This window comes from Vanellus vanellus (genome assembly GCF_965231255.1).
Source record: "Vanellus vanellus genome assembly, chromosome: 13".
Taxonomy (NCBI): domain Eukaryota; kingdom Metazoa; phylum Chordata; class Aves; order Charadriiformes; family Charadriidae; genus Vanellus; species Vanellus vanellus.
In genome coordinates this window covers 4,349,686-4,420,206 of record NC_138918.1, presented here as the reverse complement: position 1 = coordinate 4,420,206, position 70,521 = coordinate 4,349,686, and the positions used below count along the sequence as shown (strand labels likewise).

General features: G+C 45.3%; 4 protein-coding genes across 6 annotated transcripts in view; 2 read left to right on the top strand and 2 right to left on the bottom strand.

The window, feature by feature from the left end:
* TGFBI (transforming growth factor beta induced) overlaps nt 1-1,951 on the bottom strand; it is a gene marked incomplete at its 5' end in the record, with an annotated part of 23,091 nt that extends 21,140 nt beyond the window's left edge. The window contains one exon of the mRNA XM_082490117.1: nt 1,830-1,951. Coding sequence (XP_082346243.1) covers nt 1,830-1,951 — 122 coding nt within the window. The remainder of the gene's footprint in view (nt 1-1,829) is intronic.
* Nucleotides 1,952-32,406: 30,455 nt separating this feature from the next.
* LOC309677297 (leukocyte cell-derived chemotaxin-2-like) lies at nt 32,407-35,577 on the top strand. Its single transcript, XM_082490072.1, has 4 exons — nt 32,407-32,639; nt 34,045-34,141; nt 34,285-34,430; nt 34,960-35,577. Exons 1-4 carry the CDS (start codon nt 32,594-32,596, stop codon nt 35,124-35,126), a joined length of 456 nt encoding a protein of 151 aa, XP_082346198.1. The 5' UTR covers nt 32,407-32,593; the 3' UTR covers nt 35,127-35,577.
* A 5,673-nt stretch (nt 35,578-41,250) lies between these two features.
* Nucleotides 41,251-45,947, top strand: LOC309677295 (myeloid protein 1-like). Its single transcript, XM_082490069.1, has 7 exons — nt 41,251-41,324; nt 41,810-41,942; nt 42,827-42,978; nt 43,518-43,688; nt 44,471-44,585; nt 45,116-45,267; nt 45,710-45,947. The coding sequence occupies exons 1-7, from the start codon at nt 41,279-41,281 to the stop codon at nt 45,898-45,900; spliced, it is 960 nt and encodes a 319-aa protein (XP_082346195.1). The 5' UTR covers nt 41,251-41,278; the 3' UTR covers nt 45,901-45,947.
* Nucleotides 45,948-47,620: 1,673 nt separating this feature from the next.
* On the bottom strand, nt 47,621-62,073 carry LOC309677326 (F-box/LRR-repeat protein 21-like). 3 transcript variants are annotated; one of them, XM_082490115.1, is made up of 6 exons: nt 61,948-62,073; nt 58,170-58,289; nt 53,788-54,239; nt 52,223-52,345; nt 51,373-51,544; nt 47,621-49,976 (listed from the first exon to the last, which is right to left on the bottom strand). In XM_082490115.1, exons 3-6 carry the CDS (start codon nt 54,160-54,162, stop codon nt 49,333-49,335), a joined length of 1,314 nt encoding a protein of 437 aa, XP_082346241.1. In that variant the 5' UTR covers nt 54,163-54,239; nt 58,170-58,289; nt 61,948-62,073; the 3' UTR covers nt 47,621-49,332. The 3 variants fall into 3 exon arrangements, with proteins under 3 accessions (XP_082346241.1, XP_082346242.1, XP_082346240.1); XM_082490116.1 differs by having other exon boundaries at nt 58,170-58,265; nt 61,948-62,069; XM_082490114.1 differs by lacking the exon at nt 61,948-62,073 and adding an exon at nt 56,634-56,774 and having other exon boundaries at nt 58,170-58,228.
* Nucleotides 62,074-70,521: the final 8,448 nt, after the last annotated feature.

The window sequence follows — 70,521 nt, the reverse complement described above, 5'->3', positions numbered from 1 at the left end:
TCCCAGACTTGAGCTGATTCACTTAAAAAAAAAAGTTAATTAAGATGTCCAAGTTTTGCTGCAGAGCCAAGCTCTGCCACCCAACTCGCTCTCGGCTCAATAGGAGCATTGATGGGGGGGGGGGGGGGAGGGGGATGCTCACAGCAAGAAAGGGTGGCAATCCCGGTTGCACATCCCTCCTGCAAGCAAAACAACACACCTCACTTCCAAGAGCTTTTTGGCTGGTTTTGTGTCACTGTATCTCTTTGGCACATCGTTAATAAATGTTCAAAATTCAGTTGATGTTTAAAAATTAGCCTGGTATAAATTGCTCTCTCCATCAGAAGGGAACCAGTGAGCAAAGTGCTGTGGCTGGATTTATGTCAGCGTAACTTCACTTCATCTGGAAACCCTGGCATACCAATTCCCTGCATCTCTCAAAGACCTCAGGCACCAGCATGGACTGCAATCACACCTTCCCTGTGCCTCTGTTGATTGTACAAGGAGTAAAAGGCTTCTCTCTGCAGAGATGAGTGCGCTGATTTACACCAGGACGACTGCACTAACTTTCCCAGTCTGAGCAAACTTCTGTCTCAGGGCTGTCAGAAGAACTGGAGATTTACTTAGTTTCAGATCATAGAGAGATGAAGAACAAGACTCCCTGTATTTGTATGTAAATCACTGTAGTTCTTTCATTATTGAGGTTTTACAAATAGACATTAGCCCAGAATTTGGCTGCTGGATTCTGTACCTGATTAGACACATAAACAGCATACCCCTTTTCATAAATACTGCCCTGGATCCCTGCCAGATAATGTATCACATTGCGGTATTTAAGCTTTGGGCTTTTTTTGAAAGCATTTCATGGCCCTGCCTTCAGCAATCCATTTAAATGGAAGCTACAGTTCAATCAATGTCGCCATGAGAGACAAAAGCCAGCTGAAAGGTCTGTCATCCTTTCACCCTTCCTAATTCCCCAAAAATTTTAAAAACAGTGGGAACAACTATTAACATTGGGTTAGTTTTCTACCTGTCAATGAAGACTCGAACTACTCTATCCATAATGCATTGTCCATCTAGCGCGAGAGGTCTACATGCTCTTTTTGTGATATTCCTTAGCTCGGAAGGTTTATGAGTAAATAAGTGATTACTTTTGTCAAGAAAACTTTCAAGTCTTACTGGGGGTTCCAGTCAAGAGTACGTTGGTGCCCACTCCACACAGACAGTCCTCTGCCATTGAACCAATTTTCTTTTTCTATAGATGCATTAAAATGAGAATTGCTTCCAGAAAATGTCTGGAATGTTCAAAACGTTCAAAATCTGGGCATTTCCCCCCCCCTTAATGGGGACAGACCGATAAAGCATCACTGGGGGGGGCCAAAACGACATCTGCGATATTAAGCATCCTGAAAGCAAGGAAGGAAGTTATCCAAAGAAGAAAGAAAGAAAAGTTATTCGAGGATGAAAGAAAAAGTCTTTATCCGAAGAAGAAAGAAAAAGTCGCTATCCGAGGAAGAAAGCCCCCAGCCAGAGTTTCCCGGCGGGCAGGGCCGAGCCGAGCCGTGCCCTCACCGGCCCCGGCCTCCGCGGTGCCTCCGCACCGGCGCAACGCGCCCGCCGGCCGGAGCCCGCCGGTGCGCAGCGAGGGGCCGGGCTGCAACGGAGCCGCCACCCCCGGGGTGCTGGGGAGGGGGGGGCGCTTCCCACCGGGATTTTTGCAAATGTGTGTGTGGGTTGGGGGGGGGGGGGGAGAAGCCCAAAACACGTTTCTCCCCCCTTTCCCCTTCTTTTTTTCCCCGGGGGGTGGTGGGAGGGGGGGTGGCGGAGAGCCGCCGGCTCGCCGCGCTTACCCGTGCTGCCGGCCGCGGAGCCGGCTGTGCTGCAGGACCTGCTGGTAGGGCGACTTGGCGGCGAGGGACAGGGCCAGGGCCAGGGCCAGGGCCAGCAGCAGCAGCAACGGCGAGTGCGCCATGGTCGGGAGGCGACTGGACGGGACGGGCCGGGACGGGACGGGAACGGCGGCGGCCGCGCTCCCCCGTTAAATGCGGCGGCGGCGGCGGGGGCGGGGAGCGGCGGCGCGGCCCCGCGGGGGGAGAGGAGCCGCCGCCCGGCCCGGCCCGGCCCGGCGGAGGGGAGGGGAGTGGAGGGGAGGAGAGGGGAGAGGGGGCGGCCCCCCTGGAAGGGCATCCATCCGTCCGTCCGTCCGTCCGCCCACCCATCCATCCGTCCGTCTGTCCTCCCGTACCCCGCCGCTGCGGGAGCAGAAAGCGGCCAGGGGCGTCCTCCCATCCTCCCTTCCAGCTCCGCGTTTCGGCCACAGTCGCTTCTTCTTCTGGACTTTTTGCCGCCGTCCCCCCTCGCCCCGAGTCGGGACTCAGAGGGGGGTGGCTGGGCTGATACGCTCCGGGGGTCCCATCGGTCCCACCCCCTCTGGGACACCCCCCCCCCCCCCCAACTCCGGGGAGTTTTCCTGGCTGCCACCCTGCAGCCTGGTTCAATGCCATCCCATGCTGCCTCGCCTGGCACCACCACCGCCCCCCCCCCCCCAGTGCCTGCTGGCATCACATCCCCCTCCCAGCATCTTCCAGCACCGTCAGGGCTCACACGTGTTGGGAGATTCCCAATTTCTTTTAAACCAAAGCGGGAGCAATAAGGCTGCCATCGGCATGCCCCCTCGGCCAGGTTGCTTGTGTTATATATATCTCAGGGGTGAGTTTTGCAGCGAGCCACATGCCATCCTTCTGCAGGGTCACAGACACCAAGGTGCTGGCCCGCCATGCCCGGTGGGACAGGCCCCCAGGAACCAGCCCTGGCATCGCAGCCATCCTGACAGCTGACGTGGGAAACCTCCATTCCAGGCACGGGCAGAGAGGGGTGTTTGGTGCTTGTAAAGGTAATCGCAGCAGAGAAGTCAAACCCTCACTTGAGGCTGTCATTGTGCTTATCGTCATGGGCTTCCCAGAAGAGAACCCTTGCAGAAGTCCTGAAGGGGCCAAAATGTGGGCGAAACACAAATAACTGAGGTTCCTTGAGCAATGCCATGCGCAAAGGGGCAGGGAAGGCTGAAGTCACCTGGTCCCCAGTTTATCCAACCTAACTGCCCCCAGCATCCCAGTGTCAAGTAATGGATTTGCTCTGGTTGGACTGACACCAAAGCTTAAGGGCTCTTTCCTCCCTAAATCCTCCTGGGAAGTGGAAGGGGTCCTTTGTGGCCACTTGCCCGTAGGGACAGACTTCTGCAAAACCCTCATGTGGCTTTGCAGACTTGGCAGTGGCCAGAAAGGGCAGCTGCTCGGCAAAGGAGAGGATTTGAAACTTATCCAGCGAGCAGCCACCAAGCCAAACAGAAGTCCTTAGCAATAACAAACACTTGGAATTTACAAAGATTTTTTTTTTCCCCCCACAGTAAATAAATCCGATTAGTGTAAACAGTATTAACGCTTCTTGGATAAAATACACAAAACCATTCCTCAGTCAGGTTTCCTCTCCCCAGAGAGTGCCTCATGGCTGCCTCCATCTAAGTAGGTAAATCATGAAGTCTTACCTGCAGAGGCTCATGACTGCAGCCTAAAAGACAAGAAATAGAGGTTTCAGGTCTTCCTGAGAAAAAGGAGAGGTTTTGAACTCTCTTAGGTATTGCCTAACCCAAGCCTTTCTCAGCCGCAGCTCTGTAAAATGGAGGTGTTTTATGAGTGCCTCCAGTGCTCTCTTTAAAAGGGAGGAGTGATCTCCACTCTCCCCAGAAAGGGGTGACTCGGTTCCCTGGCTCCGGAGAAAGATTTAGGGCTGCGAAGCCTGATCTGATGGATGTGTATTTTTCCAGGTCAGAGTTAGACCCTTTGGCCCCAGAAGGGAACGAGCCTTAAAATTCACTCCTCCACCAGCTTTCGTAATTTATTGCCAGGGAAAGGCTTAAAGCTCCTAAAAAGTGAAACAAAAAGAGGAGGAAGATCACAGCAAAAGCATTGCCAACTGCTGAGTCCTCCGAAAGCAGCAGCCGGTTGCAATTTCTCTGCAAAGAAGAAGAGCAAAGCTCCCACGTGGTGGCAGGGCCAAGCACCTGGACGTGGGCTCCTGCCTTGTCTCACCGGTGCTACACTGCTGTTTTGGGAATGGCAGGGTCCCTCTCATTCGCACAGCTGCTTTATAGACCCGTGAGCTTCTTTCCTGGACACCCCCAAGGAGCAGGAACCCCAGATCCTGGGCAGATCATCTTCCCTCAGGAGCACACGGCTGCCTGTCCTAGGGTGAGCTTATCAGGATCACCACGTTCCACTTATGACCTTCCAAAACGAGGGTTGATGTCCTCGAGACACCAAACCCCGCACTGTGGTCAACAGCAGTTTGTTGAACCCAAACCGTTGGAAACGAACTTGGCAAAGATTTTTCCCAGTGAAGTGTTTTCCTGGAGACGGAGCAAACGCGGGCTGAGGAGGGACGAGCAGCTGCAAGGGGTCAGGGCTGGGAGGGATGGGGCAGCCCTGCCGGCTTCCCGTGCCCGCCGCTGCCACGCATCCTGGGTGCCCTGAGCAACACGTTGCTTTTCCTGCCCCCAAAAGTCTGGATTGCTTGCGCGGAGACACCCAGAGCAAGGCAAAGGCAGGACGGGAAAACACTCAGTGCAGAGGCAGATGGGCAGAGCCGGTGCGTTTGCCGTTTGGGCAGCAGAGAGCTCACGTGGAAAAGCATCTCCCTCAAACCCCGTGGACAAATTCGCCGTTTTTATCTACCACTGCTGGTTTCCTTCCTCCCTCCCCATCCCTCCCCTCCCGGTCCTGTTGCCTCCTCGTTCTTCTCCAGTGCATCCTTATTCATTATTCCCCTGCGGCAGGACGCTCTGTACTGCCTAAGCCTTCAGTTGGCTTCTGTGAATCTGTTCGAGAGCGGTTCAACTGTTGCAAAGAAATATTCAACCATACTAGGCTATCAGACTGTGACAAACTTATTTGTGAATGGCCACTGCTTTGGCTCGCACTTGCTTTAACCTCTGCTTTCAGACGGATGTTTAGTTTGCAATAAAATCCGTGGGCAGTGGACTCTCTGCACATTCATACAAATACTCTAAAATCAATCACGTAGAAAATTGCACTTACACTAATAGACACTTCTATACACATTTCAGAGTAAGCAGTAAGCAGAAATAACAGCTGCTCCACCAAAAGGGAGGAATCGCGAGGCAGATCCTACGCCAAACCGAAGAAATCTGCAGCAATAATAAACATCTATTATTTAAAAAGCTTTTCCTGTATAAACAAGTCTGCAGGCTGAAATTGCTGGATCATTAAGAGCGTAAATATTTTTGACTTTGTTCTGTGAGCTGCCCAGAAAGGCCAGAAGGAGAGCTGGTAAAGGAAAAACACCTTTTCACCTCTCTAGTGATAGTTTTAGGAGAAATGATCAACTGCACAGAATTACAAGGATTTTTGTAGTTGCCTGCCATATTACGTTTCTACCATCCTCATAACAGTATAAGCAATAATTGCCATAACAAAAAGTTATAGTGACGTTTGGTAAAATCCACACCGCTGCAATAGGTGGGATTGCCATTGCATTCCGATCTCTAATTAATGGTGATTTCAGGTCGGATTTTTTTTCCCCAGACCAGCCTCCGCTCTCGTTTTCACAGACTCCGAGCAAAAGCACTGGAAATAGCTCTGAACGTGTTTGTTGTGCTCTTGTTTTAAACTGTGCAGAATTTATTCGGAAGAATAAAGAGCTGATCCGTCATTCGTTTTACTCTCGGGAGCGTTTGCGAAATGCCCGGCGGGCGCATCGCTGCTGTGGCGGGAGGCGCAGCCCTGCGCGGGATGTGGCAGGACCGGAGAAAGGGCTGAAACAAACAAAAAAATGATCCGGAAAGATGGAATCAGAATATCGGGGAAAAATATTCCCTGGTGGCAGCAGCAGTGGCGGTGGCAGCCAGCGGTGCGCGCCTGGCTTGGGTCGGGAGTTCAGTGAAGAGTCACTTAACTGGTGGGAAATGACCTTAACCATGAGCCTGTCGATATATTGGTGTGAAATACATCCCATCTCATCCCACCCTCTCACTTTGTTACCTGTTTTCACTATCAGAACTAATATCGAGAGAAAAGATTTCCCTTCTGTGTCTTTTTAGGTCTTTTTTGAATGACTCCTTCACCCCAAATGCTCCTGCACTCACCTTTTGGGTCTTCTTTCCATGGCCTATGTGTTAACGACGCGGCAGATGCGCCTTCACACCACGCTCTTGCTTTCACACATCAGTCTTGTAAAAAGATCCCGATAAAGATCACGTAATCCTCTTCGTTTCCCGTTGTAGACAGCTCCGTTCGATGGCTCCAGAGCCTGCTTGAAAAAGGAAGAGAACTAATCCCGCTTGCCTCGGCCGCACACGGCGGGGAATTCATGGGATTTATGTTCCAGCTCCACTCAAAACTGCGTCCAAAAGGCCCTCTGTAGGTGTAAAGTGTTATAATTATGTACGGTAACATTTCGGACAGGGATTGGAATAGCAGCAGGCAGCACGAGCTGTCTTCGAAACCTCAGGAGACCCCGTCCGGCCCTTTAGAGATGTGACATACTGTGGAAATTCAGAATAAAATAAAAATCGGGGTAGCATTTGGGGGAGGTGGCGGGGAGATGAACAGAAAGAAGTGAAAATGAAACCCGCTTTGGCTATCAAATGTAGTGTGAAGGACCGGTGCTTCTTTAGAGCCTGAGAAGGGGAAAGCCTCCAGCTCGCTGCTGCGGTGGCACATGTACCCCTGTCAACAGGCATGACCCTCCGCCAGGCTACAGCATCCGTCCGGCGCCTTCACCGCGAGCTACAGGCAGTTTTGGTCCCTGGCAGTTCAGAGACCACGCGCTTGCCTGGGAGGAGCCGCGATGCTCCGCGGCGAAGGCGGCACAAGCCCAACTCTGGCGCATCCCCCGCAAAGCTGCTTGACGGAAATCAGGTGCAGTTACTCTTTGCTTTCTCTCTCCTTTCTGATTAAGGGCGAGCTCGCTGCTGAATGTCTTGTCAGGTCGGGCCAAGTTAATCTACTCTGAGCGATGCTCAGCTGCCTCCCCACGAGCAGATAAGCAGGGCGGCTGCCCTGAGTTAGCTCACGAGCTTTGAAAGACACCCCGTCCTCCTGTCCTCGGGGGCCTCGGGGAGCGCTAGCCAAAAAGGCAATTACGCACAATATTCTGCTTCCTTTAAATATATCACTGTGATGGAAGAAATATGGGCTTTATCTTCTCTGGCATAAACAAAACAATTCTCTTACCTCATCGTATAAGCTTGTAATTATCTTCCCACATTAGATACTTTGAGATAAATCTTTTTAAGAACGCCTCTCCGTCGCTCTCTGCTTCTCTCCCGTACGCCGACAGGCGCGCACACAAAATAAACCCGTTGAAACTCATGAGCAGTGCTACGGGGCCAAGCTGATATAGCCTCATCTGTTTTCTATTTTCCCCTCCTTCCCCCTGCCCCGTATTGCAGATATATGATACAGTAAAATTATAGAGCAGGAAGTCACAAGAAGCAGCAATTCAACTTTCAGGGAATAATTCAGTGTCACTTAGCTATATCGTCCATATATGAAAAAGAAAAAAGAGATAGAAAGCAGCTCCCACAAGGGGTTTCTAGCTCTCACATGTTCTCATTTTATTCCTTATCCTGCAATTTATCTTCTTGTTTTCAGCAAGCCAGCAATGGAACAGAAAAACCCTAAGAAATCTTAGTCTGACATATCTTTCTGGGGAGTATTCGTTTCCTTGCATAGCTGCATAAGCCATGGAAAAGTCTGTGCCATCACGGGAGAGCAAACCACTTGACGAGCAGAGTCTACAGTCCTTAAAATGGATAAAAGCAAGTTTTTTCTGGCTCGCTTCAACTGATTTAAAGGTCTGATAGACGCCCAGCGTCAGTGCGGTAATCTGCTGAGGTTGGCTCTAAGCCACCTTGTAACGCAGGGAGAGAGCAAACGTTTGAGCATCCTGAGCCACATTACAACAGACTGTTATTTTGGGATGTTAAGCTTTGAAATCGGAATTCATTTAGTTTAGTATGATATATTGGAACGTCCTAAAGGAAAAAAAAAAAAAAAGAGAGAGAGATGCTCATTTACTTCAATTAAATAGAACAGGCAGAAGAAACCACTGCCTGCCAAAAAGATACACAAACTACATTGTGTCAATGGACCATCGTAACTGTAGATGCGTAGCCAGAAGGCTGCTTCTGTAAGCCCATAGACTTTGGATGAAATTCAGCACACTGAAGACATGACAAAAGTCTGACTTCAAGACCAACCTCAGAACAGCCCTCTGTGGCTCAGCACAATGATTTCCTCAACGAGACTTAAGGAGCCGTTTTCTTCTCCATCTTCTCTATCATAACCATATGCTGCACCCAACGTGACAAGGTGATCATCACCTACTGATGAAGGGGCCTCTGCACAATCATCTCTCAACACATTTCACATGCTGTTAACGATGCAAAGGCAAAGGGACATTAAAGCATGAAAGTGCGAGCGGGTTCCCTACTGTGCATTTTCCAACATACCATCCACACTCCTGAAACAACCCTGAGAGTTTATACAAACCCTGTGGGCTCTCACAGTTAGGAGCATATTAAAAGTATTTAGAATCACAAAGTGCTGGGAAGTCAAGAAACTGTTTGAAGAAACTGTTTGGAGTGTTGCCAAGGCTGCAATGCCTTGTTTGACTCACACCCTCATCGGCAGGAAGAGATGCTGCATCTAAGAGAAGGAAGAGAAAGAGCCAATAATAACAACAATAGTAATAATAATATTTCACATAGTATTCACACATCACTGACGTCCCAGTTCTGCTAAGTTACACAAATGCTGGGTGTTTCGTTCTGCTTTCAGACAACGGCCTCCTCAAGCGCCAAGGTGGAGCAGGTACGCAACAAAGTGCAGGACAGAAGACGAAGTGAGCAGTAATAAACTTTAGGAAAACGCAGTAATAAACTTTAGGAAAACTAGGTCCTAGTAAAGTAAAGCCTCCCTTTTTAACAAAGAGAGAAAAAACGTCAGTGACACTAGAGGGACATCTCACAACACACCCAGTCATGTCTCGTGCCAGGCCACCACCCGGGAGGCACAGCCCTCTCCTACCGTGCATCAGACCAAGTCCTTGGACCCAGCGACCGCCCTCCTTCTGACCCCGGCACTTTTCTCCGGACTCTGTGAGCAGCTCCAACCCACCATGCGGTTGTGTGATGGCAGACCTGACACCGGAGAGGGGCTGTACAGCTGGGAGGGAGGCAGCTGAGCATCTTTCCTTCTTGCTTTCAGTAGCAGCTCAGACAGATGTCTACTGGGAAGGGAAAGCTAGCGCCGAGACAGCCTTGGGATGGGGAGATGGACTAGATGACCTGAGCTGTCAGTGGGGATTAGATCCACTTACACACTCCTGGACCAGTTTCTGCTGGGTGACCTTCGACATTACGGCTGACTTGCTCCAACAAAGATGCTCATCCCTCTCCCACGCACCGGCTCTTCCCCCGCCTCCATCAGCCCAGCACGGAGCTCACAGGCAGCTCCTTTTCACCCAGCACAGTGGGACCCGCTTGGCAGGTCCAGCTTCCCGCGTGACCCGTGGGCTGAAGCAGCTCCCCGGCAGTAGGGCCGTTTCTGGAGGAGCAGACGCCGGGGGGTGAATGATACCAGCAGTAACGGGGACTCGGGCACGGGCTGTGCCTGCCCCAGCTCTCCTGTGCCGGCCACCTCCCCACAGGGATGGACCGGAGTAGGTACAAGAGCAAACCAACCCCACTCATCTTGCTCTCCTGCCTGGCATCACACCCATAGCAGCAAAGGACCTTCACAGAATCACAAAATCACTAGATTGGAAAAGACCTGTAAGATCATCTAGTCCAATCATTAACTTCACAGTGACAGCCCACCACTAAGCCATGTCCCTCAGCGCTATATCTACACAACCCTTAAATCCTTTCAGGGATGGGGACTCCCCCACTGCCCTGGGTAACGTGTTCCAGTGCCTGATGGCCCTTTCAGTAAAGAAATTCTTCCAAATATCCAATCTAACCTTCCCTTGGTGCAACTTGAAGCCCTTTCCTCTTGTTCTAACCTTCTCAGGCTTTCCTTCAGCTTTGAGACTCCGCGGACCGAAGGTGATTATATACCTCATCAGCTCCTTCGTGTCTGGATTTTACCTTTTCCTCCCGCTTCTTCCTGGCTAGAAAACTCAGACGGAGACACCCCATTAACCGCTGTCTGCTCTGGGGGGCTGTGCGCCAAGCAGAGCTTCACCCAACCCCGTGATTCCGGAGCGTTTCTCTCTGCGCACACGCGCACATACAAACACAAAAACCATACGCACACGTAGTTTTCCATTAGGTATTGCGAGTTCAGCATCACTGCGAGGAATTATAGAGGACATATGGCTTAATTTAGTTGCATTGGTCTTGTAGCTACAGCTGAGTAGATAACATGACAAGGCTAGTAATCGTTTCTGAGAGGGAATGATTTAGTAATATAGTCTACAGCTCTCGTAAAGGCTCCTTGATAAAGGGCCAGGGAGAGCTGGAACAGTTTGGATCCATTTCCTCACCGCTGCTGAGAACGAATGTTGCAATGTGTGTCAGGAGGGTTGAATGGAAAATAATTGCCTTCATTATGCAAGTTCAACGTACAGACATATGTTCCTGGATAAATCCCTGCTACAACTAGCCAGGTCCACGTAGCTTATTTTCCATAAAATGTACGGAGCAGCGTTTTCTACAGGTTTCATGCAAGTATTTGAAACAGGCGGGCGCTATTTTATCCGGCAACGCGTACGCATGTTTCTGAGGTTCACATGCACATAGGTTTATTGCTTTTTAGAAGAGATGCCGGTGTGGGAATAGGTCTCGTAGAGGATGTCTGAACATGCACCAGGACTTTGGCCTATCCGAAGCAGAGAGAAACTGGAGACACGGATTTTTATAGGAGACACAGCACGTTGTAAAGCAAGATATCTTGGGCCAAACCCAGTTCCCCTTCTTTAGGCAAACTGACCTCTTGATTTCAGTGGTGCTTCTCACTCGGGCAAGGTAGACAGAAACTCAGCTTTGGGCATTTACGGGAAGAATCAGAGAAGTGATTTCTTTAGTGTGATACAATAGGACTTTGTATTAGCATTAGCCCCAAGTGCCTGGAAATCTGGAATTCAAATGAATCAAAACCTCACTATAAATAAAGAGCTTCTTAAAACCAAAGTTGTTTCCACAACTACTTTTAAAAAGCGGAGTTGCCAGCTACTGAGAATGCGAACAAGTGATGCTGTGGCCTGGGAGGATTCCAGTAGGATTAGTCTGGCAGTTGTAGTGCAATGAAGGCAGACTAATTTTTTTATTATTAGTTTTTAATTCTTCTAAGTCTGCTTTTCACAATGGTTTGGCACCATCCGCGCTCATCACCCTCCGACGCCGAAGCTGGCAAGCGGACACATTTCTTCTTTTATTATGGCAGAGGGATGGGCTAATTTACGCGGGGAGTGCGGTGTGCCTCCGAAGCCGGGGGAAGCAGGAGGGCAGCGCTCCCTCGCTCCAGCTGCCGCGGGAGAGATGTTTCGACCATGAGCAGGAACAAATATTTATCAGACAGGCTTTCCAGTCATATGGTCCTAATCCTCACAGCAATGTGAAACTCCCGGGATGAGGTCATGGTTGTTTAATCCCCAACTGTACTTTTTTTTTTTTTTTCTAGAGGCCAGATCAGGTAGGTAGGCGATGGAGTGCGTTTCTCCCGCCTGGGGCTCGCTGAGAGCAAACCGCGGGGTTTTAGGGACATGATGTAAAAATACACACCCTCGAACGCGCACAAAGACTTCCTCCAGAGCACAACAGGGCTGCCAGGGCACAACATTAAATTTCCAGCACCGACACCGGGTACCTGCAGCTCTGAGTTTCCAGAACTTGTCAAAATCCAACTGTCAGATTCCCCGAAAGCTCCTTTAAACAAAAACCCTTCTCAAAAGTGAAAAAAAGAATAAGATAAAACATTGTTTTTAAAGGTCATCAGAAGGTCCTCCAAGCTGTTTACTGCTGGGAGTACTTTTTTAGGTGGTTGAGGTATCTTTGGTTTGCTCATTAGCCTTTCACTGGCCTTTGGTGATTCATACTTTAAACCAAAGAACCAGGGAATTCCTCGGCCATTTTTCTCCAGGGACTGTTTGGACCAGGAACTGTCCAAATTAGGAATTGTATCTGAATCCTACCAAGGTCTGAGCTAACAGACTGGCTCATGGCTCCCGGACAGACCCTTATTATTTTAGCCCAGATGGTACTAAAAAAAGACCTTCTCAAACACATGATACATCCAATGGCATATTTTAGGACTGCACATTAAACACGCAGTCCAGCTATATTCCTTCGGTTTTCTCCTTACATAGAGTCGTGCCATGTGTATGGTAATATTCCAAACATTGTGTGATACGAAGTAAAACATCTTAAAATGTGCTGCTCATCAGTACACAGTGTACAGCAGCACCGTACCTAGGGATGAGGTTATATTGAGCAGGACTGAACCAAGGGAAAGAGCATAACCAACGTATTGAGTGTGTTGTGTTTTCATCTGGAATGTTTCCCAAACCTTGGAAAAGATGAAATTTGGATTGTTCCCAGAAGAACCTGACAGCCAAGTAATCAAGGAGGTTGGAAAGTCAGGTCATGTCTCTTATTTTAAAGCCTTTGGGTCTGAAATTTTATGTGAGATATTGAGTAATTTCTGAGTGTGGCTAACCTGGAGCAGTCCTTTTCCCTGCGGCCAAGCACTTCCCAAGAGGGGAGCTTGGATCTCCCACAGCCCAGGTGAGCCTCAACCACCTCAACCACCAAGAACCAGATTTGGCTTTGGGAAATCTCGCTCTTTCTCTGCACAGTTTTTTCCAGAAGTCTTGGGGTTTATGTCAAGCAAAAAGAAAACCAAGAATTAAAACCTCCGGGTTTCTGTGTCTCACCCCCATGTCTACGGCAGGACTCCCACATTCATCTCTGGTCAGCAATGGGGTCTACTTGGTCATGCCATTGAGTAGATGCACCAGGTTGCTGGGCCAAAGGCAGGGTCACAGGCTGAGCCTCAAACGTACTCAGAAAATCTGGATGAGAGCTTGTCCCAGGTGGTGTTTTGGGGTTTAAGTTAAAGCTCTGCTCATCACCTCCCCAGGACCAGCATCGCTGAGCCCCAAATGCTCGGTCCGAGAGGGGAAGGTGGCCGGGGAGCCAGCGTGGGGGAGAGTCCCTGAGCCACCCAGTACCCTGCAGAAACCCAGACCCTGCGGGGCTGAGCGCGTTTTGCTTTCAGCGTGTTGCAGTCAACTCTGATAAATAACAGGAGAAGCGAAAAGAAGGAGAAAGGGGTTGGTGCTGCAGAGTTGGGTTGTTTACCCTCTTTCCTGCGCAGGTCCTTTATTTATTTCACATGTGGCAAGAAGCAGTCTTTGGATCTTCAGTTTTCTTGTCTTCTACCTCATTCCCTTTGAATCCGTCAGCCAGCGAGATTAGCGGTGTCACAGGAACCAGACCTTTCTGCTAAATGCCTTCCAGATGTCCAGAGCCACAAACATGTCAGTCATTGACAAGAGCCTAATGAGAAGTTGCTCCCTGTTCGTTAGCGATGGCTACTGTTTCCTGGCAGAAAAGCTTTTTCTTCCCACCCCCCAGAAAGCTCTGAAAGCGGTTTTTGCAGGGAGGGTTTCTTCTTCCTTCCCCAGGAGCAGGGCTGCTCTCTGAAGGCTCATGAGGAGCTCCCTGGTCCGACTGCCATCGAGAGCTGCTCTCAGCTCCCCCAGCGCTGCCACCGGGAAACCGGGCACAAAGCACCGTATCGCGGAGGCATTTTAGGATCTGCAGAGAAGAAACAAGTGCCAGACCTGGATGCAGCTGGTGGGGTTTGACAAGCCCCAGGCCATGAGGTTCTCCAGCAGCTCGGTGGAATTGGAGGGTGCTTTTTCTGTGTTGGCATCGCCAGCCCCAAGGAGCCCGGGATGAACTTCAGTAGACACAGAGGTCAGGATGGTTTTGGAAAAAACAAGCAGGCAGGAGAGATTTCTGGATGAAGTTCAGGGCAGAAGAGAGGGAAATCATCTGGCTATTTCTTTCTCCTTAAGCAAGGAGAGCCATGTGGTGATGTTCCTGTCTTGCTAATGGAGAAGGCCAGGAGCTGTGTGTCGAGGGGCTTTCTCAAGAACAGGACGCAATGGGATTTTGGCTCCAAGCCTGGCAGCCACGTCCTTTCCTTTCCACTTGCCCAAAGACATGTCATGGTTTTCTCAACCTGTCGCAATGCATTAAATTTCACGTCATTCTTCAAGTGCATTTTAAGCAGTCTGTGACTGCTATGTTGGATTTGTCTTATACCCCCAGCTCCTCACAAGCTCAGGACGTCTTTTCCAACCTAAAACTACCCTCAGAAAAATCAATACTCTCCATTGTGAAGATTCCTGAAGTTTGTATTTTCCCCTCCTTTCATCTCAGTTAATGGATAGAATTAAAAAAGTGCAGTTGGCCAGCACAGGCTGTTTCTTCCATGGAAAGTGCCGGTCTCTTTGCTGGGATGGGCAGGCGGGATGGACTCAGGCAACATCCTTTGCCATGCTCCCAACCACACCACCGCAAGGAAATGATATTCAGCAGCTCGTCCCACCTTGGCACAGAGGCTGCAGTGAGATGCCAAGCCAAAACTTGTGCTGAAGTCTCTGAGAAATGCTTTTTTTAATGTAGCTGCTTATTAACATGACCCTACTTGGGGAGATTTCTTCCTTTATCCTCTGAATTATGAAAACCATTTCAAAACTTGATCCCCATGAAGGCTGGGCATTGTGTCAGCTTTAAGGAGTTGAAAATAGCGACAGCTTCTTTGCAGTGAGCAGAAAAACCCACTTGGAGTCTGTCATTTGGATTTATGAATATGAAGTCTGCTCTTTTGACATAATCTTCTTGATTTAAGCTTGTGGTTTCTACACACAGTTTCCATTGAATTTAATGTAAGTCATCTGGGCAGATCTCTCCCAGGTTGACGGGATGAAAGGTTCGACTCCTGGAGCTTTATTCCTTGTTTATGAGTTCAGTGCTGACCTGTGCAGGATCCAGCCCACAGCCTGGGTTGGAGCCTCCCATCCCTGCTCAGTGGGACCTTCAGTGATCGGGTATGAGCTGCCTGATCTGGACACCCAAAGCATCTGGGAAGGTCAGCAAAGGCCTCTGGAAACTGTGCTCCTGAGCACAGCCTCAGAACGAGCACCAGATATTTGCTAGATAAACCAGAACATCAGACCGTGCTCACCTCTTCATGCTGCAAAGCTGTTGTGGGTTGAGACGTTCTGCCTGGTGTGAAACCAGCTTCAGCATCAACGTCACTCCCACAGCAACGTACTGTAAATGGGTGAAGCAGACGATTGAGCAACTCAGCAAAAATCCCAAACCAGGAGGTTTGGTTGCAAAACAATACGAATATGTGCTGTAAAAGAACATACGGATATCTCCTCAAAGACATTAGCGCCTCATTTTAAGTCAAACCCACCAGTTTTGCAGAGGATTGCTGGCATCACACCCATTTGAAAAGCAGCTGGAGGCTGAATCCCTTCCCAGATTCAGATCGTCCATGTGAGCCTACCACAGCCAGCCCAAGAGAGCGTTGCTTGAGAATCAGTCTTCCAAATTTCCCCAGATAAAACCACTAGAAGACGCCGCTATGTTCGACAGCGAGCCCAAAAGTGCTGACTCAGCTCATTGCTTCTCACAGTTCCCAGTGATGATTTATTTCCTTTTTTCTCCACTGCTATCACATCTTTGACCCTAGAAAAGGACCTCTAGCTCTCTTCAGACCAAGACCTGTCTCTGCTTCCCAGCACACATTAACACACATTCGCTGCGCACTCAGAAGTAGGGCACTTCATGTTTTCCCCAAGGAAATCTGGAAAACCCTATCTCCTAGAGTCCTCTTCCTCCTCTCCCCATCTGGGAGGTGGGTTTGCTTCTCCATCCCCCATCCCCCATCCCCCATCCCTATCCCATGCTCCCTGTTTCCTTCCCCAGTGCCCTGGGCGGGGGGGGGATGCCTCTCATGGAAATTGTTCCTTAAAGCAAATGGACGTAAAGAAAATCTCACCAAAACCCCACAAACCCACAATATTGGGATCCCCCTGTGCTAAAATAACAGCACTTCTCCTCTCCCTTGTGCCATGTGCTCCCCCAAACCTGCACCTACCCAGACCCGCCACCAAATGCCTCCCAGCCAATCCCTCCCCAACGCCGCAGGCTGCCTCCTCCTCCTCCTCCTCTTCCTCCCACAGCTCCTCTCAGTGATGGAGAGTGAATATCTCAGAGCCTGACTGCAACCCGGTCTTCTCCTGAGGTGCAGAGAAGCGCGGTGGAAAACACACATGTAACCTTATTCCTCCCCACAAGGGACAAAAGCATGCCATTCTTTTCCCGTAAGTGATACAGTTGGTCCAGAAAACGCAGCGCCCTCCAGGCATCGGCTCCAGTCTGGGGAGTGGGGCGTGATGGAAGGACGGAAAACCAGAGTGAAAAATGCGATAGGTGAAACCAGGGAGCAGAGCTCTCTGCGAAGGTTTTGCTTTGACACTTGTAACAGGGGTTATTCATTTTCCAGTAACTTTATACTGCTCTTAACCAAACGAGTCAGTGCAAAAAAATGGCATTACGAACACTTGAGGATTTACATGAAGGGTTTCTATCAGCACTCGTGTGTGGGGAGAGTCCTGCGGCGGCGGCGATTGCTCCATGGCCTGGGGACAGCCTGAGGACAGGGACCTCTTGTCACCAGGAACAGCAGCCCAGGGCAGGTCCTGACCACGGCCCCCAGATTGCCACAACACCTCAGCACGTGCCTGGGACTGAAAACGGGGCAAATAACCGCCAGCAAGTGCATGTTTTGGATTCCTCAGTCATAGCACCAAGAGCCTGATGTGCCCACATATGCTGATTAATGGATGAATGAACAACAGCATTCCATAATTGCCAATTATTATTTTTAAGGAATGATTAATTAAATAAGAACTTTTTTTTTTTTCCCCTGAACACTGAAAGCCTCTAAGTAGCCTAAAGGATGAAAGAGGGATGTGTGCAATATAGATTTTACTAGGACAGTAAGTCACGGAGTCACAGACTCACAGCACCCCAGACTGGTGGGGGTTGGAAGGGCCCTCTGGAGCTCCCCCAGTGCCACCCCCCGCCAGAGCAGGGGCACCTCCGGCAGTGGCACAGGACACCTCCAGGCGGGTTTGGAATGGCTCCAGAGGGGGAGACTCCCCCCCCTCTCTGGGCAGCTGTGCCAGTGCTCTGCCGCCCCCACAGGAGAGAAGTCCCCCCTCATGTTAAGACAGAACTTCCGATGGTCACGTTTGTGCCCGTTCCCTCTTGTCCTGTCACTGGGCACCACTGAACAAAGACTGTTCCCACCCCCCCGGCACCCGCCCTTTAAGTAATTATAAGTATTGATAAGATCCCCCCTCAGTCGTCTTTTCTCCAGACTAAAAAGGCCCACGTCCCTCAGCCTCTCAAGTGCAATGTTAATGGCAGTGACTGAATTCAGTGACTGAATTGAAACCAAAAATTAGAAAGGGAACCAGGGTCCATACCTACTGTGGGCTCTTAATTTCTTGTCGCTCTGGCTTCCCCGCTATCCTTCGGCTCTCTTGCCTTTTACATTGCACACACTGCGCTATTGTCTCGTAAAAGCCTTAGTTCAGCAAACGAGAAACATATTGCGGAGTCTGACATAATTGCAGGCCATGATTCACCCGCATCCCGGTACCTACGGTAGACTCCGCGCTGCTGTCGAGGGCTGCTCCTCGTTCCCAGCCGCCGGCGGAGGCGTGGAGGGACCCGATGCTGAGGCTCTGGGGATTACGTGTGGGAGAATGAAATCATCTTGGTTAGCATGAACGGCGAGAGGAGGGAGAGGGGAAAACATCCCAACTGCTTATTGCCGCGGAATATCTGGAATTAATCTCTTACATCAAAATGTCGCCTGCAAGCATAGACCAAGCCTGCGCCCTCCGCTATGAGCGGGTTCACCAGACTATAAATCCCGGCGTAATACCAACACTAACGACCCAGCAGCACCATGAAATGGAGATGCCTCGCTGGTGCTCAGCCGACCCACGTGCGCTGACGGTAGTTGAGTAGCGGGCCCAAGCGCTGCCTCAGACCCTTGGGCACCTTCACTGAGGATTTTTCATTTTTTACAGTTAGGAATTGACTTCCCCATTTTGCCTGCCCGCTGGGAAAAACTGGCACTAACTTTAGTCCCTGATGCTATTGCCTCATGTTCTGCTTAGACTGTAAAATGCAGAAAAGGAGGAAGAAAAAGTCCTTCCCATTTAAAGGAAAAAAAAAAAAAAAAGAAAAGAAAGGCAGAGTGAGAAGAAGCAAACTCAAAAGCGTAGAAATTGTGAAATCTAATCTGTAAGACATTCAGTGAGAAAATTTCCTGCTAAGTCATAGCTCGGATTTCTCTTTATCTAGAAAAAATATTTCCCTTTCTTCTGTCAGGTTTTTCAGAATAAAAAACAAATGAAGAGCCTGATGTGAGGAATTTGAGCTAGTGTTGTAAACCCTGTAAGCTCTTAAATAATTAGAGACCCTCATTGGTATTACACGAAGATAAACGATTCCATATAGTCCAAAGCTGATCTGTACTCCTGCTAAATACCTTAGTCTTGGGTAACTGTAGGAATCAAGAAATATTGTATATAAATCTCTCCATGATCTTTTCATATAGAAAAATAAAGTGCAGTTGGTTTGAAGAAGGTCGATGGATTTGCTGTTTTCTTATTATATTATGCAAATATGCCATGTAGGAATTTGGACAACAAATGGTTTCTGAAAGGTAATATATTTGTTGGCATCAGAGTAACAAGCAGGATTTTTGATCAGCGCTGATGTATTATTCTTTCATGCATATATATACACATACGTGCACGCATATAAGTTTGCAACACGTTGCCATAAATCACGTGAAAACATAGAGCAGATGTCCTGTAGTAGCCGGGATTATCGTGCCTTGGTTGTGCTTTCGTGGGAATGGACCCACAGCGGGCTCGGCAGAACATGCCTTATGGATACAGTAATGGGGCTACTTGAAAAGAATATTTATACGTGGGGCTAACCTAGTTTTTTTTAAACGTGAGAGGTGACTTGTCTTCTTAGTCTGCTTTTAGATGAGTCAGACTGTACACAGACGGTGTCATTAGAGGAATGTTTTCCAGTAATTGGCCGTTTGTCATTGTCTGCACATCCAGAGGAGGGGTTTTCTCAGCCGTTTCCCCATCCCCGTGCGCAGGGATGCAGCAGGTCAAACCACAGCCATGTTTGAAACGCTGCTGGAACCAAAAGGTAAAAAGCCAGAACATACTGAGTTAAAAATGACTGGTCAGAAAGAGGTTTACACCTTCATTTCTGGAGGGAAACCGCACATCGGGTGGAAACTGGTCTTATTTATCCCCACCTTGCCCAAGCCAAGGGATTTGTGTATCTGCGTCCCCAAAAGGCAGCCTGAGGGAGGATCAAAATAACCTGTTCTTCAGACTAAACTGCTTAAATTGTACTTGGTTGGCTGCCCGTATTTCCAAGGACAATGCAGTGACTGCTGCAGCGCTGTATTGCTCTGCCATCAGTGTTTATCTACAGCAGAGGTTATAGGGACTAAAATCATAACACACTATATAAATGTATAGCAATTTATAAGAAACTAAGGATTAATGCAGCAAAATCCTCAGCAGCACCAAATAAAATGCAGAAGCAAATGCTTTAAGCAGCATCAGAGAGAATATACCACAAAACAATTTCAGAGAGACCGATAAATCTTAAAATCCGTGTTTCTTAGATTTTTCCGGACTTAAGTTAATCTGTCATCACAGCTCTCACATTTGAAAAATGATCAAAACACCATAACTGGACTTTTGGGAGGAACTGGGGAGAACGGGAGACCAACAGAGGGGTCAAATAAAAAGATTTATATATGGAAAGAGAGGTGCCAGCTGTGATGGGCAAATGAAGGGGTCACACCCCCTCAGCGTGCTGGTTCGGCCCTTGGCAGCATTTCCAGGAATTTTTTCCCCGTATTCGGGGAGCTTGTGAGTTTGGGGGCTGCCGAGAGCATATTTCTACGAGATGGAGGGGACGGAGGGACACCCCACCGCGGCAGCACCGATGGTGCAAGGAGAAACCATCTCGGCCAGGCAAGGCAGGACGGCAAACGAAATGTGGGAGATGATGCAACACCCCTGCCAAGATTTTCCACATGTCAGAGCAGACAGACAGCGATGAATGAAAAATTAGAAATTTCACATGCATGCATGTTTTTTTTTTAAAAAAAAAAAAAAAAGAAGAAGAAAAACCCCACTAGTTTCTCTGCCGTGCTTGCCAAGGGGCAGCTCTAATTCATCCCCTTGGCCATCTCTGTTGAATTTTCCTCTCTCCAATTTGCTAAACAGCTGGATTTCCATGGTTACCAGGGCTCGCTGCTGGTCCGTCTCAAACATACTGCACATTTTTGCTGGGGAGACGCAGACGCCGAGTCGTTCCCGCATGACTGCCCGGAGCAGCGGGCTGCAGCCAAGCCCCGCACCGGTCCCTGCCGGGGGCACGAAGGTGATGGTAGGGAATAACCCAGCTGAGGGGTGACGGGAGAGATGGTACTTCATCCTCGCTTCTCCTTGCTTGGGGAAGAGACAGCACATAGCCAAAGCTTTAACCGTTTGGCACAGGACGCAGGATTGTGCCTTGGGAACCCCCGGGTCCCCTCTTCTGGCTTTACCCCTTGTACACGCAGCAGCGTCTCCAGCTCAGGAATCTACATGGCTTTGTGGGGTCAACTCCCAACGTCCAAACCTTTCTCCCTGTCTCATTTTTGGCACACGTGTGCCTAAACACACACGCACATATTTCATCGGTGGTGGGTTCACAGGAGGGAATTGCTATGTTAAATTCAGGTTGGTTTTGGTTTTTTTTAAAACACCCCAATGCAATAATTAATTTTACCAAAAGAACATATATTTTCCTACTTTTGATCTCTAATAAGCTACTTTCAATGGAGTGGTTGTATAATTTCCTGCTTTTGAAGTCTAATGAGTAAGTTGCACGGAAACCTCCATAAAGTACAAAACTCATTAATAAATGTATAGTCCCTTTGTCCAAGACTTCCAACTTTAAATCAAACGCACAACAACCAGATGTTTTTCACATTACTGCATTTCAAGATTTTACTGGAAGTGATCTCATCATACATACTTAATGTAGGTGTCCAACTGTGCGTGTTATTCGTATCACAGATCAGACCTTGCAGCTTTAGGACACTGTGTGGCAAACACAACTATTGTTTAAAGTGGATAAAATTTATGCTAAGCTTGCCACGGGAATACGAAGGAGACCAAATTGGATAGAATATACTGATTTTGATGAGTGTCAGAAGTGAGGAAATTATATCACTCAAACATTTGAACTTATTGTTAGGAAACACTGAGCCACTGTTTCTGGGAAAGATATTGAATTTAGCCAATCTAGTAAATCAAAGACTTTTCTGTTTTGCTTTGAAGTAGGAAATTAACTGCAAATGCAAAAGATTGGGACCAGGACAGAGGCAGAGCTGAAAGGAGATGTACATTTTTCAAAGAGAACGAAAATGACGGCTCGCTTGCAGGGAGGGGTGGAATAACATTTCGGTAGGAAAACATTGCTTCATCATTTTTGAAGAAAATATATACAGTTAAGTTATGGTTTGAAATTTTTGCTAGGAAACACGGCAAGCCAGGGGAGCGAGGCGTCCTTCCCTGAAGGGATGGAGAGCTCAGGGTGCAGCTCAGTCGGCACACTCGCGCTCCACGGCTTCGGCTTGCTTTGGTCATTAGGGAAATACCCACCGGGGACTCCAACCTACGAGTAGTAATTAGTCACCTATTAATTACCAGCAAGAGTTGGCTGAAGGTTATTCAGGACCGTTTATCATCAGAGCTGAGCAGTGGGCAGCCTTTTGCCCAGGGTGAGCTCGCACCTCCGTTGACTGCAGAAGAGCCCTGGCAACTCCCCTCCTCTTCCCCACATGTCTGAATAAGATTTTGAGTTTCCTCAAGACTGTAAGAAACCTCACAGGAAGGTTTCTCAGGGGTCTTCATATTCTTTTTGGTTCCTTCTCCCATTGGAAACACCATCGGAGCTCAAATCATACAGAGCATCCCGTAGGGCTTTTGCTGGAAGAGAGTTGCTGAGGCACCCTCATACCATGGCTCCACTTTGAACCAAGTGGCCATGGGAGGCAGGGAAGAAGAAAACAAGTGTTTAATTTGAGAAATGGGTGAAATTATCTCATCTTGCCCTCCCCATCAATTCACCCCAACCTGTTTTGATGTCACCGTCCTACAGAGATCAGGTTCCTCCATACTGCTCTGCCACAGCTTTCTGGGACATCCTCAACAGCGAAGGGAGGGCTCGCAGCCTTCCTACAGAGACATGACCACCAAAAATGAAAATACTGCCACTTCCTATTGAGTCAGCTTTGACTCACAGGACAAGTAATGGGGAAGCAGGAATACTGACCAGCATCTGGCTGGTTTCCTCTTTCAGAGATGAGGGAAATTCACCCAATTTCTCAGCCCTTTCATTGAGAAGGAAAGGAAGAAGCAGAAATGACTCATTTTCTCTCTCTACCAGGAGAACCATGTCAAGGAGCTGCTGAATTTGTGCCTCTTACTTGCAGCCAGGTCATCTGAGCCCAACACATCCGAACAGGTTCAGTGAAAGCTCTCCAAGTCCTGGTGTAACAACAAGGATCACCTTGGCACGTACAAACACAGAGGAGTCTCACATTTAAATGAGGGAATTTTCTCCTTTTAAAGAAATAATAGGCTTTTCAAACACACTAGCAAGCCCTTTAGTGTCGTCTAGAGACAGCTCAAAATACAGAGATCAATCACACAGCCATGAGCAGGAGAGCGCGTGGTCCCAGGCTGTACCCAGACCTGAGGTCTTTGGTGTGGTCCTAAGATGTCAGTGGGAGCAGCGGGTCTGAATACGGGAGCCGAATTGCTCCGGGCAGTTCCTGCAGGAATTAGATCACTTTTTTGGCCGTCATTAGATTAATGCGCACGGCTGTTGGCGCAGGCGAGGCGATGAGGGGTGCTCTGCCTGGGTGCAGCATTGCCGAGGTCTTGGCTCTCTCTTCCTTTGCAAGAGGAGTGCGTTTGGCGCGTTGCTCACAACACGCTCACCAAATAACCCCGTCAATAATCTTTGTAAGATCTGTAGCTCATTATGAAGAGAATATAGACTCGAATTAGGGGGCTGAATCCAATTAGGCTGCGCTGAATTGCGACGCTCCAGGTCTTAAAGAGACCACGAAAGCCCCGTCCCGTTTGAGATGTACAGTTTACATGCTGGAGGTTTGCAAAGGGCAGATTCTGCGAACCCTCGGATCAGTTTTGCAGCAGTCCTCATTATCCCCATGCCAATTTCTGTCAATCATAACTGGCACTGTAAAATAAATAAATCCCCGTACCGCTACCAAGGGGTTGGGAACCTTCTGGAGACTTGGCACTCGTGTCACGCTGTCGTTGCCAGCGGCTGAGCTCAGCACAGAAGCCCACTGCTATGAGAATAACAAGGCCCCGATCAACTCAGCCTTCAGCGTCAAGCCCCGGTCTGTAATCTAGTGAAATTATCCTCTGCCCCTTTTCACCGGGCGCCGGCGCACAAAGGCGGCAGCGTGCCCGGGACAGTGTGGAGCGAGGCTGCCCAGCTCACCCCAGCACTGCTCCTGCCCAAGCAGGGGCAAAATGCCCGCTGGCTTTCTGTAGGACCAGTCTTCGGGTTTTTTTGTTTGTTTTAAGTGTCAAAACAGACTTTGCCGGCCAAAGGAACCGCTTGATCCCCGGCGATTCTCTGGTGCTGTTTGGCTGACCCTTGGTGGCAGAGAAATTACTCGCGACGGGTTGATATAAGGATCATAACCAAGCGACTTCTGAACCCGGTGCTACAAAGGAGGGCTTCATAATTGGGGTGTCAAGTGCCTCCTGCCCAACTGTGCGTAAAAGCTCGTGTCAGTCCATGCAGACACCGGAAGGAGCAGCCGTGGAGCACTGGGAGAGGTTTCGTGCCTGATTTAAAGGAGAGCTAATCTTGCCCAGTGTTTGCATTTTGCAAGCAAGAGCCCAGAGGTTCAAATGATCCCCCAGGTAATGCTCTCCTGGGGCATCCGTGGCACGGAGAACTCGCAACGTGGGGAAAGCAATACCCTGCCCTTGCTACAAACACTGAGAACAGCACCCCCCAAAAAAAGCATTACAAAATTTTAACAACCCCAACACGATTTGATACATAAAGGTTTCATAAAAGCATATAAAACTAAATATAAAAGGACACTTATAAACCTCCTGTTCACTGCCTACCAACAAACATTCCACATAGTTGGATATCAGAGAGTGTTTTCTGAATGAACTATAATACTGCTCTACTTTTCTCTAAAATTAAGTAGAGATCGACAGCAAAAGGCCCCTGCAAGCTCTTTTTCCCTTAAAAAGAAAAAAAAAAAAGACAAGAAAACAACCCTCAAACCAACAAAATCAGTGATGAAGACATCCTTTCCCCGCAAAGCAGCTGTGCAGACACGAGAAGCTGCTGCACCCTCTGCCAGACGCTGCCGAGAGGAGTCCTTCACACAAACTCCACACAAGCTGCATACAGTATACGTTGTCCTCTACAAGAGAAACTATTTTTTTTTCCTGAAGATGTCTTTCCAATTGCACAACACAGATGAAACCACAACATGGCTCAAAGCAGCTTTCGTCCCAGTTAGAGATGACCAGAGGTGCTCTGGGCACCAGGAATCAAGCATCAGCCACGACTAGGAGTGAACGGGCAGCTGCCAAGTTTGCTTCCAGCAACAATTAAAATTAAGCATCTTTTCACCTAAGTATCATTGAGAGTGGCTCAGGGGACAGCCTTGCAGCAGCATCCAGGAGCAAACGGAGGAGATGCGTCCAGCGCTCCTGGTCTGAGCACATCTGGGTCAGAAACACCCCATCAGAAACACCCCCCAAAGAGGGGCCGAGCACCCCTCGCTGCCTGAGCGGCACCCACCAGCCCGCTGAAACGGCCCAGGGCATCCTGCCCCCTTCCCCCTGCACCAGGGTTTGGGGTTCCACAGCCCTGTGTGGACTCACCCCACAGCTCTTGGTGGGTCACGGTCTACTTCTGAGGAGCAACGGGGTAAAACTGAGAGGCATCACCCAGCTCCTGACCTGGATAACCATGGTCTGAGATAAAACACTCTAGGTTTTCCATAAAAAAACATTAGTCCATGAGGTTTTCCAGAGCCACAAATACATTTCACAGTACGTCTGACTAAACCAAAGCTATGTGTCCAAGAAAGACCTTGCAAACAAGTAGGAATTACTTATCAGAGCTGCAGGAGCGTGCAGGCTACCTGCAGGCACTTGGTTGTTTCTTAAAAGGAAAATAAAAGCTTCCCTAGCTTTCGTTGCATCAAAGTGACAAAGCCTCGGGAGGCTTTAATTAACCCGCATGCACCAACAGAAGGAAATGCATAGCAGGAAAGACTCTTTTCCGAGAGAAACCATACAGGAAAGTTATCAGCAACCCAACCCAGAAAATACAAGGGCAAGGAATGAGCTGTGGGTTTAATGGCACAAGAAAGAGTTTTTTACAAACCCTCTCTTAATGGTGCAGCATCGTTAGCTAACCTGAAGTACGCGTTCAGCAGCAGGGGGGGTTGATACCACTGGAAGCAGCATTTAAGATATTGCAAAGCAGCTGTGACACCTCAAATGCATCAAAGGGGACCCTGGACGTGCTGCTGTCCTTGACTCTGAGGTTAGTCACCCAGAAGAAAGAGTTGCTGCTGGATACTCATTAGCAGTATTTAGATTATATGGGATGATTTATACCAGAATTAATTTGGGTCACCTCAATAGTCCACTCTGGCTTCAGTGTTTGTGGCTCTGAGGTAGGATGTCTTCTCGCTCAGAGCAGCCTGGGCTCATTTTCTGGCTTGTCAACATAACCACATCACTCTTCTTTCCACAGCTCCCCCTCTCTCGTGTCAAACGTGTCAATTCGTCTCCATCTCAAGGCTCTTCACAGCTCAGCGCTGTAGTGGCCATCTCCCACATGCTGTCAAGCCATCAGCGCCCACCTCCAATCTGCCGGCATCACTCGCCTCCACTGCCGCAGCAAACTCTCCAGCCAGTCTCCTGCCCTGTCCCCTGCTTGCCTGCATGCAGGAGACCTCTTCTCTGTCACCCAACAACCCTCCTCAGATGTTCCCTGCAGGTGTGCTCCTCCATGCCACCTATGAAAAAGCAGGCTAAGCCTTTCGCCCATGGTGCTGGCCAACGTGGTCCCCCTGCTGCCTTCACCCTCCTGCGGGTCCAGCCCACTCACCCTGTGCACAGACCTCCTTCAGTGGGCTTTCACAGACCACCAAGAATGAGGGACCAGAGTGGTGTGATGGGGACCATCAGCCACGACCACGGAGCAATAAATCACCAAACACGCAAACACGATAACAAATATCACACAAACATCCAGTTTCTGGCTTTTTTTCTTTGCTGGGTGAGCAGCAGTTTAATGATGTCTTCCCAACATTATAAAGAGATTTGTGTTTAAAACAAACAAATTCTAGCTTTTGAGCACAGCAGGATTCATGAGCCGTGGACAGCCTCGGCCAAGGCACTGCCAATGGAAGCAGCTCCTTTGCTGCTTGCCGCCTCTCAGGCAAAACCAGGGATGTGCAATGGAAATATGTAAGAGAAATGATACTGAGACAGATATCTGTGTTTTAGCAGTAGCAGACTTTTCTAATTTGAACATTAATGCAAGCGGGTCTTCTTTCTCCATCTCTGTAATCCACACACAGTCTTCTTCCATGGAAGGGCTTGGGCAGAAGAAGGGAGAGATGCTTCATCATAAAAAATATTGAAGCAAATGGTTAATTGTCCTGAATCAGGCCCATAGACTTTAGGAGGGATTACTTGACCTCGAGTCAGCAACTTTTTCCACCAACACTAAAAATACCCTTGAATGAGCTGTAGAAATACGATAGCTTAAACACTTTGCAGTACTTTAGGCTAGACAGTGGTTTATAATGACATGGTTTCCGTTCAGAGACCTGCCAAGGGGCCATTCCCACACACTCTTTATTTTAGCGAGGAGAGGGCTCTGCCGGCCCGAAGGTGAGGGGGATAGGCGGTATCTGCCTTTGCCTATCAGCAAAATCAGCCCCAACTCCTGCACCGCATTTTCTGTCTGCAGCTTTTTAAAATCCAACTTAAGCTGTAAAAGAAAATCTGCTGAACACCAAAGAGTAGCAATCACCACAACAGCTGTATCACTTATTTTCATAGTCATCTTTATGTGCTTTCATGTTTGAATACCCGATATATTGCAGTTCTCCGTGCTGCTAATACCAAAGTACTGAGAAGTTGTTTGTGAGCTGATCCTGGGGGCTGGGGTACGGGGAGAGGGGAGATTTGGGATCCCGGGCACCACAACACCTGGTTGGGGATTTCAAATTAAACTATTTGTGGTGAGATAAATGTCTCTCTTCCTTCTTCCAAATGTGCTGGAGCACAGCCCTGGATGGCGGGAGGTAAAGGAGGAGGATGTAGATGTGCAATGAAGGAAAAGCAAAGCAACTTTTCCATTTCTGCCCACAAACCCCTGTTAATAGCAGCCACCAGGTCAGCATTTTGTGTCCGATAAAGAACACGTCCCTGGAGGAGGTAAGGGACTCATTCTGCACTATGTACCCCTTCCTCAGCACATGGGCGTGGGAGGGATTGCACATGCAATGCAGAAAAAGAAAGAAAAAAGAATCACGGGGCATTTATGAGGGTGGTGAGCCCCTGGTGCAGGTTGCCCAGAGAACCTGTGGCTGCCCCATCCCTGGAGGTGTTCAAGGCCGGGTTGGACAGGGCTGGGAGCAACCTGGGCTGGGGGGAGGTGTCCCTGCCCAGGGCAGGGGGTTGGAATGAGATGATCTTTAAGGCCCCTTCCAAACTAAACCATTCTAGGATTCTATGAGCTGAGCAGCCAGGGGCTGCACACATTAGTTCATCCCAGTCCCAGTGGGCAGATGCTGATGAACATCCCCTCCCCATAAACCCCAGCACTGGGGCTGGGTTTCCCTTAATTGGAGAAGGAGAGGTACAGGTGGCAAATACACACACACACACACATACACAGACGTTTTCTCTCTATCTATATGCGCAGAAATAAAGATGCAGGGAGATGGGGAAGGGCTGCTCGGCAGGACCATATGTGCCTGCTTTCCATCAGAGGGCAGTGGCGGCCCAGCCGTGTCCACGTCCCCTGCACACTTCAGCTGATGAACACCTCGATGCTTTGGAGGAGGAGCGCTGCCCTTCCCTGGTCCTCCCCTGTTTCTCCGGTGTCCAAAGCCAAGACCTGGCTGGGACCAGGTTTCCACAAGCTTCTCCTGGATGACCCCAGCTGTGCCAAGATGAGCTTTTGCTCAATAGGTTTTTCGGAAGGAAAAAAAAAAATAATAATCCCAAAATATTCCCAAACCCAACAACAGGGTAAGAACAGGCCACTGATGGAGAATACACAGAGTGACCATTGCCGTGGGACACGAGGGGCATCTCGGGGCCAATCCGCCGCAGCAGGGGGGAAGGGACAGGGGACTGGGCAATTCATCCCCGTTGCACCCTGCCATGCCCGCGGGGACCTGGCGCCCCAAAGAAAGTACTTCCTGCGAGAGCCAACAGGCAGCTATGCACAGACAACCGGAGGTTTTAAAGGTAACAACGGACTAAATTAAATACTGGGGGCAAAGCCTCACAAGCTGCACCTCGCCTGGGTTTGGAGGGGCATCTCCTGGGACAGCCCGGAGGCAGCTCTGCGTCAGTTGGGGAAGCGCTGGAGAGAGAAGCGCGTTCTCACGATTGCACACAGCATCTTCAGTTGCTCACATGAACTACTAAAACAAACCGCTATGTGTTTCTACAGATCGAGGCAAGGCTTTTTGAGGAACCACAACCCCCTTTTTTTTCCACAGGCTGAATGTTTCTAAACTATTTCCTGTGAAACTCCGCAATAAAGTCTCTCTCTAAATTACACTCATTAGTTAAATTGGGTTTCATTACCATCCTTTCCCTCAGTGCCCTTTACACCAGCTGGATGCTGCATTTCAGGAATCCGTTACACACTAACAACAGAAAAGTTTCCTCTTGAAAAAATAAAAAATAGTAAACCCCCCATTTTTGGTGATAAATGAGTTCCTATTTCTTTAAAGTTCCGAGATATTATGGGAGAAGGGGGGGTAGATGAAACAGCTGGTTTTAGACACCCGAGTGCTCTCCAGAATGCCTTGTTCTTACAATTTATTTATTTTTTTCTAAGCATAATTAACAGAAGCAATAAGTTGTTGTCCACATAGACAGCTTTTTGACTAATTCAGACCCTCTTTTATGCACTTGGCAGTCTCTAGGAAACTTGGGCAACACAAGCCAGCACAGCAAGGGGAAAGTGCGCTGGCACATGGGAATACAGCCCGTCACCTCCTTGAATGGCTCATATGTGGCCTTTGCCACCATCAAAAAGAAGAAGAAAAATAAGAGGTTGACAATAGACATCTGCAGTACCATGCCTTGGGGCTTACTTCCCTTAATTTCATGTTAGAAACTAAACTAGAATCTTGCAAAACCTGGATATTTCCAAAACCTGACATTTAGGTAACCAAACTGCCCTCTCATCTTTACTGCAATCTGCCCATACACAGGGATCTCATTCTATTTAAACCTGAAGGTCTTTTAAGCCTATGTCGGTGTTTCAGGTTGTGCTAAGTGAAGAACAGAAGAGAATGAGAAGGCTCCTGTCTGTTGGGTTTGTATGTTGGGTAACCCCAGTAAAGCAAAAACCAGCGCAGGCTGTGAGCTTCCTGTACCCGCCTGACCAAAAAGCTCAAAATCGAAGGGGTGGCGGGGAGGAGCAAAGAGCATTTTTAGCGTAAGTTAATTGGGCTGAGAATTCGCAGCCTTTAGGGCATTGCCAACAAACTCAGTCATGCCTTGGTACTTGGTAAAACAGAGAGGAAGCTGTTACAGCTGTTTGCATCCCTTCCATAGCAGGGGAAAAGCCCCCTCACACTGCTAAGTGACGGGCTGAGTCAAACACTGCCTCTTTAATGAAAACTTAATTAGATCCCAGCACGGTTACCATTTTGGAAATTGATTTTAGTGAGTTTGAGGAGTTTTGGAGCTAGGATTTAATGTCACTGTCTTTTAAATTTAATCTTACTCGAATTACATTGAATTTGATTGCACTGTGGTACTTACTTGCATACGAGTAGTTTACCATTTTGCTGCTTATTCACCCCTTTGCGAGACACCCACCTCCCCCGGCGTTACCCCCAAACACAGCACAGTGGGTACTCAGAAACCACGGGGGGTCCTGCAAAGCCTACAAAGCTGCAGTGTTGGGGATTTTTTGGTGTTTTTTTTCCCCTCCAGCTCCTCCAGGCTCTGCAGCTGCTGGTTACCACCTCTCCTCCTATTTTTTCTCTATTTCCCAGTGGCTCCCAGCACCACGAGCTGAGGAAAAGCCCTGTCCTGCCTCACTTACCTCCCACACGGTGCCCCCCCCCACTGAAGGAGCCCTTCACCGCCTGCATCGCACAGGGTCTGCCCTCGGTTTTACTCCCCCCGTCCTGCTTGAACTCTTTCACACGAGTGCCGTCAGTGCAAAGCTGAGGAACTGCCCATTGCTGCCACCTTTCTGCAACAGGTTCGTCTGCAAAGAATCAGAGAATCACAGAATGGTCTGGGTTGGAAGGGACCTTAAAGACCATCCAGTCCCACCCCCTGCCCTGGGCAGGGCCACCTCCCCCCAGCCCAGGTCGCTCCCAGCCCCGTCCAACCCGGCCTTGAACCCCTCCAGGGATGGGGCAGCCACAGCTTCTCGGGGCACCCTGCGCCAGGGGCTCACCACCTGCACAGCCAAGAATTTCTTCCTAATATCTAATCTAAATCTCCCCTCTTCCAGTTTAAAACCGTCCCCCCTCGTCCCATGGCTCCCCTCCCTGACCCAGAGTCCCTCCCCAGCTCTCCTGGAGCCCCTTTAGGCACTGGAAGGGGCTCTGAGGTCTCCCCGGAGCCTTCTCTTCTCCAGGCTGAACTCCCCCACCTCTCCCAGCCTGTCCTCCCAGCAGAGGGGCTCCAGCCCTCCCAGCATCTCCGGGGCCTCCTCTGGCCCCGCTCCAACAGCTCTGTGTCTGGAGCTGGAACATCTCACATGGTCTCCACCAGGCTATGAAGCCCACTCCAGCCAGGCTTCAGCTGGGTTCAGGTGTTGGCTCTGTCCATGCCAGGCTGTTGCCGTGTCGCTGTTACTACGTGACAGACATAAGTGACGTAGTTGGATGATACTTTACTGGGAGAAGGGGAAAGGAGAAGGCAGCACATGTGTGTTGATGACATCCTGGTGGGATCACTTCCTTTTCCCGTGAAGTACAACTTCTCTTCAGCAGCATCCACCAGCAGCTGAGGATTCCATCTCCAGCGAGGATGGGGTTGGAATCCTGTGCAGCAGAACTGCTCCTGGCTCTGTTTTGGGATGCAAGGCCGGTCTTCACCCATCTGGTGCCACAAAAGAGAGAGAGTGAGGGCACAGCATCCTGGCTGAGAGCCCCGACCCGAAGCCGTAGCTAATCTGGGCTCTCAGTTTTTCACTGCACATAGAAACAAAACGGTCAGTGGGTCCCAGTGGCACAGACCGGGCGGCCATAGAGCCGAGAAGACAAACGACTTCCAGCTCCTGGCTGTAAACCAGGGCAGGGCATTCCCTCCCTTCCCAGAAACAACACTGGAGGTGGCCTTGTTCGTGCTCCAGTGTTCTCTTCTTCTTCAATTTCCTGTAATTTTGCTCAGCCACAATATTATAGGGTTTATAACATTTTCTGTTCAGGCACAGTGAAGATTGTAAACATGTGTCTTTCCCACTGTTAATACTGAAGGTTCAATGGCAGCGACATGGCAATATCTGGGACGCATTAATGAAGCCGGCTCATTAAAATGGGGTACAAAGGATTCATTTCACGGGTCGCCTAATCAGATTTTTCCAGCATGAGGTTGGGTGTGATGCGTGGCACAGAGCTGTGTCCACCTGGCTGAATTTCCTTCCATGAAGCAACAGCCGTGGTGGGAGGGAAGGTATCCATCTGCCCAGATATTTTTTTAAGTTCCTTTATATCTTTTTCCCCTTCCCCACCCAAGTTCCCTTGCTGAACTTCAGGATTGTGCAACAAGCAGGAATAGTTACAAATTGTCCTTAAAATTTGGGTTTAAGATACATAGTTTCATTGTAAAGAAAAGCACGTAGCTGCTATTGCTAAATGGGTTGGAACCTCTACACCGCCAATTAGCCAGGCTGGTGGTACACCTCGAGGGCTGCTCTCACTTCTTGCTGCTGGTCTGAGTCCACAAGCAAAAGAACCGAGGCCACATACATTTTCTGATTGGCTGGAAAAATTTGGATACAGCCTCTGCTGAGGCGTATAAATAGAAAGCAAAGTATTTTAGACCTTTCACTTTGGAAGCAGAGCTCTCAAGGCACACGGAGATGCACGGAGTCACAGCAGTCATCCTCGCCATTGCCATCTCCAGTGGTGAGTTAGCTGAATTTTAGTAAACATTTGCTCATTGTAAACCGCATTCTTTTTCTTTTTTTTTTTTTTTTTTTTTTTTTTTTTTTTTTTAAATGAAGTGTATCTGTGAGGGTTTAGGAACTGATTTGTTCTCTGCCATTTTTTGCTTTTGAAAAGAACCCCTTTCCCATTGCATAGAAACCTCCATGGAAAAATCCTTTTCAGATATTGCAAAGAGTTGTGACAAAATTTTGTTGGAGTAATAATGTTGATTGAATAAGAAAGAATCAGCTGAGGTGCATCAATTACTAACAGCACGCATGTTTTCTTAAAAGCCTTTTACTTAAAGATCAGCCCCCTGCGCATAGAGTGTTCCCAAAGAAGTTTCTATGTTTAATGTCATCACCTTTGATTTCACAAAGAATACACAATTCATTCAAATCGATGAAGACTACCCGGAACAAAGGGCTCTTTTGCTTGAGGAAGGCGTTAAGAGATTTCCTGCACCCTTTTAGCAGTGCAGTGCCAGCACATCATTTCCCCCGTTCCCATATACTCCCGGAGCCCAGCCGGGCTGTTCACAGGCGAATAAACCTCAACCCGTTGCTTCTCGCGCGACCAGCCCCCATTCTTGCTAGAGCATCCCATGGGAAACCCTCATAGTTTTGGTGTGGGGAGCAAGGCTGTTAGAGGTTTGTAGACGGTACCGAGTCAGGGGTTGCCTTCCCCCCCCCCCCCATCTCCCCTGTAAATGCCTTCCCTCTCTCAGACATCGCCGGGGCCGTAGGATCACCGTGGGCTTGACTGTGGGTGATGATAGCTGGAGTCTGGGATAAAACATACGAGGATGTTACCCTACCGGCCGCTACTTTGAAACACTAACACGGAAACGCTGGGAGACAGAAAATGCCATTAACAAAAGGCAGATGACAGCTTTTATTTTTACCTGGATCCCATGTTAGGGAATAGGGATGGACTTGCTGGGTCTCAGCCCTGGTTTTTCACAGCCGCAGTTCAGGATGCCAAGATCCTGGGTGGCTTAGGTCACCTTCCAGGCAGAGACACCCCCAGCCCCACGCCTGCCCTGTGAAGGCAGCACGTCTGCCCTGGGGCAATGGGAGAGGAGCGCCTCACTCCACCATGGCCCCTCCGCATCTATTTGTTCTGCAGTTTTGCTTTGAGGTCTCTGCTTTGAGCACCCTCAAACGTCACTGGACAAAGCATAAAACCAAAAAAAGCCGTTTCATTGCATACCTAAAATTAACATGCATTAAAAGATGAACAACTTTCTATTTCCCTGGAGCCTGATCCACGGTTACAGCAAAGTCCAAAGGGACCTTGCTATCGATTAAACAACCCAGGCTGGGAAGTCCCCTTTCTAGCTCATGGGTTTCACCTTCTGTTCTTCTCTCTTCTCCTTTTCTAGCTGCTGCAGCACGATGGGCGAAGATCTGCTCAACTCAACCTGCAAACAAAATCAGAGGCTGCGACTCCCAGGGCTGCGGCGGGTACCACGACCCCAGGTCCTGGCCGGGGACGACGGCAGACGGCTGCGCTTGAAACTTTCTTAAAATAGAAACGAGCATGAAAAAAACGGGCGAGAGAAGGGTTTCTAGCTGGCAAGGCGCTCCGCTGCGGGTTAACCCACCTCGCTCTTCTTTTTCAGAGGAGGGAAGAGGCACAAGGGAGTGGACGTGGTGTGCGAGGACGGCTCGGTGGTGTACGCACCCTTCGCGGGGAAGATCACCAGCCAAGCCAGGCCCTACGGGAATGGCAATGCCATCGACAACGGAGTCCGGCTCTCAGGACCAGGTACCAGGGCTGAAAGACGTGTGTCTCGTGAAGCCCGATTGCAAAACGCTCTGATTTGTTTGTAGAGCTTAAAAACTAAGCCAAAAATCATGAACCCGACCCAAACCGCACCGTGCTTGCACGTGAATCCGAGTGAAAACTGTAATTTTGAAATCCACGTTCTGTTAATGTAGGAAAATTGATTGAAAGGATTACAGCATTTCACCTCTATTAAAAAAGTCAAAGGAAGAAGCTGGTTCCTTTGCACATTTTGGCTAATTAAAGAAGCAGCCTCTGACTTGCTCGTGCAGTTTTGCCCACCGTAATCCCCTTCCCCACGCTGCTCCACGCTAATTTATTTCTTCTCCTATTCTCTCTTCTTGATGCTGTAGGAGCATCACAGCATTTTCTGTAACTTCTGCTGCCGCTGAGTCTCTTCTCATTTTATTGTCATTTGCATTTTGCTCCTGATCGTTCCGACTTTGCCAGGCTTTTACACCATTCCACAGGAGCAACGCTTTCCCCCCTCTTCTCTCTCCCCTGTTAACAGGATTCTGCGTTAAAATGTTTTACATCAAACCCGTCAAGTACAGCGGCCCCATCAAGAAGGGCGAGAAAATCGGCGTCCTGCTGCCCATGCAAAGGGTCTACCGAGGAATTACGTCCCATGTCCATATCCAGAACTGTGACTTAACAGATCCTACTCCCAACCTGTAAATGGGGGGCTGCGCATCAGGGGCAAAGCCTTCACCCCCCGGCTTGTGTCTTCATTAAATTGCTTGGGCATAGGTAGTCGCTCTAGTTAAGCGGACGCCACTGAGCTTCAAACAGTCGTTCCACCTAAAAAGTACCTGTGGACAAAATGCTGGTGGTTATCTGAACACGAAAAGACTCGGAGTGAGGCGTAACACATGCTTTAAAGCTGTTACCGGCTCTTGCGCATCACTGCGCTCATCGGTGAAGGCTGAAGCAGTGGGGACCGGGGGAGCGGGGGGAGGGTGGATCCTGGATGCCCAGTGGCGCCGCAGAGAGCCGTGCTGCAGCTCTCTCCTCTTGGATTTCTCTGCTCTCTTCGCAGCCAAATGCAAAGGTTTCTTCAATCAGCCAGAGATTTCACTTGTGCTTGCGCATGGAAAGTCGCATTATTAAAGGGCTGCTTCACTACCAATTGCTTTGGATTTCTTTGGTGCTGTCACAGAGTTTGGGCTGGGTTCTGCTTTTTTTTTTTTTTTTTTTTTAATGCAGCTGGGGAGAAAAAATGTATATAAAGCTGAAACCCAAATCTTTCCTGGGGCCCGTGACCCAAAATATGAAACAACATCAATGAAGTAACTCATTCCTTTTTCCCAGACTCCCGCTTCAGGAATGCCTTGGCACACCCAAGTTTCTTCTTGTCCAAGTGAGGCATTTCTTTCCATTAGTAAATCAGCTGAAGACTCTCCCGGGACAACAAGCTCTTGTTGGCAGGACAGGGCTTTCCAGGCCGAGGCTACCAACAGGCTACCGGGAGTCTCTACGAGCGCTGCAGGTTCACCCACCAGCAAACGTGACCGCAGCCTCAGGTAGGCAGGGGAGCTGCTTCAGCGGCAGCTGCGTATGTCCCGACAGCAGATTTGTTTCCTCCGAGAAATTACAGAAAGATATTTGCTACATCTGTGAGAAGTGCTTAACCTGCTGCGTCCCATTCCCCTTCCCCAGGAACCACTTTAATTTTGCTGTGAATGAAAAATCAGCATGTTTATATAAATACACAGCCCAAACCTGCAGGGGCAGGTAGCAACCAGGCATTGAAGGCGAGTCAACACAATTGAGCTTGCTGTGAAAAAAAACCCTTTTCCTCATACTTAAAGTAGAAACATTTCAGCAAAAGTGCCCAGTATTCTCCAATCCTGACCAATTTTTAAAGTTTTTGTCATGAAGTTGGTCGCCTGCAGAAAAGACAGGCTCTCACCTAAGTTTCACTTGGATAAAACCCCAGGTTTTTACCCAGTTATCAACTTCTCTGGGGGTTATTCAGCCTGGAGATGGGGTTGTTCAGCCTGGAGAAGAGAAGGCTCCGGGGAGACCATATAGCATCCTTCCCGTATCTGAAGGGTGCCTACAAGAAAGCTGGAGAAGGACTTTTTACAAGGGCATGTAGTGACAGGATGAGGGGGGATGGCTTCAAGCTGAAAGAAGGGAGATTTAGATTAGATATCAGGAATAAATTCTTCACTCTGAGGGTGGTGAGGCACTGGCCCAGGTTGCCCAGACAAGCTGCGGCTGCCCCATCCCTGGAGGCTGAACAACCCCAACTCTCCCAGCCTGTCCTCCCAGCAGAGGGCCTCCAGCCCTCTGATCATCTTTGTGGCCTCCTCTGGCCCCACTCCAACAGGTCCATGTCTTTCCTACGTTGGGGGCTCCAGAGCTGGAGGCAGTACTCCAGGTGGGGTCTCACCAGAGCAGAGCAGAGGGGCAGAATCCCCTCCCTCGCCCCGCTGGCAGTATGTTAAGAAAGACCAAATAAATTCGAGATGGGGTCTTCAATCAGAATTGTGCACCAGCACAACTTCAGCTTCAGCTTCAGCTCACACTTAGGGAAGAAGAAAGGCGACGTACTCTCATCTCCTACAGCTGCTTAAAATGGCATGCCCAACCATCCTTCTGCCTGAGCAGCAGCGCAACCTGCTGATTTTCCGGCGATACTACAGTACAGGCTGTGCACACAAAGTTTAATTAATCATTGTGGCAAAACTCCCCTTTATCTCAGCCTCGTCAATGACCAGAAGCCTGACTAAACAGCGACTGCAATTTGTTTTACGTGGTGCCAGCTTGATTTTCACCACGAAAGCCTGTGCTGCTAATTGCACAAGTCAATTCTTTTACAGTTAATTTTTAAATCGTGATTTGCTTTTTAACCATCAGCACAAAGTATGTTATTTATTTTCCAGAGAAACAGCTTTCAAGCTTCTTTAATAACATATCCTATGCAGATCAGCCGGGAGGCGCGTGCTGAGCACGCCGGGCTAGCCAAGAAGGACAAAGCCAATTGTTCTGTAAAATATAGATAGGAAGAGGATTTACCTTTTTGATCACCTGCTAACGAGCCTGGCAAACCTACAGTTACCACACTGTAACGTTAGCAAGAAACTATATGTGCAGCTCTCATTTATCCAACTCCCTGGGGCTGCAGCCCCACAGGGGTTGCAAAGAGGAAGGACTTCATGGACCAGTTCATCAGTTTTTGGACGTTGGTGGAATCCCACCGAGCTGCAACATGTGTAAAGGAAATGATGGAGAAACCAGCCCTCGCTTGCGGGCAGCCAAAGGGGGATGGCAGCGCCACTGGGAGGAAGCCGCAGGCTTTGCCCGGGGGATGGATTTGCCGTGGCTCAGGGTTTAGCTCCGGCTTTTGCTCATGTTGCTGCTCGAAGCGTCCACTACCATTGCCCGGCTGTGTGTCACAGTCTTCCGGCTTTTCTCCTCCAAAAACCTGATTCCATCATTCTACCATCCGACTTTTCTTATTACGAGATAATGTTAAGATGATGAGTACGTTAAGAGGGACTAGTCTAACCTTTGCAAGGTTTATGGACAAAGGCAAGGCAGGTACCATCTATCCAAGAGCCCTGGTAACTGGCAGTGGACCCTCCTGAAACACCCCATAATTTACACAGCAGAGTCACAGTAGCTTTGGAAAGGCTGAATAGCAAAGTCGGGATTTCTCCTGGACAGCATCAGGCTTAACTCATTCCCTGCCCGTTGACATTAGCCCAAACACTTGCATTTGCCCGCTGCACTCTTGCTCGGTCCATCAGAAGACCTCGAAGGGACTTACACAGTCAGGGAAGTCACTACTGACAGAAGAAGGGCAAAACGGGGAACTCGCACCATTCAGGCAAGAGAAAGAAGTCAGCGTTTCCCAAGTCAGCCCTGGGTGTGCTCCTCACAGCGCCGCACGCCGCCGGCTCCTCTCCATCTCCTCACCCGCTCCCCACCACAGGGAAGGAAACAGCACAACCGCAGCTCCCGGGGGCTGTGCAACGCCAGCCGGTTGTTCCATATCCTTCTGTTAGTGTGTGCTAAGCGACCGGTTCGGGTCTTTCACAACTGCACCTACCAACTGTCACACTAACATCTCCGTTGCCCAACACGGGAATCCCACCAGCTTCGGTTCAGGGCTTCCTCAAGCCCACGGTGAGAGGTCTGCGCCCTCCCGCTTGCCCAGGAGAGGGGGGCAACGCACCGGGAAACCTCAACCGCGATATCAGAGACTTGAAAACTGTTTTATTAAGAATACTTTACCAGAAGTGCACTAAGTGTATTATTGTAGCAAATGACATCTAGACAGGTTTTAGAAAGAACCGAGCAAAGTACAATGCTGTTAACATCTCTTACGGAGAAAACATTAAAAAAAAAGTACACAGCTACGAGCCATTTGGGGTCAGCTCTGTAACACAAAAGAGATGGAAAAAACTTCGCAAAGAATGGGTACCTTCGAGCCGTTTTACAAAATACCAGACTGCAAAACAGGTCTCAGAGAAAAGCTTCTTCAGTGTCTGTGCCCCTTTTACACGGTTGTACTCCTCGTGCCGACCAGCTCGGCTGCCTTTACACCCAGCCTTTTCTTCGCAAGGCTTTGGAGAGCGGACTGAGGTGCTGCAATTCCTTCCTTGGTCAAATTAGGAGCACGTACATTCACAAAAGTCTATAGAAATCGTTAACTTTTCAAGGCAGGTCTGCCCCAGATAAAATTTGTATAATGAGATATTTAAAACTTTACTAGTGCAAACCGGCAGTCAGAAATAAATCAGAAGTAAAATCCGGTTGAGCGAGATCATTATTGCAGAAACCCCACTGGAGACCCCTCCAATGGGCACCACCCAAATAAAGTCTGTAGTTTTAAATGGGTTTGTTTCCAAGAGGAAACAAAAGCTTACAGCAGCTAGCATCAAGCTGGCAAAGCTCGGGAATACTTTACTACCCCCGTGCTACGAAATGTCATTGAAAGATGCCACCGGGCCCACCTCCCTCGCTGACGCTCTCTGCTAAGGAGAGCTGAGGGGGGTTGTGGAGAGCTTTGTGCCAAGCGAAGGTGAGTGAGCCTGGAAAGCTGGGACGAATATTACACGAGCTCTCCCAGCTTGTAGCAAGGAAAGCTGTTTCTGGCAAGGGTTACACAACCCCCCATACCCCATCTTTCAGTTCAGGGGGAAGCAGCATCCCCAAACCCCGAATACCCACTGAGAGCTCTTCCCAGCACCTCGTGTCATTTGTAAGCCTCGATGCCATTATATTGAGCTAATTACAAGCAAAAGCCCCATCAAAACAAGACTGAGGGGACGTAACACACAAATATTTGTTTGGTGGCTACCAGTGGGAAAATCAGTTCTTTCTGGCAGGACGAGGGAGAAAGCAGCAGGGGTAAAATCCGCAAAGGCACTTGCGCTAACCCCAGGGAGGGCTGAAAGATTGTTTGAGGGTTAAACATCAGCTGTAAAAAAAAGCTTGGAACCACAAGTGAAAGATTTGTCTCCAGCTGCTTGTTCCGTGGAGGTTTTCAGAAAACACAATGTACAGATGCTCTTTGCAAACTAGAAGCGGAGCAGAGGAGGCCCTGGAGATGCTGGGAGGGCTGGAGCCCCTCTGCTGGGAGGACAGGCTGGGAGAGCTGGGGGGGGGGGTCAGCCTGGAGAAGAGAAGGCTCCGGGGAGACCTCAGAGCCCCTTCCAGTGCCTAAAGGGGCTCCAGGAGAGCTGGAGAGGGACTCTGGAGTAGGGAGGGGAAAAATGGGATGTTTTGATGGGAACAGTTTTAAATTGGAAGAGGGGAGATTTAGATTAGATATTAGGAAAAAATTATTTACTCTGAGCGTGGTGAAACACTGGCACAGGTTGCCCCGAGAAGCTGTGGCTGCCCCATCCCCAGAGGTGTTCAAGGCCGGGTTGGACGGGACTTGGAGCAACCTGGGCTGGGGAGAGGTGGCCCTGCCCGGGGCAGGGGGTGGAACGAGATGGTCTTTAAGGTCCCTTCCAACCCAAACCATTCTATGTGTCTGTAAGAGCCCCTAAGGACTCTGCTTAACAGTACAGTAGCTGAAATCAAGCAGGTACTAAACGGATCATTTTAAAACCTAGAATTTTTTAACTCCGTGTAAGTTATGCCATGCAACTTGGGTTTGCAACTGCTTGTTTCAGAACTTGAAGATATTTTAATAAGAATTTAGTTGTCAAAAACTAGGGCTTCAATGAAAAAACTTCATGGATTTAAGTCCAGGCTCGGTGACAATGTCAGCTGAACAGGAAAAAGACATGTTTCCATGCAAAAGTGTCTGTATTTCTCAGCTTCAGTGATTACTCATGCTACACCAAACATTATACCTTTGTGTGTTCTCCATCACTCTGTTAGAAAGCTCTAATAGGCACATACACCTGGGGAGGAGGTACTGGAATAAGCAGCACAGGATGAACTGGTTACATCCACTGTGGAGTTCTGCCCATCTTTTCCCTCCAACACAATCCTCTGGACCAGATTCTTCCATTTTTGGCCTGAAGTATGCCCTGGCTTCTGGAGGGGGAAGAAAAGGTGTTAAGAAACAGCTCAACCAGAGCTTCCTGAAATGTGGGACTGCTCATTTCCATCTGTTACTGTGTGCTAAGAGACTAATTATTTTATCCATCTTTCCCAACCAGCTCAAACAACTGTTAAGAGTTTGTGGACTTCCTCGGTGCCCCGTATGGCAACACCATTGGCCCAGAGCTGTAATACTTTGCTCAAGACTGATTGGCCAAGACACCAGAGTTGGGCTCTCAAAAACACATAAATAGCCCAGGCAGCTACTGCTCAATGTCTTTGATTGGATCAAAGAACACCGGTGAAGCAGCCACAAGATGCCAGCTCTCAGTCTGGTCACTCTGGTCAGCTTGGTGTCCACTGGTAAGTTGAGATCGCTATAGCGCAGTTGGTCTTGACTGGTTTTAGGCAGATATGAATGAATTATTAAAATTGGCTCCAACATAAGTAATGCTTTTTCAGCCTAGTTTTATGAAAAGTTAGGGTAGTGTGCACAATTATAAATATGGAATTAGGTGTGCATTTAGAGTCATATATTGAAGTGTTTAGAGGTTTCATGAAGAAGGTGAAAGTAATTTGACTTATTTCACAAACTAGCATTAAAAATATTTATCTATAGCTTTGCCTCGGTTTTAGTGTATATGCCTTAAAGTAAGACCTCAAGAAAAAGGGATCATCTATATAGCAGGTTGTACAATGTTCTTTTACCTAAAGTTTCTGAGATTACAAACTCCCATGAGCTCACATCTTCCACTTTAAACACCCTACTTCGCACCGTAACGTTTTCTGTCATACTGTATTAAGAACATGGTTGAACTTTCCCCATTTTCCTCTTTTCACATGTGAAGTTTTTGCCAAGCAGTTGGACGCGCACCCGCCCCAACAACAACACAGACACTGGGCACAGATCTGCAGCGGGAATCCCATCAACAAAATCCGGGGCTGTGATAGATACGGCTGTGGCCATTTCGGCGCTGACAGGTAATGCAGCGGGAGTCCGGACCAGTGAGGTTTGCTGTTGCTTTCCTAAATTAAATGGTCACAAGGGAGAAAGAGCAGAGTTTAACCAGAGTGGACACTTAGAATGAAAGAATACTGTTGTCCGCGGGACCTCTTACTCATTTTTGGGATGTTACTTGGCAGTTATGCAGAAGTGGAGTAAGGCTACCACTACTATGTGATGCACGGGGGAAGAAGCGAGACTGTTAGACAAATTAGCAGCCTGAGTAAAGGAAATGGAAAGTTTTTCAAGGATTTGTGCCATTTATTCTTGCTGCTGACAGACCAGATATTTAACTAACGTTCAGCAACAGCTTACAAGAAGACAAGTAGATTAATTTACACAAGCTAAAGGTCTGCCAGCATCGTTGTCTTTAAGTAGGCACCTCATAGCAGAGCAGGTTACATTTCCCTGAAAAATGCTTCTATACATAAAATGATTCCTGCCTTCCCTGTGTTCTCCTGTCGTGTCCTCTTCCCCAGGTGCGATAAGAAGTGTCCATCCTCATCATGCAACTTCCAAATTTCTAAATGAGAAAGTGCCAAACATAAGATTCTGTTTTACACCGGCACAGATGTATTTCGGGGAACAGGGGTACTTTTCTATCACAGCTTGAAACATCCCATGAACTTGGGAAAATAAAAATACGCTTAAAATTTGAAATCTCATCCCCCTTTGAAGGTCAGAGCAACACAAATATTTTGCAATGATAAAAGATGGATTGAAGCCGCTATTTCTTTCCAATTTCATCGCAGATGCAAAAGTCTAGCTAGATGAGCTCCAGATATCATACTGAGTTGACTGATCTACCTATACCTAATGTAAAGCCTGACAGACTTCTCTCGTTACATATGTGTGTTTTCAGGCACAGCAATAAAGGAAAGCATGCGGGCGTGGATGTCGTCTGTGCTGATGGAGCGACAGTGTATGCTCCTTTCAGTGGCCAGCTCTCCGGACCCATTCGCTTCTTTCATAATGGAAATGCCATTGATGATGGAGTCCAAATCAGGGGATCAGGCAAGTAATTAATAGCAGCTATGTTGTGAGGCGTGCACACGTAATCATCTTATTTACTTGGGTAAGCTTTCTGTAGCTCTTCAATTCAAGCGGTGTTGATCAATCTTACACCCTCTCTAGCTGAAGCACAGTGAAGCACAACTAGACTGCTGCTAAGAAATATGGGAAATCGGCACCAGCAGGATGCAGTCCTTTTCCTATGCTTTTCTTGGAGAGGAGGGAAGAAGGGAGTTGAAAAACAGGTAGCAGGAAAACAACAACCCCAACTCAAAAGGAAAAAAAAAAAAAAAAAAAGGAAACAGTAAAAATAAAGTACCAGAAATAGCCCTCAGTTTTGCTGAGAGGATGTTTTCCTGACCCTATTTTTCAACACCCTCTTTTCCATAGTAATTTTGATTTCAGGACTGTTGGTACCTTGACGACATTTCTGCTTCATCATTAGTCTCCAGCAAGAGGCTAGCACGGAAGGTTTCTTGCTCACCCCAAGAACAGATGCTGCTGGTTTTTCCTGACCTCGCTTCCTCTCCTGTCTCTTCCAGGTTACTGTGTAAAGCTCGTCTGTATCCACCCCATCCGCTACCACGGCCAAATCCACAGAGGGCAACAACTCGGGAGAATGCTGCCAATGCAAAAAGTATTTCCTGGCATTATCTCTCACATCCATGTTGAGAACTGCGACCACTCCGATCCTACTCGTCTACTTACACCTGGTAAACAAAAAAAAAACCCAAACCAGAAATAAAAAGCAAACACCACCAACCAGAATAAGTAGTATAATGAAAATTAAGTTATTAATTAATTTCAAATAAGGACAACAGTATCAAATAGCAATAGTCCTCTCTGCCTTAGGTTCTGCCTGACAGCAACACCCAAAAGAAAAAAATAAGCATTATAAATACACTATAACAGGACTGCAGACAGTGATCCAGGAAGGAGAATATATCAGCTTATCAAGTTGTATTTCTCACCTCCCCATGACACAGCAGCATCAAGTCTCAGGAATAAACTGGAGTCAGACATCTCTTCTGTTTGTTCACTTTTAACTACTAGCCATGTTCTCAGTATTGCGTCTTAGCAGACTTTAGGGCGACCCTTTGCAAATAGAAGTACTACACCGGTAGTAATGGAGAAGACGACTGGAGGAGCCCAGCCCCATCAGCCTGGGCACAGAATAAGAAACAAAACTGAATCTTTTCCCATTCTTCAGATTACACTCTAGGAACCATGACACCCTCTGAATTTTGCTCTTTAAAGCATGTTCCTTGCACGAGATAACACTAATCTACAAACATTACAATCCAGTTTTAGGTGTACATTCTATTTACATTTCCTAAAGGATAACAAATTTTGCAGAGGAAACATCCAACTACATGCGTGGAATGTAATTCCAGTATATTCCTACCTAAATAAAATTAAAATATAGTATTTACAAACACACAACACTTAGAACCTAACAGTTAACTTTGATGTGCTGTGTTTCTGTATTTCAAAGTTGTTCCACCATTCCCACAACAAGACAGACAGTGGGCAACAGTGTGCTCCGGGAATCCTACAAATGAGATAAGAGGCTGCGATAGGTACGGCTGCGGATACTACGGAGCTCCAAGGTACTGTACCATTGGAACCTCTGGCGGTTTATTGCTTTTTCCACTGAAAAAGAGTTGAACTCTGTTTAAGCCATTTAAGAATTAAAGCTTTGAAGCTTCAGGTTGGACATAAGGAAACATTTTCACTGCCCGCATTGTTCATACAGCCTCTGTGCTTGGAGGATTTTATGACTCAGGCTAAGCTTAGTCTGACCTGACCTGCTGTTGGGAACAGTCTTGAGTCAAGTGGAAGGTTGGACTTGATGTCCTCCACAGGTACCCGCCAACCAGCATTTCTGTGACTCTACAGTTCTAGTTAAAGGCTTGGAAGAAAGGCTTTTTATTTTTACTCCAATTTGCAAAACTGCAACACTATATGGCATTACATCATCTATACCAAAAAACTTTTTAGAGATTCTTCAGCCAGTCATGTTAACGACTTCTCAGTACAAACAACCCATTTCCAGATATTGAAGCCTGCTAACTGATCTATCGCTCTATATAATGTTAGGTCTGACTAGAGACTTCTCTAATTACATATCTGTTTTCAGACGCAACGGTAAAGGAAAGCACACGGGTGTAGATGTCATCTGTTCTGATGGAGCAACCGTGTACGCTCCCTTTTCTGGTCAGCTTTCTGGACCCATTAAATTCTTCCACAATGGAAATGCCATTGATGATGGAGTCCAAATCAGGGGATCAGGTAAACAGCTATTTTTAATTTAATATTTCTCTGTCTTGAGGTCATAATAGATGCATGACCTTGCAGCTAGCCAAGTAGTTAAGCAAGGTACATGCTTTTAAACGCTGCATCGCCTACCCATTTACATGCAGAACTTTTTGCTGCTATGTTAGAATGCAAATAACTGAGTCCTGTAGAGTGTCTTTGAGCTCTTCTCTTTGCTAAAGCAGAATTCCCACCTTCTCTCTGCCTCCCATCTTCCCTCTTCCACCAAGCCAACAACTCCAACCACTACCTCTATTTTTTCTGACCACAGTGTCTTTGCTATTTTATCCTTTCCACTGAGAGAACAATGGTGGAAATACCAAGACAGAAAATGCTAGTATTTCTGAAACAGAGTTAGTACAGATGAAGAAATGCTTCATCAGTCATCTGATGTTTTCCCTCCTCTTGTTTTCACCAGGCTTCTGCGTAAAACTACTCTGCATCCATCCCATCACATACAACGGTAGAATTTCTAAGGGACAAATCCTTGGGAAAATGTTGCCAATGCAAAGAGTATTTCCTGGGATCACATCCCATATTCACATTGAGAACTGCGATCACTCAGATCCTACTACCAATCTCCAAAGGGGGAAAGGGCAAAGAGAGTGAAATGGAAATGCAGTAAATTCCAAATAAATTCATCTCAGCATCCAAAAGTTGTTTTTTCTTATCATGTGGACAGCCCATCTGAGTGAAGGAAGGAAAAAAAGTACTTTACAGAATCAAAAAAGCTATACAACATGTACAGCAACAGTTTATATTACAACTGAGTCAATATTACTTTGGGCCTCACATAATACTGCACAGTGCTAACATTAGTATACACTCCAGATACCGGTTAGGTACTGTTTTCTAAGTATCTGTAATTGTTGTGAACGTTTTACCTTAGGCTAAATGATGACCTTTATTACAAAATCTGAAGTAATCTTGTTCGCCAAGGTCTGAAGGCACCTGAACTGAGGAAAAGTAGAAAGAAACTTATTGAAACACTCCACAACGCATAAAAGCTGCTGTTTGGAGTTGTCATGCCAGAACCACCAGTGTCTCTACTGAGTGGCAAAAAGGGACTCCACACAAGGAAAAGAGTGGAGTTTTTGTTAGAAATTGCATTTACAAGAGAATCGGGAAGTTAGCAACACCTAATGATAAGCTTTCTCAAAGAGTCTGAGAAGTCAGCAAGCATGAAAACTAGCTCACCCCCTCATGTGGCAGAAAAGGTGCACAACTGATGGCTTCTCACTGAAACTTGGGACTTTTTTGTGACCCTACAAATCTCTCTAGCATATCAGGTGTAAATTCTGTGCTTCATTTTGAGGGGTTTAGTTACTCTAACAAACTGTCATTGCATTATACACTTTAGAGATGGGGTTGCAGAAAGCCTTTGCAGGGCAGTAAAACTAGGAAAAGACAGTAAGAGACAAAACTTGCCCCGGGTAGGACAAGGCAGAGCTCCGAAGCACAGGCTACTCAAGGGATACTGGGAGTAAAGGCAGCAGGCGGCTATTTACAGGTTCTTGGCAAGTGCAATACCTCCACTGCGATCATTCAGGATGACCTACTAGTGAAGGAAAAGAAGAATTAATGCTGCTTTACAGTGTTTTGGCACTTGTCCCCAAAGCACGATGCATATACTATAGCACCAACGCATGACAGTAAACAAATCTAACACAAACTATAAAATTCAACATTATGTCAGAAATTACCTTTCAACTAAAATTAACTTCCCACACTACCACTGAAGAAACATATTTCACACTACAACTAATGCATCATTTTATGGACATTTAGTTATAAACTCAAGTATCAACAGATCTTGTCAAGACCAGTTCGAAGAGCAAATGCACCAAAAAAAAAAAAAAAAAAAAAAATCACACCACAGTTCACAACATAAATAAATGCAGGTCCATTTTTCTAGAAGCTTGGAGCTGGAGCAAGCTAACAATCGCAGAAAAGCTGCTTTAGTAGCAGGGACAAAGAAAGACACAATATTCAAAGCAGTTTAGTTTCCTCCTGAACTGTATTTCTTTATATAGCCACTGGTGTTTGATAGTTCATTAATGCTGCTAGAGAGACAGGGAGGACTGTAGGACTTACCCACCATCTACAAGGCTTGTCCACATTTCATTTTATGGTTTCAGCATGTCAAAAATCCTCGAGTTTGAGGCACAGACATGAAATGACAATGACTAATTCACTATAATCCAGCAGTTAAACATTTCTACTGCCTCTCCCCAGGTTTGTCAAGTAGATGGTTTCTAACAGGCCAGAACCCTGCCTAACAGGAGGCCATGGTGCAACAGATGGATAAAAGTCTAATATCAGTGTACATATTAGATCACTTTATTATATTTACATTTAAAGCAAACCACATATTAAACCAAATACTGTTTAGAAATATTTCAGGCTTTTGTTCAAAAAGACAATTACAATCCCCTTGCATATGGAAGCAAGCGCTTGGATAACAGGTGCTGGTAACCAGAGTCAGATGTTTCTTAACTGTACAACAGGCAATAATGCATTACTGATTCAGGCAGGCATTATATGTTATCTTAAATCCTTTAGCTTGCAACTGGGAACAAGTCTGTTCAAGACAAGGGCAGTTTAACCCTTTAGCTGTTACTTTTGCAGTAGTGAAGCATAAGCATGGAAGAAACTGACATTATCTGATGTGAGAAATACAAGCAGCAAATCAAATGTAGACTTCTTACTATAAACAGGAAGATAGAACAACAGCAGGAAAATAATTACAGCAAAATTTGTATACAATGCATTTCAGTTTACAGTGTGCAAAATGTCAACACAAAAATACATATTCTAATTCACATCAACTCACTGTTCCTTTATCCTTTAATAAAAACAAATAAATATAATAAAATCTTCTTCCTCAAAAAACAGTTAATAGCAACAAATACTAAACAGTCCTGAACTAAAAATTGCAGGATCACCCTCAGCAATCCTTACTCTAAAAATCAGGGCTTATAGTACAGCTTTGTGAGATACGGGCAGAATTACTACAGGCCATTTTGGCCTCTAACCGGCATTTTTTCTTATTTTTAAGTGCTCTAAACCTTTGATTTCAGATAGAAAGCAATCGAAGACAACTGTATTCCATTTGATCCTTCCTTCTCACTAGCCACATTTATGACATCCTTCTTAATCTTTTAATAATGAAAGCATGGCACAGCATTCAGACAATCTCTGTAATCAAAGACTTGAACTCTCTCAAACCCAGAAGCTATCCCCTATACTCTGGCCCTTTCCAAAGTTCTTTGCCATTCACCCAAGCAATCAATCTAGATCCAAACTTTTAAATTCATTAACTTTAACAAGGTCTTTTTCCCCATCCATTTAATATGTAAGACAGAAAACCAACATACTGTACAGTGCAGTCTATACAGTTCAGCTAATATGTCAAAATGATTTAGAGTGCAATTTAAAACTGGCAAGTTTTTTTTGTAAGCATAAGCTTATTTACCAGAATGTTTTAATATACTGTCATGAGTTTAAGCTAGATTATATTTGAATAACCTTGGCTAGTGTAACTACATTAATGTACAAGCTTTTACATTTATAACATGAATATTTCCAAAAACAGCTGTATAAAACAACACGACAAATAATATGATTTTCCTGAACTCCAAGCTGAACTCAGTTTCCCATAAAGTTAGATTTGCTAAAGGAAAAAAAGTTTTTCTAGTCCTCTTCTGACTAGATCGGAAAGACTAAGCAAAGACATGAAAAAAAAATTCTTTAACGTGAATGGAACATTTAAATTGAAGCTCAGAGAAGCCCAAGTTCACTGGAGTTTGAAGCACCTGTAAACCATAGACATACTTTCAGAAGTATTAAGTACACTTAATCTATTTCCTATTTCAATATGCCATTAACATTCTAGAATGTTTTTGCTGTTGAGCTACTAGAGGTTCTCAAGGTACAAAAACTGAAATCTGGAAATAAGTTTTCATATCTCATTTTTAAATTCTTTATTTGCATAGAAAACAACGCCCTGATTCTACCAGTTTACCCACAAATGTAGAGAATTTACCATGTTGGCATCATATCAGGAAACCACATTCTTCCCAGGTGTTTGGAGACTTCCAGATGAAGTCGATCTAAGTTATAATCATTATCTGGAATCAGTACCTCCTCCATTATAGAAAGCTGGGTAAGCCTACCCCCACACATCTTTACAAACTCAATAAAACCTCTGCAAGTTACTTCACATTCACCAAGTCCCATTGCTGTTAAGTTCTTACAGCGCTCAGCAATCTGAATAAGTTCATCGTCCAAAGGCTGAAGTCCATTAGCACACACAACCAACTCAATCAACCTTGGGCAATTCATGCCAATACGACCCAACATTGCTTTGCTTACTGCACGACCAAAGTAAAGGTGTGTAACAGGGGTTTCCTCCCTGAAGAAAGCATCAAATTCTTCTTCATATAAGAAGAAATACATCACAATGTTGACTTTGGGGGAGTGTTTAACAAGAGCATCCCAGCTTTGCTTTTTAATAGTGTGAAATTCAACTTGTCCGGGATTTTCACTCACAACATCTATGCGAAGGTGTTCAAGATCAACATGTTTTTCACTTGAAAGGGCCAGCAGCAGTTCATCACTTAGTATGTAGTAGTTCAAAGCCAGCTCCTTAAGTCCATGACATTGGTCAGCAACACAAAGAATTCCTGAAGAACCAAACCAAAATTACTTTGTAAAATGAAAAGTGAATATAAGTATAGTTGTTTGCTGTAAAGTTCAAGCAAGTACTAATCCTATTGGCTTGAGTATTCGTGCCTATATCCAAACCCCATGAAATACAATAAAGTTCTAGATATCCACATCCTTTTATGGGTTTTTGGCCATAAACACTTATCAGTAAAAGAAGAAAGTCTAACCAGTCGCATTCATCCTGGATCTGCATATCTTTCTTCCTCTTTGCCCTTCCCTGTGCAGAATTTCCTCAACTTTGAAGAGGAAACTGAAATCAGGTAAGATCCAGTGAAGTTGCCACTGTTGCATTCTCTAATACTCCTTCCTTCTGCATTCATCTAAGCATTCTATTTAAGTGACAACCAGTAGCCAAGTTTAAGAGCTGTGCTAAAACAGACCCTTCCCTGAATTAAGATATAAACAACATAACTGCTCTTAATCTGTTGGAATACAAGGTACACAGACTCCGGATAAGAATATAGGAAAGAAATCAGACCAGGATTCCCTTTCCCTAGCACCAGGCTTTCAGGAGAAAGGCAAGTGAGAAGGGACTCAAAAGCTCTCTGAACTTTCTGACAAGCCTTTATTTTGAAGGGAGTGAGCTCTTCACCAACCAATGCCAAAATGACCAAGTTCATACTACCAGATCTGGACACACGAGGGCACTACAGAAACTGAAAAACTCTTATCTTGCACTACTTGTTTTTGAAATTTGTATACACTCCATGCTTGGTTTTTTAATAAAACTTTGAAGCATTAACACTTTTGCTCAGTAAGTTAAACTCACAGCACCTTGCAAAACAGTTATTGACAACTGCTTTTATCTCCTTTATCCCACCAACCAGTAGTTGATACATGGGTCAGGGATTTTGCATGTGTGTTCCCACAGAATGCCAGTTAGTTAAGTTTACAGAGTTGCACACATTAAGCAGCACAAATTTGGTTACCCTTACAGAGAACTGGCAATGAACATTAAGTCCTTGCAACACGTGTTAAAGGCTTGCACTAATTTCAGAGTCTTTTCCTCCTCAAGGCCTACCATCAGAGGTACTGAAGTACCTGAGAAGAACAAAAAAAAAAAAAAAAAACCCCACAAAAACAAACCACCAACACACCCAAACCCCAGTATTCGAGAAGATGCAGTCAAGCGAGGAGCACCTCCACCTTCATTAATCCAACTCATTCAGTAACAGAAAGACATTACTCTTCCCCTTCCAACTGCTCAAAGGCAAGACAAGGTCAGTAAGAGGACTTGGCTAAGAAACTCAAAAGAGCACTAGACATTTTATGAATAACTTGTTTCAAACTAAATCTTGACTATTGTTTTATGATACTTTACTACTACATTTGTCATATATATTCACTACTCACCAGCAGGTGATACGTGAGGACAGCTGCTCATTTTTAGCAGTTTTAGAGTATCACTATTGTTAGCAACAAGAACCTTCAAGGAAGGATCATCAAGTGGTGTGTCATCTACCTTGATTGATGATAATGACTTGGAGTTTACAAAAACTACTGTCAGTGCTGAAGCAAAATGAGCCTGTTCAGAGAAATTGAAGGAGAGGGAAAAAAATCTTATTAAAAGACAGGCAGAACTTCAGCATTCAGGTTTTTCGTGCACAGAAAGTTCAAAAATTATCACTTCTTAGGCATCCACTTTCTTGTGTGACAAAGAAAGGCTTATTTGACCATGAACGTAGGAAATCTTTGTTTAAAAATATGCTGCTGCATGTAACAAATATTAACTTTACACTCAGTAGTTAACTCATCCACTGATTTATCTTTTCACTGTAATAAAGTAGGGATAAATGGACATAGTGATAAGCCGGAAGCATCTAGAACGTATCTGCAGAAAAAAAAGGAAGTGGCATTTATTTTACTTTCCAGAAAGTAATTCTGCTGTGACCTATAGAGTCAAATAAAAAAAATCTCCCAAATATTGCAACAGTATGTTGCAGCATGTGATCATTGTATCTCTAATCTAGAAATTAGGAAACTCAAGCCTTCTAAATGATTCCCCATCTCTACAAAGTATCAACACTACTAAATAAATGAATGGAATCAATGTTCAACTGCTTCCCTTATACTAAAGAAGATACGCCAATAAATACAGACTATTTCATAAAGATTACCATCAACTGAGTAACACCACAATAAGAAAGTTCACTCTTAAACCACTTTAGCTAAGTCACTCTAGTTACAGTTGGTGGAACATTACCTTAGAGACGTTCATGAAGCTTGGTTTTGCTGTAGAAATCAAACCCAGCGTCTTGATAGAACAGTTCACCAACTGCGAAAGGATATCGCAGGCTGCTTCTGCTGACTCAGTACTACTATCAACCTATAAAAGCAATTTAAAAAGCAAGAAATCACTCTTTATTATTTAGAAAACAGCATCATGGATATCCAAGACTGCAAGGTCCGCATCCACTTAGCTGTACTGCACCAGACTGCATTTACAACAACGACAAAATGCAACATTAGTTAGAAATTCCAAGACAAGAAAAGAGTTCAGGAAAGTTACTACTAGAAAATTTTCCTGAGTACGACTGCTGGATATTTCCAATATGAACAGAGAACTTAAATCTAAGCCTTCTCTTCAAATAACCTCATGCCTTCCTAAACAACTGTAATTAGTATTGGTGTATGTATGTAAGGTATGGTGTTTGTGGTATTGGTATGGTAGTTTGTATTGGTGTATGTGGAGTAAGGCATGCATGCACCTTTTTTTAAATGCCAATTCTAAACTCTTAGAGCAAAGACAACACCTTTGCATCTCAAATAATGAGCCGATTCTCAAGTCGTCTAAGCCTCATAACTAACTTTGGACAAATCACTATTTTGTTTCGCATTCCTCTTTTGTAGTAGCCAAGATAAAAGTGTAGCTGAAAAAGCATAGAAGTTGCATTAAGACATTATAATGCCAATTCATTATAATCAGTTATACAAAATGCAGAAGTTACAGGTATTTAATAACTGATTATTTATGAACTGCTGTGCAACCAAGTCACAACATCTCCAAATATAAAACAGCTACCAGTGCTGAGAAAAAGCAGCTTCTGTTTTTCACCCTAGCTTTAACATCAACCCTTTCTTTTGCTTTTTCTTCACAGCTTAGAACTATGACCTCCTCTAAGGAGGAGTGTCTTCCAAAACTGAAGAAAGCACCTGTAATTCCAACTATGATCTCCTCAGATAAACAGTGAACTGTACCAAGTATTCAAATGAAAGAAGTCTGAATTCATGCAATCTTGAGACTACAAACATAGCCTGCATTTAAATCAAGTTTACTGTTACTTAATTATACCCATATGTGTCAATCACCCGAATATACAGGCACAGAATCATTCTCCCTTACTCACACTTTTTCAAAGCAGGGTTCTAAAATTTCAAGACGCTCTTCACTGTATAGCTTTATTTCACAAGTACGTTATACATACAATACAAAATTATTTCCTCAAGTGCTTCCACGTGCAAGAAATACTTATCTGCACAATAATCTGCCAAGAACTCAGACTGCTGCTAACATTGACTCACAGCAACTACGTATTCTGCATATTCTGAAAACATATCTTCAGCACTGTATTGCATGATGTTAGCTCCTTCTTTACTTTGTAGAGATTAGAGTGTAGAAAATGGAAGGAGACTCTGTGCATTGTTGCAGTAGTTGTGTTTTTAAGCATAAGACTTCCCACGTACAACACTTGAGCCACCTGACAGAGAAGCTGCATACATTATGCCAAATAATGTGACAAAACAAGCCTCCATTCATCCAAGACTTACCTTGAAGCTGACGTACTGCAGATGATCAGCATGCCTCTTGATAATCTGCTGAATGAGATCAGGATGTGTAGACTTTAAGTAGGAAGTAGCTGGCTGGCTAAGCTCAAATTCAAATCTCCTCCAGAGATCTGGGATGTGAAAAACTTCATTCCACCTTCGACAAACAGAAGATGCCCTGGCTCGATCTACTAAAGGTAGACACTGAAAAATGCGCAGAATAACATGGTGCGGAAGGCTTCCCCAGTCCACTGAGGCATGCAAGTCAGATTCACCAAACACTGAGCCATATAAACAAGTTCTCTGTTTCTTGCTTTTCTGTGATGTTTGAGGAGCTTCATTTTCAACCACAACTTTCTGCCTAGCTCTCTTCATCATGAAAGTTTCAGGTACTGGAACAATCCGACGTGTTTAAACTGCAGAGTTTCCCGAAAGGTCTCATGTACAGTAGGTCTCTGAAAAAAGATATGTTCATATGTCAATATCCAGTGCACAGACATTATCAAGGACGTTTTATTTGCTACAACTTGATTTGAATCTGAAGAATTTGGGTTTGTTAATTTACCGAGTGTTGTACTATGAAGTACTAACACATCAAACATCAAGCACTTTGTAGAAAAAGAAGTATTTAACAGCAACTTAGTGCGCAGTAGCAAATTATGTGTGTTCACATTTAAACTCAGCAGGCAAACTACAGAATCTACTTGTGATTTCTAGAAGAATTTTATCACAGAACCCAACTCATAAACTACCTTTTTAAACTATGAAGAACTTGAAACAGATGCATTCATTAGAGTCAGATTCAAAAGCTTTGCCTGCCTTCCCCACTGTTTTGCTTTATTAGGTTTTTGTTTTGTTTTTTTTTAAGTCATGCCAGGCAGAGGAAAAATGTTTGTACAACTAACAACAAAAAACTTCAGAGGCCAATTATCAAAACAGGGCCAAGTAAGCAAGGTTCACAGGCTGTTTTTCAGCAGGAGAAAAGGACAGTGACCCCAGAATATAGCAAACTGCACGAACTACTTTATCAAGGAACGTTTGCCATAAGCAGCATAAGGAAAAGCTCTGCTTTCACATGCCAAAGCAGCACAATCTACTCAAGTCCATTCTAACACTGAATTCTGTTATTCAGTCAATTCTCAACACCTGTCTTAACCATTTCAAGTGCCACTTCATTTTACAGTGGCATGAGGCCGCTTCTCAAATGTCCTACTAATTAGATGTTCCGCCAGACCTTATCTCTTCCCAACCTGTCTGAAGCTAACATTTTCAAAGCAATCATGCATTCTGCAACAATGTACACAACATGTTATCTATTATTACTGAACAACCTTCCATGGCAACCCTCACAGTATGCTTCTTCGGGGCTGACAATTTTCCATAGTATCTTCAGGTGGGCAGAAACAGCTATCAAAATACAGACTACCCTATCAAAAATTTATCCAGCATTTTCCCCAACTTACAAAACCCCATCCGTATGGCTGATTAGGTGTCTGACACACAAGTGTAACTCCACTTTCACAAAAAGAAAGCACGTGCATTCTTTGAAAAGTGGGACAGAACAACCTAGCCAGTTAATCAAGAGCTGTTCATATGACCAGCTTCACTGCTGTCTGTCCTCCTGACAAATCATATTGACCACCAGGGAATTTATTCTAGCAATCTTCAGAAATCTTGGCTTAGACTCTATAAAGTTCCATTTATGATAGTGATAGGTAATACATGTAGAAGGATAAACTAGTAATACTCTTTAAATTATATTTAATAATGAAAGTTTTTCCTACCCTGAATAGATACACATGCCTTGCATTAACAAGCAAAGGCAGCAAGTCAAAGAGAATGAAGAACAATACACTCCAAGACAAAGCAGTATTTCTAAACAATACATTAGTGTTACTAATGTAATGAAGATACAAGCTCAGCATGAATAAACATTTGGCTACTAGACCATTTAATTAAATTATCATCTACACAACCATTTTATGACTTTTGAGTGCTTTAAGTCATACAATGAATGGGCATTCCAAAGCATTATGTGTGGATGTAGTAATTAACCATTACATAACTTTCTTGCAGTTTCTCACAGCCTTGCTAAATTTAGCTTGAGTGAAATGCTTGCCTGTTTTTTTCCACCCTCCTCAAGAGGAATTACAAATTTAGCTGTTTCCTAAAACTATAGTCTAGAACAAAAATGAAACTAAACAAATGCTGTTGTCTGAGAAGCTTCTCTATGCTTTTGCCATTCTCAGGCAACTCTGCAACATCTTGGTAAAAAAATCTAAGTTTCTTAAGAAAATGGAAATTTTCACTTTATTTGAAACTTAGTTGAACTTCATGGGTGCTCTTTTGGCTCCCACAAGGGAGTTTTGGCATCTGAGAACTACCAGAAAGGACAGCATTCCCCTAAACCACAGGCCAGGCTATAAACCAGATGCAGCATATCCAGTTCAGATGAAGAGATGTGACAAGGTATGCATGGTATACATAGTATCCACGGTCTTGCTGATGGAATGTGGCTGTAACTTGTTCTTGTTGCTGCATCTCTTTAAAATCAAGAACTCTAGAATTTCTATTTTTAGTATTCTATATTGCAGTACTTCAGCAGAAATACATTGCGTTACTCACTGTAGCAAAAAAAGCCAAAAAAGGTTCCATTGGTTATACATTATGAATTTTTTACCAAACACAAAGCCCTAATATTTACTGTGAAAACGTGAATTCTAATTTTGTTCTGAAGAGTTAAACCATGAACAGTATATATTTTAAAACACAACTGAAGTTAACTAAATTATAGTTCCATGTGATATAATCCAGGCAGTATTCAATGAGAGGTTTACATGCACACATACCTCCAAAGAATGTGGAAGTTCCTGTCAAGTTACCAGCACCTTTCTGGTATCTGAACATCCATCCCACTCTTGAGTCATCCTGTATGTGTGCACTGATTCCTTAACCAGAAGGCAGGGACGGGTCCCAGAAGATGAACTGACCTGTGAAGCCACCGACCAAAGAAAAACTGTTCTGCAATATCTAGGAGACCCACTGGAGGGACTAAACTCAGTTTTGGAAAAAAAAACTGAGACGAATAGTACACATTGCACTGCAGGGCTGACGTGGAAGTAGAACAACAGATTGTGGCAATTAGTTTTACCAAATGTTATCTGAAAACTATCATTTAACTAATGGGAAGGTGTAATTGTTGGCACAAATCTAGTTTTTTGCATTATCTACAATTTCTGTCACATCAATACTCTTATGCAACACAGATACACCTCTGGATACTTGAATATTACCTACAGAAATTACAAACCCAGATAAGAAATGTTTTTTGGTTTTTTTTCAGATTATGTAAACCAAAACCACATGAATCAAAACAATTATACTTATAGATACGACTTCTAATATTTTAAAATATAAGGACTCTTGACTTTAAAAGTTACTCACTTTTACTCCAAAAGTATGCTTACTGCATCAGGATAACCTCGACAATAAACAAACTATTTTGGCTAATTAAACTCTATCTGGAAAAAAAGATACTGATGATGTACAAATACGCTACCATATACTAATACAAAAAAGCTATCCTGTATTTTAGTATGAAAAAGTCTATTGGTCTGCTATAAGAAAGTATACCCAAAACCTCCAAATTCAGCTACCCATTTGATATCGTTTGAAGACCGTTTAATGGATGAAAAAGTAGACTTAGAAACTGAAGATGTTTACAAACTATTGTGTTCAACCAGTAATAACATCTTTAGGAGGTTTCTAACCCTGAACTTTTTTTTCTTTAAAAGATGGAAGACATGAGGCTTTAGATTCTCCCAGGTCATATCATCATCTTTTGAAAAACTACCCAGTTAATATCAGCTTTATAGTTGTAAAGTTTAACACAGGTGTAGTATATGTTAATTATATTAATGCAACAGGAGAAGCAGCCCCTATCTCCTAAGCAAAATCAAACTCAAGTACTGAAATCTGTGCAAGCAATGCTGTTGCTCAGCCCACACATCAGAAAATTTAAGATCTGCGTAGCCATGCTTGTTTATAATTAGGAAGTTGATACACATTAGTAACTCTGTTTGTAAATGGCATCTGAAAAAGGTTGTAATTTATGGTGGCACAGTCTACAAGAATTACATGTTCTCTTGTGAAGCGAGGAGACTGTCCCTTTGCTAACTCTGCACAGCACATAAAATTAATTTGCAAAAGTGCTGTCAGTTTCTAACACAGAAAAGGTAGGTTTATGGTGACACATGTAAACAGAATACATAAATAACATTATAATTGAGAGGACAAAACACTGAGATGCAATTTAAAGATTCAGCACAGAAGTGTATTAAATGTAAATTTATAAACCACATGACATTTTGAAGCAGCTTTCTTACCTAAAGAATGCTTCCAAGTTACAATAGGCAATAAACGAATGAACTGAGGCAGCTGCAGCCATGGGGCATTCACAAGCATCTGTCTGCTTTCCCCTCCTGTCCAGATAAAATGCCAGGAACCTTTATTAGTTTTTAAAAAAAAAAAAAAAAAAAAAAAAAAGAGAAGAAAACAACCCTTGTATTACATCCCACACAAAAATTATAGGAAAACACTGACATCAATTTATACATTTTCTTGCTTTAGTGAAGAAACTTGAGGTCATCATCTTAACACAAGGTAGCTTATCCCACATTGCAAACTGTGTCATTGGTAGAAACCTGCAGGCCAGATTAAGTATAAAACTGATGGGAAACAAGTGTTGCAACTACGTTTACATTGTAACGCCAACAGTACAATGTAACAGTAAGTTATTCAATATTTGCATTATCATTGCCATTAGTAGTTAGGTTTGGTAAACAACACTGTCTATAACTACTAATGTAATCTAAGAGTCAAGGAAAACATAGGGGGGGAACTAATACCGAAATGTTTTTTCCTGCCTTTTTCCCTTCATTGGCAAGGCTGTCTACTGGCCCAGGGAACTATGCAACAGATGATCAAAACACAGAAGCCACATGGCACGGCTTCCTACCACAAAACGTGCAGCAGCCTTAAGTCCCCACCCGGTACAGCCCTGGGTACAGTCACACAGCAAGGAGCAAGACAGGAGCTGCGCTTCACCAACAACAACCCTCCCAGCCTGCAGCCTCCTCCCTCTTCATGAGCTCCCAGAAAGAAGACGACAGTCCGTACAACCTGGCAGGCGTATCACCAACCACCACATCAGGGGGGCTTAGATTAAAAGTCCCCTACTTCCCTCCACACTATTTTCCTTTAATACTACGTTACAGGTAAGTTTGTGTTTCAGTGTCTTGCGTGGTAAGTAATCATTCAAAGCTTTAACCCCAAGAATATCACTAAGTTAGCTTTTTATAAAACACACCAAATAACTGAAATCTTCCTCATGATAAACTTTACATGCCTATCATGGGGGGCAGGGAGTACACCCTTCCAAAGTATATCCTTTGAGTTCTAAACTCAAGAGCTCAGTATCCTTCCCAACACTTCTCAGCATGGCTGCAAGCGAAATAACTGTTAATAGTAAAATAACATCTGAAAATTAAGAAAAGGACTGTAATACCCTTTTATAGTAAGAGACGTATCAAATATAGTTCTATTAAGGTAGTCAATAAAGACTAGCTACAACATTCAGCAGGGTTCTGAATTTCACAAAGGTTGCCAATAACAGCTGAATACTCCCTCCTAAATACAGACTATCTCCTGATGAAGCAAGCTTCTCTTTCACAGACCTGTCCTAGAACCCCTCAGCACAGAAGGAAGTTTATACTTTTACATTGCAGACAAAAGTAGCAAAATCTTAGATACTACATTTAAAAAAAAAAAAAAGCTACTGAAAGTTCTTGTTAACAAACAAAAAAAAAATTAATCAGGTGCACAATCTACTGATGCTTCCTTTAAGTGTTCAAGGCCACAAGAACCATCCAAAGCAGCTTCAAACGTCAGCTCACATAAGCAGAAATGTTTATAACAAAAAATAACTAGTTATCAGAGATGCAATCAAATACAAGTTTGTTATGTAAGTAACAGCGAATTGTTATTCTAACGTAGAGTCATGCAAATTATTATCAAGGATAAACAGCAGCAATAGAGTAGCTGAAATGAAACACTGATAACAGGTGAGGTTTATCAAATCTATTCATATCCTTGTTTGTGTAGAGGAAAGTATCAAATATTTGTGCACTACCATATACAGCTGTTTTCCTCTATAAACTCTATGATCAAGTATTTTGCACAGCTGCATGTTATCCTACTCAAACTCAAATCTGTAAAACCCAACAGGGATACAGAAAAAAATCAAGTTAAATAACTGTTTCTGCAGCTTATCCTTGTAACAGAACCATAAACTTCTGCTAAAATTAAGACATTGAAGTCTCTCCCACGACATGGGGTCTTGGCAGGGGATTCTGAGCAGTGATCAGCAGCGGCTTAGTTAAGCTAGCAGCTGTTCACTACTTCCCCTGCTACAATGTCAGTCAGAAAAAAAGAGGTTTTATTACTATAACCAAATATATCATAGAGTCAAGCCACAAAGACAAAACTGCTTCCTCCGATTTGTAGATTTCCCCTTTCAGTTCTCAACACCAGGACTCAGCAGGAATTAATAAAACAAAACACCATAAAACCAGGTTTCTAATAGAGACAGTAAAAAAAAAAAAAAAACACCCCAAAACAAAGCAAATCCAGCAGAAATGAAGTTCCTGAGAAATGAAAAAAAACCCACCTTTCAAATAACTAAGCTTGGAAATCCACTAGGATAAAGCAGGCATCATGATAATTACGCTTTAAATTTCTAACACTTGGAAATTAATGTTTATGGATCTGCTTTTAACAGCTGAAATACTTGTCATATTATCACAGTCTTTAAAAAAAAAAAAAAAATCCCAGTTCAGTGATAGTACCAAGGTCACCCACACACAACATTAAAGAATTCAGCGTCCATCTGGGGAAAGAGCACAGCAGATACCGTACACAAGAAAGGCAGCATTGGAAAGCTGTTGCAACTGCAGATGCAGCCTCAAACACAATTGCTGAGTATGTTTCAAAATATAGATCAAAAATGCATTTTAAGCTTAAGTCTTGGAAGATCTAGTCCTTCAGGGTGATGAGCTCCAAGATTAAGCTTTTTCTTCATTTAAGACACAGCGATCTTTTAATAGGTGGCATTTTTTCTTCTGAATTTTTCTCAAAATTGAGCCTCTCTCTCAAGAGATTTACCACATTTTTAATATATTTATGACAAAACCTCAGAGACCTAAAAATAACTGCATTCAGCTGAACATCTGAATGCTTGCATTAGTTTTAACTGAAGAAATACAAACGCATTGCTACTTCCAGTGTTAGTTAGGTGACAAAACTTAGCTATTCGTGTTCTACTGATGTAGTTTTAGAAGAAAGCCACCTCCACTTTAATAGCTTTTAGACCATGAACAACACCCAAGACTTCCCTTGTTTTACTAAATGACACATCTGAGGAGTTCTCCTGAGGGCCTACCACGCGGCAGGAAAACAAAACAAAACAACGTTCTTTCTACAGGTTTTCTAGAAATGTTTCGACCCGACTTTCAAGCCATTCAAGCTCTTTAGAGTGGCAAAAAAAAAAAAAAAAAAAAAAACACAAACCCAAACCCGTTCGTTGCCAGCCGACGGCCCGGAGCATCCCCACCCCCGGCTGCCGAGGCCCGAGGTCGGCCGCCCACCCCGCCAGGCCCCGCTCCAGTCATTCCGCCGGCGCGGCGACAGCCAGGCGACTTTCGAGAGGCCACAAGCCGAGTGCAAACCACATGAATTTCTGTTTTACCTCGGCACAAGGCGGCTGGAAGCCGAACGCAGCCCGGGGTAGAGCATTACCTTTCCCGGCGGCGCCCTCCTCAGCTCTCCGCGGGGGGAGGGAGGGCGGTCGGGTCCCCGACAGGTGACCTCCCCTCAGGCCGAGGACAGGGGTTTACGTACGCGGGAGCCCCGCTGAGGTCAGGGCTCCTCACGGCTCAGGGAGAATTAAGGTCTCCGGGCGCTGCGTGCGTCTGCCCGCCCGGCCCGGCCCGGCCCGGCCCGGCCCCGCACCGCCCTCCCTTGGGACCCCGCGGCCTCTCCCCGCCCGGCCGCCGCGCAAAGGCGGCTGCTGCCCCCTCACCCCCCCAAGGCCACCCCACCGCTCACCGCCGCCTCGGCGCGGCTCCCTCGCAGTAGCAGGGCGGAGGCCGACCGCAGAGCAGGAGCGGGAGCGGGGAGGGAGGCGCCGCCAAAAGCCCCGAAGCCTCCCGGCCCGCCGAGCGCTCTGCCCACACCACCACGGCCGCCCGCGGGGGGGAGGAGCCGGTGGGGCCCGGCCGTAGCCGCCCCGTCCCGCCAGCGCAGGCGCCCTGCGAGGAGGCAGTGGCGGCGGCGGCACATGACGGCGGGCGCCATTTCGCGCCCAGCTGAGCCTCGCCCCGCGGCTAAAATGGGGAGGGCGGGCGGTGGCGCTTGTGGCTCCGGAGCGGGCTGTGCCCTAGGATGGGCACGGAGGGAGTCTGCCCCTATTCGCCTGTCTTCTCCTTTCTCTCCCCTGAGCTGTAGGGGCGGCTGCTCCTCCTCCTGAAGCCCTCGCTGCAGGCTCACTCTCCCGCTCATTTTCTGCTGTGAAGTACCTGTAGCCCCTTATTTTCCTTTGGTAGCTGCCCTGTGTGCTTCTTCAGAAGGCCATTTTCTTCGGGCATGGCCTTTCCCCATCCCTCCTGCCGGAGCCAGGCCTCTGGGGCGCAGCGTTGGCATCACAGTGAGGGAGCTCTGTCCTTTGGGCCTGGAGGCTCATGAGGGGCCGCGGGAGCCATGTCCGCTCTGCAGCCGTGTGCTCCTGCCCTCCTCACGGGAAGCCTCAGCGGGTCAGTCCCCAGCTGGATGCTTAGGGATCAAAAGGAGGGGGAGTACAAGCAGCTTGTACTCATTTTTAGCTGTCTTGGCCAAAAAGGGCCCCTTTCTGAACAAGGCTTTCCCCACTTGCTATGCATATCCTCACTGCCTTCCTCTTCAAAACCCCTTTCCGGGGACCAAGGGCTGGTGGCTGGGTTGTATGTCCAAACCAGAGATGCCAAAAGTATACCTCTCATTTACTGAAGCATAATTTGAAAAAAAAAGAAAAAAAAAAAAAAAAAAAAAAGCAGCAGATTTTATCTCTGGAGACATACTGAGTAACAGCTCATAGTGACGATAATAACGAAACACTGACCAGTGATATCTGAACAATTCTGTTTTTATTACCAACTGCTACGAAACGCTTGTGACCACAGGTTTCCTGGCTCTTGCATATAGCAATAATTAACCAATAACAAGCCTTTATAGTGTCTTTTTATGAAGAGATAATACTAAACACGTGAAGCATTTCAGTGGTCATTTATATCTGCCCTATATAAAAATGCTGGCAACATTCAGCTGAGTATTTGTGTGACATCAAAATACAGTTTCTTCACTCGTATCTTAAAAAACTAGAAAATGAGCATGTTGAAGGGTTAATGAAACAACCTGAAAGCAGTATATATCATACAGTGATGGTGACATCTTCAAAGTACACAATTTCTTCAAACAGAATGGTAAAACACACTGCACATTTAAAAATCAGTTTAGTTTAGAAAATATACCAGAACTGCTCCTTACCTATAAGGTTCTTGACTGTTTTATTCAGATCCTAAAGGAAGTAGGATATTAAGTTCCAGGTATTTTTTTTTTTCAAGTCTTCTTTTCCTGGTATATGTTTCTAAACTGATTTTTAAGTAGGTACTGCTACAAAAAGCACCCTTAACTTAGAAGTTACTATCTGTAGACAGTAATAGAGGATAGATTGTAAACAGAGATTAATGGAGATTTGCAGCTAGTATGTAAATCCACCAGCCACGGGTTTCTTTGGTGCATTGCCAGTAACCTTTGGGCTGCTGTACAGGAACAGGTTCAAATGTACATTAGAAAGAGTTACACAGACCAATTTCTGAGGCTTTCTGTATAGAAGAGTTTCCGCTTTTGATCTAGTCTAGCGCAGACATATTATATACATAACTTAAAATGGAGGATAGAATAGAATTCAATGCATTTTATAGCTATACTCATTATTGCTCTAAAATGCTTGCAGATATATACAAATAACAACAACAACAAACAAAATCCGCCAAGGATTTGCCAGTACTGGAAGCAAATAAGCATAAACACGGGCACACACCAGGAGCTTCTATTTTCTATGCATCTTCCAGGTATCAGGTGCCTGGCACAGAGCTGCCGCTTGTGTCTCCAGATCCTTCATCTCACACCCAAGGTGCAAAGAGCTCAAAGGAAACTGCACCGCTGGATATGTGCCCTCCTTCTCTAAGCCGTTACTGTGGGCTGCCCACGACACCCAGGCACTCGGAGCGAAGCTTAGTCTTCCTCCTGTGGTTGTCTCTCCTGGAGACAGATTTACAGAAAGAGATATTCTACTCACAGCTCATGTTTATGGTGGTTACAGGAATACTTTGCATAATATTTCACACTGGTTTCATGATACACGCTTTCTGTGCTTTGATCAACAGCGATAGTCAGGTTTTCTATCATTGGGCTTTGAAGTAGTAATCAAGAAAAACAATTTGAGTAAACCCATGAGTTAATTAGCATAAGAAAGCTTTCAGGAAATCAAAAGTTTCCTGAGCATGAAGAATGAACATGTGTCAATTCAGAATCAGTATGCCATACACTTAAAAGATTTACAAGAATGGTGTGAAAAGTTAAAGAGAAGTCTTGTGAGATTATTGACCATTTCTTAACTGGTTTCTAACAGAAGGACTGCAGGAGTGGAGAGAGTTGGGGGGAAAAAAAAAACTAAGAAAATATAGTCAAGGACGCTAAGCCAAATAAGTACTATGTTGTAGCTCCTGCTTTGAAAAGCTTCATTTTAGAAAGAACCATGTATTTCATAAACAGTATTGAAAACATGGTGACATACTATTACTCTTAATTTAAAATCCAAATACTTTGGGATCAAACACTGCAGCTCCAACCATTTAAATTTCTCTGAGCAGACTGGAGTAGTAAATGACGATCATGCCCAGAAAGTAGGTTAGTATGTCATGTTTGCTGGAGGCTTGTGAGCTGCTTTGCTAGACACCGGCTGCTGCACAGGCAGGCAACAAGAAACAACCTGTCCTCAGAGCAGAAATCACCCAAGTTCTTTTGTAAAAGTTTCTGTAATCCACGCTGAATATGAAATAAAATTAATGAAAATAATAGCTTATTTACATGCCTGTTTACAATTGCCTTCCTTTATAAGAAAGAGTTAAAACGTGGGTTTATATGGAGAAATTTTTATGAGACGATATTAAGCTTTTAGAAATGCAGTAACAGTCTAATATTATCTCTCCAGAAATAAGCATGAATCACGAAAGGGAGTAAATCAAAGAATGTTGTAATCAGATCCTTTTGTTTGATGGGGTGAGTGTATAAGATGGTATATTACAATTGTTTTACAAATATACTAGGCATAAGTCTTTCAGACAAAATTGATAATAGGTACAGTTAACAGTGCCCATTAAACTGCAAAAGTATAAGAAAACTATTGATACAGATGCTGATTGTACTTTCTGTGGAAAGAGCCACCCCAAAGGCATATTAATAATTTTTAACTTGTCTGAAGATAAATTATGGAGAGCAAAGATTACTCTGTTCCTTTGGTATACTCTAGTAGGCATGTTACTAAAATCCCATTAGACCGATGTGTTTTAATCTCTAAACTTAAAAAAAAAATAAAAGATGTGTCATCTCTAACTAGCAGAGAATAAGTTTTACGGTCAGGGCATCACAAGGGCTGGCTGGGAGCCAGCGGGGTACCGCGGCCGGCTGGGCAGGGGCGTCACCAACCAGCTCAGCAAGGCAGAGCCGGAGGTGGTTCAACCAAGAGCCCACAGCGTCGGGCACGTCCCTGGTGACCGAGCGGGTCCAAGAACAAGCCAGGGGAGGGTCCCTGGCCAGGCGCAGGGGTGCCGGTGGCTGCAGCATCCTCCAGCAGTGCTCAGGGTGGGATTTAAGGGCCAGGGCTGAGCTTAAATGGGCATCCGGGACCCTGGGAGACACGTGTGGGTGAGGCCCCGGGTGAGGCTGTGTTAATACCGATTAGGGTATTAATGTATTAGTGCCCTGACACTTTCGATAAGTAACCCTGCCCACTAATCCATGAAACATAGCTTTAATGGATTCTCTGATTGAATATTATCTGAGCAGCGTTAAAAATAAACTGTCAGGTAATTCAACTTCTGTTTACTGGTGTTGATATATAGATTGCCATTTTGGGGAAAAGAGGAAAAAAAAAAAAGAGATTCTGTAATTCAGATTTTTTATGTCATTAGCTATTCGGTAAATGCCACAGTGTGGCTGACTTGATAATGAAATTCCCAGAAATGGCTGTATCCACTTGCATTCTGATAAATGTCTTGGAGTTGAGGGCACAGTGCGTTGTCTTGAAGACATCATCTGTAATAACTGGGGTCCTGATTAGCCTCTTCAATAAAAAGATGCCCTCCAGACTGAAGACACCACCAGCCTTAGAAAACTAAGGCTGTCCAAAGTAGGCAGCTGAAGAGTTGATTTGATCAGAAAAACGGCTGATAATAGAAATAACTGATAAAAAGTTGGCAGCTGAAATAGCAGCAAATGCATTGAGTTTTAATACAAAGAAAAGGTTTGACGTTTTATAGCTAGCAAGTATTCAGACAGGCTGCCCACAGAGGCTGCAGGATCCTCTTTGAAAGATTTCAGAGCAGGCAAGCAAAATTTTGATCAAGGATGGTCTAGATACATAAAACTCCAGAGCAGAGGAAGGGATTCAGTGATCACTTAAGTTCCGCTTCAGTCCTATGTTTGGATCATTCGTGCTGTCTTTATGTCTGTATCTCCATTTTCTGCTACTGGCAAGTGCCCATTTTTTTCACAGATATGAGAAAATCTGTTCACCCAGTTGGCAGGAGGAGGACGTGGGTTTGTTGCAGTTCCTCTGGCAGGAAGGAAAATGATAAAAATGTTAAAGGTTATAAAAGGGGTTTTGACCAGTTTCTTCCACTCTTTTGGGGATTTTGTCTGTGGGACCTAGGATTCTTTTAGCTTTAATCTTTTAGCTTTAGCAACTTTTAAAATTTATATTTGTGACAATCTTTTCCAGAAACAGGTTTCTGCTAATTCTTTTTCTATACTATGCAGAGATGGTGTAAACATTTTTTAAAAGAGTTATATCAATGGCCAGTGAACAAAAAAAAAAATAATGCAGAACTGTCATGTTCTCTGCAATTTGAATTGTTCGTTTGCTTTCCAAAGGTCTGCTTTTTTAAACACGTCGTTGTTTACTTTCCGGTGTTGCTATAGCATCGTTTGGTCACAAGAGGGAACTCGCGTATCAGTCTCTGTGATTTATTTTTTTTCTATTAAAACTCCGAGTTCTCCGCAGACTAACAAAAACAGTATGTAAGGGTATGCATGTATGTGAGACGTGTGTATGTATAAATCTATATATGTTTATATACCCACGCCTTTTAGCTACCAAAGAAGGGAAACCATTGATGGAAATAAGGAACAGCAGGCATGACAGCACAGAAGAGCCTTTAGAACAGCCCAGAAATAACTTTATTATACTCATAGGTATATACCTTACACTCACGGGTTCATGGACTGTGGCTTATCTCTGTTCCCACACTGCAGTTCCATAAATCTCAAAACTAATACTGACTTACAGTACCAGGACACGGACAGAGCGGGACGTGCTCCCTCCCAGCAGTGCCTGACCAGCAGGGATTACTCTTACCAGTAGTTTTGAGCAACCCTTAGTTTTAACTTTCTGGTTTGAGCTCAGGATTGTGTTTCACCTTTGCAGAGAGTCCTTTGCCAGCCAAAACGTGACTGTAGTTGGGTTCTGTCCCAGAATTCATAGCATCGAACGTGTATGTATATCGTTTGAATGTTAACTGTGTTCATTAAAGGAGAAGACTCAAATACTAATTCATTTTCAATTTCTGGTAGATGCCAGTGGCAGCATCATGGATTGTATCCAATCTGCTCAAGGCTCATTTTTCTAAAATAAATCTATAAATCCAGAGCTTTCTAACCTGAGAATGAATGTTGTCCTCAGAACTTGGTGTCACACATCTTCCTACGCTGCTGTTCCCACTGGTCAAGCAAGTGGCCAGCAATCCTGCTTATGTATTTTCAAGTTTCTTCAAGAAAACACATTATAAATGCCCCGAATAAACTGAGCACAGTATGAGAACTTTTCTTGGAAACCTTGCTGCTGTTTCTGCCCAGCTGCTCAAGAAGACAGCCCGTGCACAGCTTACAAGATAATCCCTGACAGTTCAGGAGCTGGATTTGTAGCTAGATTTGTTGATATTTGAGTTGTAGATTCTCAGGGCAGTTGGTTTCCCAGGGGTCGGTAGAAACCTTCCTGTGTGGAAGTTTTATTTAAAAATGCTTAGGAAGCATTTTTTCACTGAAAGGGTTATTAAACATTGGAATAGGCTGCCCAGAGAGGTGGTGGATTCACCATCCCTGGAGATGTTTAAGAAAAGGGTAGATGAGGTGCTTAGGGACATGGTTTAGAAGTGGTGGTGTTTTTATCAGGGTAGGTTAATGGTTGGACTTGATGATCTTAAAGGTCCCTTCCAACCTCACTAATTCTATGATTCTATGATTCTATGAAGTGAACTACCTTGTCTCAGCCCTGGGATGTCTCTGGTCCCTCACACAGATTCGTTAAGCTCTGTGGTCTTGTTAAGCACTGCTGTCTCGAGCACAAATGGTAGCGGCCCTTTAGCTTATCCCGTGGCTGAGAAGCAGCGCGAACCCACTGCACTATGCCGGCAGGAGCTACCTAACAGGGTGACAGTTGCAGCATGCAGTCCTGGTTGGTTTGTCTTTCAGATGTATCATGTCCATTTTGCGCATTTTCTGTTTTGTCCTCTGACCTTGTGAGTTCCTTAGTTCCCTTCAAGTTTTCTTTCTGTACAACTGCTGCCCTTCAAATATGGCACCGTGAAGAACATCCCCACCACGGCTGGTGGCACTGCCATGGATGCAGTGGACGTTGGGCCACACGTCAGTGATGTGTTGCAGTGAACTTGGGGCCCTGGAGAAAAGAGGTGTCCTGCGCCGTAGGGCTGATTCCTAGAAGAACCGTTACATATTTTGTTTGGGATCTAGCAGTAGATGCTTAGAGAGATGTGCAAGTTTCAAGAAGCACGGAGTGGATTCTGCATAGCTGCTTCTTGTTTATGCAACAAAAGACACTGTAGATAGGAGAAGGCAGCTTTCCTAACCTGAGCTTACTTAATGAACCGTGAAGCACGAGGATATCTGTCAATTTTTATAGATGGTAGGGCTGCTGGTCTTGAAACTTCTAAGAGAAGGTTAAGCATAACTAATCATTATCTGTAATCTGCACATCTGATTTATTAAACAATCTAATTATAAATTTAGTTGCCCCACACCTGCATACCACTGTTCTGTTTGTTTAACTTGGTGGGAGAAGAAAGTTTGCACAATCTTAGTTTTGAAGATCTTAAAAGTCTGGGATTAGTCCAAGAAAATTACAATTAATAAGGTTAGACCTCAAGCCAGGTGTAGAGTCATGAACATGTCTCATGCTGTTAGGACTTACCACATGGTACCGCAACGTGGATATAAGCACAAACACACCATCGGAAAGGTGAAGACCCTCTCAAGGCTGTATCTTCTAACTGCTGTAATATTTTTGTGTCTTGTTGATGATTCTGAACTTGGTTTGTGTCTCAGTATACTTTTAGATGCCCTTTACTAGTGTATATATATGTCTTTTTGTAATCAATATAGCCAAATTATGGGACTGGATGGTCCTCCTTGGAAAAGAGTATTTGATAGCATACTGTTGGTATTCTGTGAGTCTCGGCTGTAGCCACTCTCATCCTTGTGGATTAATCTGCAATAACTGGTGTTCCAGCTTGGTCGGGAATTTTGGTAGGAGTGACTGCAAATATATAGTTACCAACATGTGAAGTAAAACCAAAGCATGGCGATAACTGAACTTCATTTCAAGAAGAGTGCCAACTGTAGAACTATGTAGAAGTGTTTGGTTGTTTCCAAGAAACTTTGAGGAAAAATTGCATGGGAACAAACCCATTGAGCCTTCATTATTAATTCTCCTATGGTTTTCTTAGAACACCTCATTCAAAAATATGAGGTTTTCTTTAGTTTTCAGTTGCTGAACATTTCCATAAGTTTTCCAGTGGGAATATGAATAAGTGGATACTCCTTGAAGGTATTTCTATTTTGAGGACACAGCCATTTAGATCATACATTTACTATGGAAAAGATTCAGTTAGATTTTGTAAGAGTTCATTATAAATCCATCTATTATCTTTTTGATGTCAGACAAGACTTGAAAGGACTCATAGTTCTGCCAGGTTTCCTTTCATTATTGATAAGTCTCAAGAGGATGAAGCATGTTGCCACAAGTACTTACCTGGGTGTTGATTGAAAAGATACCTTTAATGAATGCACTTAGGATTGGCCTTTTTGAACAGAAAAACTGACAACTTGTCTGAGGACAATTTCATGATACGCCTAAACTTACTTAACTGAGGGCACCAAGTGGGGGTACAGTCCCGTTCTTCTTCACCATCTCCCAGCTGTATGAAGAGTCAGATGGAAAATGAGGGATTATTTTTAGGTTGGACAGTTTTCCGTCCCACACAGTCTTGTGATTCCTGTGTTGGAAACTGT

Coding starts and splice junctions, on each gene's coding strand:
- LOC309677295 (XM_082490069.1), top strand. CDS start 41,279: ATGCCAGCTCTCAGTCTGGTCACTCTGGTCAGCTTGGTGTCCACTG. Junction 41,943..42,826: donor GGCCATTTCGGCGCTGACAG/GTAATGCAGCGG, acceptor GTGTGTTTTCAG/GCACAGCAATAAAGGAAAGC. Junction 43,689..44,470: donor TACTCGTCTACTTACACCTG/GTAAACAAAAAA, acceptor TGTATTTCAAAG/TTGTTCCACCATTCCCACAA.
- LOC309677326 (XM_082490115.1), bottom strand. CDS start 54,162: ATGATGAAGAGAGCTAGGCAGAAAGTTGTGGTTGAAAATGAAGCTCCT. Junction 51,545..52,222: donor GCTTCATGAACGTCTCTAAG/GTAATGTTCCAC, acceptor TTCTCTGAACAG/GCTCATTTTGCTTCAGCACT. Junction 49,977..51,372: donor TCCTCACGTATCACCTGCTG/GTGAGTAGTGAA, acceptor TTGGTTCTTCAG/GAATTCTTTGTGTTGCTGAC.
- LOC309677297 (XM_082490072.1), top strand. CDS start 32,594: ATGCACGGAGTCACAGCAGTCATCCTCGCCATTGCCATCTCCAGTG. Junction 32,640..34,044: donor CGCCATTGCCATCTCCAGTG/GTGAGTTAGCTG, acceptor CTCCTTTTCTAG/CTGCTGCAGCACGATGGGCG. Junction 34,431..34,959: donor AGTCCGGCTCTCAGGACCAG/GTACCAGGGCTG, acceptor CCCTGTTAACAG/GATTCTGCGTTAAAATGTTT.